Here is a 72089-nt window from a genome sequence, read left to right as displayed (position 1 = left end):
TTAATATTTCTTTTCTTATACTATTACACACCCTATCCATAATACCATATGTTGTAGCTGAAGTATTGGATATTGATTGGGCTTATTGGAGGAATGAATGAGCAATATATTTTAAAATGAATAGATCTATTATTTAGAGTGTGTCCACGAATTAATTTCTCATAGTGTGCATAGTGTTAGGGTCGGGCGCCACCTGTGGTTTCCCACATCTGCGCCATATGTACACTGTGAAGAAATACAGAACACTGTAAATGCCAGAAAAAGTGTAGTGTGTTGAATGTGTAGTTTTGTGTTGGGTTCTGTTGTGTGTCCTGGCATTTGGCCGCAGGACCCCAGATGGGACCCCACGCTGCCCGCACACACCACTAGGAGGTAGCCAGGCTGCCCATTATTCTCTGGCAGGTCTCCTGGGTCAGGCGTCAGGGTCGCCTGAGCTTCCTGAACGGAGACCAATTAAAAAAAAAAATAATAAATAAATAAAAAAATATATAAAAAAAATAAAATAAAAATTTAAATAAAATTTAAAAAAAAACGATAATAATAATAAAAAAATAATAAAAATAAAAAAAAAAATAATGAAAAAAAATAATAAATAAATAAAAAAAATAAAAAATAAAAAATAAATAAAAAATAAAATAACATAAGTAAATAAATAATAAAAATAAATAAAAAATAAGGTGGAGTGCGGTAGTACAGGGTGTACGGAAGAAGATGGGGGATGAAAATAAGAGTAAGGGGATGTAGGTAAGGGCATCCCCTAAATTGACAGTGGAGCATATGCCCCACCAGGAGAAAAGGGGGAGGGGATAACTCCAGAAGGGTAGAAAAACCACTCAGCGAGAGTGCTGAGTGTGACTTATATTTTTCGGTGGAGTGGTCAAGACCACTGGAGCCTACCAAACCATATGGAAAGTTAGCAGGTAATCCTACTTTGGATGTTCCAGGGTTAGCAAGTCGATGCTGGTAAAACAGTCAAGTACAGATTTTTTATTTCAAGTTTGAGTAAGTCCTTTACAGGTTTCTATCCCTGGCTTGAGTTGGTTGTAGAGTCCTGCGCCTAGAAAAGAGGTTCTGTGCGTACTCCGTTAATGATTTATAATATTGTTCTTCAGAAATTAGCAGGTGCTCCTGTCCGTGAGGTATGTGTTGTAGCCTGGTGTACAGTGTTCCTCGAAGATCGTTATAAATTGGGCAGTTATAAAGAAGATGGTCCCAATCTTCAATTTCTCCACATGTACAGTAGGGGTTATTGATGATTCCCAAGGTAGTCAACTTATGATTTATAGAGCCGTGTCCAGTTATAACATATTTACAGTAGAGGCCAGGAGAGAACCAAGGCGGCGACTTTGGATAAACTAGTTTCACATCCGGGATAAATTTCTTAGTTATCAGGCCCTTGTCCGTCTCCTCCCATCTTGTCTGCCAGATTTGTAGCAGCATGGAAGCTAGTTTCTTCTTTTCTTGCTTACAGTCAGTACGGGTGTCGATGGTAAGTCCAAAGATGGTAGCTGGGATTCCCCGCGACAGGCAGTAGTGCAATCCTCGACGGATAACCTCCAAGTCAAGGGGGAAGACACCTGCAAGAACCTGTAGGGCCGGAGAACTTACTGTGCAACAGGCCCTGGTAATGGCAAGCAGTATACTTCGCTGAATTGTTTCCAGTTTGAATTTATTGCGAACAATTATTGCTCTATGGTACCAAATCTGGACACGAGGCTGTCTGCAGGGGTGTGAGATAAGGGATGCACTCGAGAAGTGACACAGATGAATTCCAAAACGTTCTATGGTATGACATGGCTATAAAAAAAGAAAGGAGAGGCGCAAAAACCAAATATACACTCTGGATATTAATAGCAAAATTAAAATTGATAGCAAAAAATGGGAAAACAAGTTAATTTTTAGTTAGTAAAATTAATTTTCTGGGACATACGGAATCTTTAAATTCGGAGCGGAGGATATGCAATGATAGTGGTTCTAACACATTTGACTGCTAAATATGGTGCCGTTATTGTTTTCTCTCTGTGAATTCCTCTCACCTTATACGATCTCCCAGTGGTTAAAACACTGGACTACCAGGCTGATGTACTCGGGTTCGAATCCCGGCTTGGTGGAAGAGAACGCGGCTCAATTACGCTGGGAGACCGATATGATAATAATAAAATTAATAAAAAAACATTGGGAAAGTTATTCCATTGGACTTACCTTTCCCTAGGTCGGTGTGACGGCTGAGACAGATCGTGGCGTCATCTGGTGTCACTCGTGAGAACTAAAAATCACTGGATTTCCACCTCCATAGATGGATGATGTTGCAGAGAAATATTAATCATACTGCATCGAGTGTGGCATAGGATAAAGTCACTCGCGTTCAGGTCTTAGGAAGAGAGGTCGGTTCGAAAAGTTAGAGATGGTATCCCGAGAAAGACAGTGGAGCAAGTGTCCCATATGGCTACCACAAGAGAAGGGCAAGACAATCCAGCCCCGCCAACTGGAAGTGTTTCCTGCGGAACTGCGCTAGTGACCACCCAGGAAAGAAAAAGACGCCAACGCATGAAATGAAGCATCGAAATAAATACGTACATCATGCGAGCATACTATAAAATAACCAGGCTAGAGACCAATATGACAATGTACAGGTTGCGATTACATACCCATTATTTGGAATGATACTCGGATATTCAGGTCACCGAACAGAGATTACTGGACCAAAGAAGGACCATCGTCACGAAAAACCTAATAGCTCCAGCCATCTTGGAAAAAATCAAGCAGTATGTAAGTGATCAAGTACAAAAAACAAAGAATATGATCAATATGGAACCAGAGGAGGAACAGCATACTATGGAACCAAAAGAGGAAGGGCAAGAAGAAATACAACCTAGAGTAGCTGAAGTAGGAAACAGGAAACTGGGAGCAGATGAAAAAGAATGAAACGGACCACCCGAGAAGAAGACGATCGAGGAGTTCTGGGGAAATATCTGGAGCTGTGAAGTAAGATATAACAGCTGAGCCCCATGGACAAAAGCAGAACAGAAGAAAATCAAGGACGTACAAGAGAAGAGAGAGTGAGAGATTCAAGAAGAAGAAGTAAAACAGGCGATCAGGAACACCAATAACTGGCGAATCCAAGGAACCGATAACATCCGAAACTACTGGTACAAGAAGCTCACTTGCACGCGCAAGTATCTAGCACAGCAGTTCACTCCAATGATAAGGCACCCGGAGACAATCTCGACGTTTCTCACTGAAGTAAGCACATATCTGAAGCCTAAAGACGAAGATACAAGAAACCCGGCGAAATAGAGGCCAATCACTTGCCTCCCAACCATCTACAAGATCCTGACTAGTTGCATAACCAAGAAGATATCAGACCACTTAGAGAGTCAGAACATAATGGCCGAAGAGAAGAAAGGATGCAAACGGACGAGCAAAGGATGCAAGGAGCAATGAACCATAGACGCCGCAGTTATGGAGCAAGCCTACAAGAAGCACCACAACCTATACACGGCCTACATCGATTATCGCAATGCCTTCGACTCCGTACCTCATAGCTGGCTAATAGAGACCCTGAAGATCTGCAAAGTCAATCCGATAGTGACAAACTTCCTAGGAGCAACAATGGTGACATGGAGTACCACCACTAAGGTCGAGAACATCACAACCAGACCAATCCCCATCAGAAGAGGAATCTTTCAGGGAGATGCTGTGAGGCCACTGTGGTTCTGTCTAGCATTCAACTTGCTATCCACCATGCTTCACGGCAGCCAGTATAGATATAACCTCAAAGAAGGAAGGAAGAACCTGTACACCCTCACCCAACTGATGTGCATGGATGACATCAAGCTCTACATGGGAACCCAGAAGCAACTCCAGCAATTACTCCGAATCACCGAAGAATTCAGCAAGGACATCAGGATGGAATTTGGTCTAGACAAATGCAAGACACACAAACTGCACCAGGGAAAATTAGTCGGCTAAAACTACCAGCTGCCGACTGGTAAAGAGATCGACGCTATGACAGAAGGAGAGACCTACAAATACCTAGGGATGATGCAGGCTCAGCAGTTAGAGCACAAGGAAATCAAGAAGTACCTTACCGAAAAATAACATCAGGGACTCAGGAGCCTGTTGAAAGCAAAATTGAACGGAGGGAACACAATTAAAGCCATAAACACCTGTACAGCAGGAGTTCTAACATACTCCGTTTTGGTCATAGATTTGACGAACACCGAACTAGAGGATATCATATGAAAGACAAGGACAATGATGACTAAGAGCCGCGAACACCACCCGAAGTCAGCAGTGGAGCGACTAACAATTGCACGGAAAGAGGGAGGAAGGGGCCTGATAGACCTGACAGAGCAACAGAAAACAGCGATAGTTAGCCTGAAGGTAGGTAAGAAAGATAGATAAGTGGTGTACCCCACTCAAGCTAAGCGAGGAGCCCTTCACGCCCAGACGGCACAAGAAACGAAGCCAAAGAGATGGACAAAGAAGACACTCCACTCAAGACATTATAATGACCTCCATCTAGATCACATCGATAACATTGCTTGCAATGCATGGCTCACGAGCGAGCCCTCTTCCCCGAGACTGAAAGATTCATGCTCCCATCCAAGACCAGGAACTATAGAAAATACATCGGCACGGAACGATCCAACACAACACCGCGGGATGAAAAATGATCACCCAAACTGAGTACACTCATAGACACAACCAGATAGCCAGGATAATACATCAGAAGCTAGCAAGGATATACCAGTTCATTGTCTGCGCGGTAGCACAGTGGTATCGTCATCGTCCTCCCCACACCGGGTGGAAAAGGCCTGGGTTCGAATCCCGTCGATGACGCGAGGAGCTTTAATGGGCTTTTTTCACTGCGTGGCTGAGTTAGTTGGTCTCAGGCGTAGATAGCAAGGTTTTTCTCCCCAGTAACTGGGGTTTTTTCGTCCAGCAAAACAGGCCAATCAACCATAGAACATACGCAATTTACAGATATAAATACGGGTTAATGTATTTAATTACGGGCAACCTTAAAATAATAATAATAAATACCAGTTGATTGAAGAAAGTGTAGTATACTACAAGTACGAACTCCAGGCAGTACTAGAGACCCTGACCCACAAGCTGTACAGGGACCGCGCCATAATAACGGATAAGACCATCCCGCACAACAAACCGGTCATAACCCTTGGGACAAGAAGCAAAAGACTACCGACCTGATTGAAATTGCTGTGCCCAACACTAGACATGACTAGAAAACCCATGAGGAAAAAAATAGGAAGTACATGAACCTGAGACACGAGGTCAAGGATATGTGGCATTTGCAAGAAATAACGATCAACCCGATCATCGTGTGAACCACCGGTATGGTGCCAAAAATCCTACATAGCAGCCTAGTACCAATGGGTCTGCCAGAGGACACCTACAAGGAACTACAGAAAGTCGCAATCCTGAACACCTGTAGAGAGTCAGAAAGTTCCTCGACCAACAGTAACACCAGACATTACAACCACCCTGTGTACTTGGTATCAGTACCCGTCAAGGAGTGGAATCCCCCAATGAAGAAATTATAATTCATAGTGAACACGCAAGTGGGCGAATAAAACATGCTACATTATACTGTATATATTAAATATAGAGTATTATACAATTTTAGAAAAAAGTCTTCAGGAACCTTCTGTGAAGTTTATCAAAAAATTCAATTTTGGACACCAACTTCGACTTTATTCCGCTTGCTCTCTACAAATCAACAAACAGCCGCAGGAATCGAGGGAGATCGAAAATTAAATTCTGCGAGTACATTAACAAAATCCTTAATGTATCTGCACAATTATCTCCTACTGATGTTTTCCAATTAACACAAAACACAGAGACACTCGGCTGTCCCTCCTACTATTCACTTTTCTTTTACCCCAATTTTTTACGCAAGAACTCCTGGTTGGCTTGCAAAAAAATTTTCTGTTTCTGTGTATTCTGTTTCCGTATTTACATTGTATTTTGTAAATGATCTATGATGACGATACAAAAAAACAAAAAAACAAAAAAAAAGAAAGAAGCAATAAATTGCCATAACCGACCGACAGGGGCCACCACTTATTCTGAAGGTTGGATTCACTTTCTACATTGGATAAGTTGATTTCATTAGGAGACGGATTTCTTCTTTTTAGAAGAAATAAACCTATAAAGAGATACTGTTAATAAAAAGTTTATTTTCGGACAACTCTATTCCAAAATAAGAAATATATTTTTCTTTTTTTTGATGTAGTTGGTAAGTGGAACAGAAATAAGTATCATAATTTTTTTGGAGTTAAATCGGGGAACATGGTTGGAAAGGAGCCCTAAGCCCTGTCGGGTGTCACAGGGATGTTATGGAAGTCTCCATCCCTGGTTGTCATCATAAGGGAACGCATTAACTTCCACTTGAAAATGATTCAAGTGGACAAGAATTTACCGTTTGCACTGCCCTTGCCACCAGATACATGAATTTTGCTACAGATTGGTTGATGAAGCTGTGATTTCTGATTACGTACAAATTGAATTGGCATAAAAGGAGTGTTTCGGGAACCAAAACACCTTCGTTTTACTTTCATTCTTTACACTCATAAGTTGAAGTCCAAAAAAGTGAAAGAAAAAAAATTGAAAAGTAACACGCCAGGGGTGGGATTCGAACCCACGACCACAACAAGTGTGGACCAGAGCTCTGCCTATTTGTTTACTCTGTCAGTGTTTATTCTTTGGCAAGGTTAATTAATGAACTCTGTAGGGGCAGGTTCTGGCGCCTTAACCACTCGGCCACCCTGGCACTTGCTCGTTGTGTTTGTACTTCTTCTATTTATGTATTATTACTGAATTTAGACATTTCCTTTCGTATTCATGAATGTTTTGAATTCCATTTTTGGATATTGAACCATCAAGGGACAACAAAAATGTAAATACATAAAATAATAAACCGTCTATGAGTTTTTTTGTCCAGTGGAACCGTTGGCGTGCTTTCGCTTGGAATTAAGTCAGTCATTTAAAAGCACCACGTCGAAAATATGTAAAAAATCATGACTCAGTACCAAGTACTGTATATTTAGGGGATCAAGCACACAGTGTTTGTTTCTTCTCTGTATTTCTCCCTTTTTAGGTGAGTTTGCGTTATATGATAAGCGCCTACAGGTTTCACCATTGCCGCTTGTCTCTTTCGTTTGCTCTTGTGTAATAATTCGATCCCCAATGAATTGATTTCGATGAAATTTTATATTTAGGTCTTTCAGAAAACTTGTCGAATGATCCCAAATTTCTTTAAAATTGGAAAAACAGGAATCTGGCAATTAATATTTCTTTTCTTATAGTATTACACACCCAATCCATATACCATATGTTGACGTATTGGATATTGTTTGTTGCCATGGGCTGATTGGAGGAATAAATGGACAATACATTTTAAAATGAATAGATGTATTATTTAGAGTGTGTCCACGAATTAATTTCTCAGTAGGAGATGCTCCTATTTTTAATATGCAGTATTTATTTTGAGGTCAACATAATGACAACATTTGTACTGAATTACTTCATCCAGAACAGCGCCTGGGACTTCTCTCTCTTGTCCAATTATCCCATAATAGTATTTACCTATAGCTCGTGTTTCCCCAAATGTCCTGCATTTGGTACACAACTTCCTTTATTTCAGGACAAAATATTTAAGATGTGCGGTAATATGCACAAGGTAATCTGGACACAAGGCTGTCTGCAGGGGTGTGAAATAAAGGATGCACTCGAGACGTGACACAGATGAACTCCAAAACGTGCTATGGTATGACATGGCTATAACAAAAGAAAGGAGAGGCCCAAAAACCAAATATGCACTCTGGATATTAATAGCAAAATTAAAATTGATAGCAACAAATGGGAAAACAAGTTAATTTTTAGTTAGTAAAATTAATTTTCTGGGACATACGGAATCTTTAAATTCGGATCGGAGGGTATGCAAAGTTCTAAATCCCACGATCAGCCACTTTAAAAAAAAGTTAAGAACATTATTTTTAACTGCATGTGTATCTCTAGTTGACGTCCAGACGGATTTCGTAATGTCAGTTTTCTCTCTGTCTTAAAAACACTGGGCCCACTTGTAATCATCAATGTCACCATTTTTTTACATACAGTGATGGACAAAAAAACTGCATCACTTGTGAATTTTGCAAATAATGTGTTTTGCGCTGCATTGTGGGTTGCAGAAATGTTCGAAAGGCATTTGTTAGATGGGATATACACTGAGTGATCACTGAATTATGACCACTCCTATGAAAACTGAATGCGACACGTTGAGACCGTGAGGTACGAGAATGCGCAGTTAGTAGCATAGATAAGGTGTCAGTGGTTCAGTAGGTAGTAAAATTCCGAGCGTCGTAGGTAAAATGAAGGATTTATCGTACTTTAACAAAGAACAGATTGTTGGAGCTTGACGAGCTGGTGCCTCGAATTTCCAAATGGCTGAACTGGTGGAATGTTTCAGAGCCGCCGTTGTTAAAGTGTACCAGGACTGGTGTCAAAATGGTCAAACAACGACCCGACGGCAAAACTACAAAGGTCACCGAAAGGTTGATGTTAGAGGTGAGCGCCGCGTCCGACGACTCGTACAGGCGAACAGGCGCAGCACTGTTGAAGAGTTGACTACCGAAAACAACATGGGCCAACCCGGAACAATATCTGTCATGACCATGCGTCGCACGTATGGGCTATACCAGCAGACGACCCATACAGCATCCTCTCCTAATCAAGGTCATCGGCGTAAAAGAGTCGCTGGTGCAAAGAGCATGCAAGTTGGACGTTAGAAGACTGGAAGAAGGTGTTCTAGTCGGATGAGTCACGTTATTTACTCCACACCGTGGATGGCCGTGTACGGATTTGGCGTCAACATGAGGCTCTTGATCCATCATGCATGATATCAAAAGTGCAGGCCAGTGGAGGTGGTTGTATAGTGTGTGGCATATTTGACTGGCAGGAATGGATCCCTGGTGCAAGTGGCACAACGTACCACTGGTCTCCGCTATCGTCAACTGCTTGCTGACTGTGTACACCCCGCTATGTTACACTTTTTCCAGAATGGCGATGGTGTCTTCCAAGATGACAACGCGCCAAGCCATCGGGTACTTGATGTGCAGGAATGGTTTGATGAACACAGTTCTGACTTCCAGCATATCGATTGGCCTCCGAACTCTGCCGATGCCAATCCCATAGAGCACTTTTGGGACACTATGGAAAGGCATATCAGGCGTCTGTATACACTAATCACCTCCATACCTGCATTGCTGACCGCATTACACACAGCTTGGTTGGCCATACCTCCCGAACACTTCCGACACCTTGTTAAATCAATGCCACGTCGGATAGATGCTGCACTGAGGGCAAAAGGAGGATCTACAAAAATTAGGTAGGTGGTCATAATTCAGTGATCACTCAGTATATATCTCTGTGAATGAAATCGAATAAAAAGACTCCACACGATATATCTAATTGCCAACCAAAGGGTAAAATGCGTAATTAATGGAAATATGAGAAATCATGAAAATGGCAATTACGACAACCAAACTTACCTTTCATCGCATTTATGTGTACAAACTGAAATGAGAAGTTAATGTAATAGTATTATGTACTATAAACCAGCAAAATAAGTCCTCAATATTTTGTTGTTCCTCCTCGAGCAGCAATTACAGCCTTGCAACGATCTGGCATTGAGTTAATCAACTTTTGGATATACGGTTGCCCACGTGGTAAAATTCAACTCCTGAAGTTGAATTTTACTTGTTGGCTTCTTCTGAGCAATTTTAGACGATATTATGTACCAGCAGTTTTCAATAGGGTTCAAATCTGCACGGTTGCCGGGCCAGTTCAACACTGATGCTAGCATTTCTGAGGTATGACTGCTTCTTAAGGGAGAAAAACGAGGGAAAACATTGGTGTAACGTTGGTTTTAAGCCTTGTGAGACAAGAAGACAAACTCATCATTAAATCTAAATAGCATAAAACTTAACAATTTTTCTGTATGGTAAGGTGCTGAGCCCTATTGAAAAATGCAGTTTTGGACGTCTGTGTGGTGATCCCTAATAACGGGTTTCAGGCTTTCCTCCAAGAAAGCAGTGTACGTTTCTACATTCACCGTTCCGTTAATAAACTTAATTCGCCCACCCCTTTGCTTGTTATGCATCCTCAGACCATCTGACCAGCAGGGAACTTTACAGTTGGTGTTATGCAGTCAGGATGGTATGCCTCCGATTTTTGTCTTCTGACATATCGCTTCCCATCCGAGCCATGCAGGTTGAATTTCGATTCTTCAGAAAAAATGACGGTGTCCCATTGCTCTTTTGTCCATGAAACGTGCATTTTAGCCCAAGCAAGTTCCTCATTTGTTGGCTCAACAAAGGCTTCTTCTTGGGCCGATAGGTGTGCAAACCACATTTTGAAAGTCGTCTTTGGATAGTTAGTTCGTGCACTTGTTTCAACACCAGGGCCATCTCAAAGTCCAATTTTAGACCAAGAGTACTAGCATGGCAACTACGAAGGCATAGCCGTTTCAAATATCGATCTTGGGAAGGTGTAGCAACTCTTATGGCCTGATCCAGTTCTTCTCGTCACATCACCGGTTTCACGCTTTAATTTCAGCCCCTGGCTGAAATTAAAGGGTTAAAATTTTGATGACTGAATGCAGCCTATTTTATCAGCGATAGCACGTGTAGAAAGCCCTTCCTGGGGCAGAGCAACAGCTACACTTTTTTTTCTTGGTGTTAACTGAACATATGGAGCCATGCTTACACCTCTGCAAAACAGGATACTAATGAGGGTGTATACCGTTCCAACGCCGTATTTATAGAAATGGCTCATGCAGTACTTTGTAATTAGTGACTGATGCAATAGAAGCGTTATCTGACGCAATACATTTGCTTTGCGACAAACAAAATGACTGTAATCAAACAATATCTTATACGTTTCACTACAAATTTTACATTTTTTAAGACGATGCAGTTTTTTTGTCCACCACTGTAAATTGTGTAACCAGTCGAGAAAACGGTTGAATGCACGTCCACAGGTCCAAACGGGCCATGGCCGGATGTCTCATCTGAAGAGGGGCCTCATTTTCGGTGTAAATATTTTCTAAAGTGGTGACAAAAATTTCCCAATTATAATAATAATAGTTTTTGCTATTATTATTATTATTATTATTGGATGAAGTAAAAATATGTATCAACGTATGGATGAATAAAGCTCTATAAAAACAACAATAATAATATTATTGTATAAATATTATGTATTTATAATATATATATATATTATAAATACATAATATATATATATATATATTATGTATTTATAAGAGATAGTAGAAAACAACCTCCTATTAATTTTGGTATCCTAGTAAGTTGTTTTCTTTTCTTTCACTTCCTTCTCTCTCTTTCTGTCTCTCTTCTCTACCTCTGTCGGGTCAGACGTAAAATTACGCTAGCTCTACTCTTGTCTGCTGCTACTTTTTTGACTTTACTTCCCCTACTGCTTAATTCAAAATTCAACATGGCTTCACCGTTTCCACCACGTGTTACGTTTATTTCATGTCAGAAACAGAGGCCATACTTCTTGCTGTCTTACCTATGGTTTCGACTGTTGACCCTTGATGAAGACATTGAAATCATGCGATCTACAGCATTAAGTACTTCTTTTTATTATTTTTCATGTATCTGACTGGTTTTTCCGCTATCAATTTCCGGTTTTGTTAGCTCATTCCCATTCTTTTCTTCACTTTCTACCTATATAGGTATATATATTAAAGCGGCCTCAAATTAAAATATAGCTGGGGACCTATTTCATCCTTAGTCCGACCCTTGTTGAATGCATCTATTAAAACTCACTGTAAGTGGTTCCTGCTTATATATCTGCAATCCACTGTCATTCCTTCAGCAAAATACATCATTTTTCACGGTGAACACTCAAATGCGTGAAGAAAACATGCATAAAACATATTACATTATACAATAGAACCCGGATAAAAAATTCCCTCATAAGGAGTTTTCCCCTATACTAACTTTGGTTTCGTAAGTCCCAATTTCAACTCTATACTGTATATTTTAATGTATTATTTTCCAGGATAAAAGGTTTGCCCGCATAAAAAGTTCGTGATAGAGAATACACAGTGTATTATTATAATGGCTTTTTCCCACTTCATACGTTTTTTAAATATAAAAATTCTTTGTTCTTTGCCGTTTAGTTCTCATGGTTCTGAATTACTTAGTGCAGCGTTTCCAACACTGGGGTCCCCAGACCCCTAGGAGTTCGTATACCAGTTCCAGGGGCTCCGCGAAACTCTCTCAACTTGTCAAATTATTCGTTCTACGTATAGCAAATTGATGATAAATAGTTATTATTATATATTTATGTAAAAATAAGAATAGAGTTAAGTTGTTTTAAACATAAAACTTTGAATTTTCTTTTTAGAAACCCTCTGTTCACACAGAGAGAGAGAGAGAGAGAGAGAGAGAGAGAAAGAGAGAGAGAGAGAGAGAGAGAGAGAGAGAGAGAGAGAGAGAAGGGAATCACCAAGAAAGAGAAGAATGATGATATCCAGCTTAGGACCCTGGGTGTGCCAAGCCCATACTCACCAGACGTGAGCCCCCGTAGTGAGATTAGAGCGCGTGACACATTTTTCGTGAACGGTATGATATCTCGAGTCAGGGGCGGATTTAAGAGGGTGGTCAGATGTAGCTTATTACCCCCTTAACCATGCGTATAAGTGAACGTGTAAAACGTTCCTAGGTCTATCTAAAAAAAAAAAAAAAACTTAAAAACTTGGTCGTCATGCTTCGCCTTACGATGATAATTGGATACGACAGTGTCTGGAGTTCTAACTTTATAATTTTTGAATAGTATGACGTCACAATCATGCTTCCTGAAGTTACTACTGCAGTAAGTATGATTGCAACAATACAAATATTTGTCAACAATTTCTTTTTTCGTCTCTCATTTTCGTTACATTCCATTGTTAGGTGGAACAGCTGCGTATATCGCTTCAACTACAAGATTGGTACATCTATCGTTGCTATTTTACAGAGATATTTAGATTTAGATATTGCACTCTCAAGTATACATCTCTTACTTTAGTTATTATAAATCCACTGTATCTTGTCTTCCAGAAATTATGAAAATATGTGAATGATCAATAAAATATTTACAATAAAAAAGCTCTTTTATTTCGTAATCGATATATGCAAATCAAAATACCCAAAAGAAACTCGAAGGATGTTTTGCATAAACCATCTACCGCGCGTGCTCGGCACACGCTCAACTCTTTTATTCGTCTGTTTTTTTAACAACTAGGGAAATATAATGGATACATTTTTTTCCTGATAAAACTTTAATATTGCGAATAAAAAATAACATGAAATATTTCCCATATCACAAATAACATAAAAACTATCACAAAGCATTCCACGATATAAAAACAAATATTACATAAAAAACAAACTTTCTAGAAAAAGTACATGTACACAAAAAATCACAGATTGCATGAAAATAAATTATTTCACAAATATTCAAGACAAAAATGGTTTTCCATTTAGATGTATGGTCAACATAAGCTGCAATGTGTTTAATTGTCAACATTATTCATTCATTTATACAATATTATTCATTACGCTGAAAGCACTGCTAATCGCAATGGTTTCAAAGATATTTCTGACTTTCTTAACTGAAAAGGGAATTTCACTCGATTTTAAAGATCTCTAAAATCATTAAAACAAAATCTCTAAAATCATTAAAGTTTATACAGTATATATAAATGTACTAGTCGTTAAAGTTTAAATAAATAATTATGATTTGAATAATTTTTTCCTTTATTGTTAAATTTAATTTTTTATCATATTTTTATTTTTAAATTTTTTTGAATAAATATATATATATATACTGTATTTTGATTTTTAAAAATTTAATTTAAATAAAAATAAAATTAAATTTCCACACCACCCGACAGGGGCCGCCACATTGTTGTGAAAGTTACGTGTTGACTTCTTACATTGGATAAGCAAAACTTGAAATGTAAAAATTATTTAAATTTATACTGTATAAAATTTGAAATTATAAAAATTTAAATGTAAAAATTTCCAAATAAAAGCAATCAGTTTAAGCTTATGCTGTTTCTTCACAAATTGTGTTATATTTCCTAAAGCGAAATTTAATTAGGAGAGGGGTTTCTTTTACACCCAAGTACGAAAAATTACATAAAGTTCTTTTCGGAGAACTGTAGCTCCGAAATAAATAAAAAATTAAATTATTTTTTTATTTTGTGAAGTGTAAAAAAGTAATAAAATAAAAAAAATTGAACGCCATGGGTGGGATTCGAACCCACGCACACATTATTGTGGAACAGACCAACCTGCTGCCTTTTTTCCCCCCTCTACCAACTTGGGAAAACAGACATTCGTATTAACGTTCATCAATATAATCTCTGCCACTTGAAATAGCTTAATCTTCTTAACAATCCACGACAATGAGCAGTGGCATGTTATACCTTCATGAGGCCCAAGGCAAAACGTAATTTGGGGGCCCCAAGGCAAAATGGAATTTGAGGGCCCCATCTAGAGGAAAAATTAACAAAGAACATTTTCAATTTCATTTTATTGTGACAACAAAACAAACAAATTATGACATAAGACCAAAATATAAAATTTCACCAAAATTAGTAAAACCATTTTCAAGTTAACCTTCAAGTAAAGTTCATTGACCTTGACAGGTAGAAAGCTTAGTTTCCAATAAAAATCACTTAAAAAATTAGTAAAAAAACAGCAATGAGTTTTTGAAAAAGTGTTTTTGGGGGCCCCTCTGATCGAGGCCCTAAGCAGGTGTCGTTTTTGCCAATAGGATAAGGTGCCACTGACAAACAGGATATGGATTTTGGCAAAAAAAAAGGAAGAAATTTTTCAATAATAATTTTGTGTCAGTCATATAAACCTCAGGGGCTCACATCTGGTGAGTATGGGCTTGGCACACCCAGGGCCCTGAGCTGGATATCATCATTCTTCTCTTTCTTGGTGATTCCCTTCTACTCTCTCTCTCTCTCTCTCTCTCTCTCTGTCTAGGGTAATTCAGAAATTTTTTTTTGGCTGGTGCAGCATAGGCCTTAGGCTTCCTTGCACCGTATGACTAATAATAATAATAATAATAATAATATTCAGGCTTGGAGCATGATTTTTTAATTTAAGAATTTTTTTTATTGCACTTAGAGTGGGATTCATTTAAGGTACAGTGTATGGTACAAAGGATCTTTAAATGAAAAGCATTAAACCTCTCTTCGCTACCCCTCACTAGCAGTAGTGAAAATTCTGAGTAGGGTATAACGTCTGCAAAATCTGTCAATCCTAATGTGTACCATATCATAATGTTTTCTTTACTAAAAGTTAAAAGGGGGTGGGGGTGATAATGTCATGCAGGTGAGTTCCTAGGGAGTGTGGCGCCCAGGTGCCAATCACATTTTAGCGTCCACCACCTTTAACATTTTCTTCATATGTGTATGTTTCAGGTTTTCAGGCGCCCCTTTCACCCTCGGGACGGCTCGCCCCTGGTCATGCATGGTCTACTCTGGTCCATTTCGAAACCTGTTCAAATATATTATTTTTTAAAGTTTAAACTTAATATTTTGATTTTGAGATTTTTTTTTTGTTTCTCTTTCAGTTTCAGTTAGTCCTAAAAATTTAACTTTTATACACGACTAAAGAAAATCCTATCATTCTTCTCTTTCTTGGTTTTCTTACTTTTCTCTCTCTCTCTCTCTCAGGGTAACTCGGGAATTTTTTTTTTTTGGCTGGTGCAGCATAAGCCTCAGGCTTCCTTGCACCCTATAGCTAATAATAATAATAATTATTATTATTAGTTTGAAGTGTTTTATCAATAAGTGAATTTAATAACCTGTAGTGATTATTTTTTTCTCTCTCACTTTTTATTTAAAAATAAATAAAAAAAAAGCACAAAAAGAATTTGTCAGGAGTGGGATTCGAACCCACGCCCACATACGTGGACCAGAATACACAACCCGGTATAGACGGGTAAGATTTACTCTTGAGTCTGGCGCCTTAGACCGCTCGGCCATCCTGACAACGGGAATTTGTTCTTCTAAAATATTATTTATAATCAGTATAGATTATTATGGAATGTTTTGTTTTCTTGGCGTCATTTAAAATTTAAATATTGTCATAGGTATTTTTATTTAACGAATTAATTATAAATCAGTTTTAATCAAACGAATATACTTACTTGATTTATTATAAAAAATGTGAGGTTTAGTCAAGAAAGCAGTTAAGCCTAATTTCTTAGAGCGCTTTTTGGTGTTTGTTTTCTGTAAATAAATATCTTTCGTGTTGGTAGTGTAGTGCATTTTTATATTTATTGTTTTTATTTTTAAAGTGTATGATATATCCTTTCATGGGATTGAAAAGTATCAGTACAACTTATCTTTTGTGCCTTGTTTATAATGAGAAGAAAGTAATTGGAGAACATATGCAGAATATTGGTCTGGGAGCAAATTTTTCATCCTGGTAAGTGACGGATACTCTTTTTACTGTAATTTTTTTCAATTTTTTTACTCTAATTTTCTAGGTAAATTATATTATTTATATTGAATTAACCTATATCTTGCAATGAGAAACAGACACACCTTTTTTTGCTTGTTTATATATTTTTATATAGTTTGTCACTTGAATGAGTCACACGCCAAATGAGAACATATGTTTGTTAGTGTATGGATTAAATGGCCCAATGATCACTGCAATAACCGATTTTGAATGAATATATTTCAAATGGAGAACGTATGTTTGTTAGTATATGGATTTTAAACGACTTAATAATCATTTCACTTTCCCATTTGCATTGTACTCCGTAGAAAAAGAGAGAGAGAGAAGTTATAGGGCATAAAATGTTCACCAATAAAAATAATACTACCTTGATTGTTAAGTCGACGTAAAGATTGTAAAGGTGAGGCCGAAAATCTCAACATTACATTCAGCATTTCCAGTGTTTAGAACATGTCCACATTTTCAAATTCCAAAATAACTCAGTCAGGAAATTATAGGAATACAGGAAATCAGGAAAAAATTAAAATAATTATTGTTAGTTTTCAAGATATCAGTGATATAAGATTTTCTATGCACAATTGAATGCTTTACCATAAATGACTATCAGAAATATGGACCATCAGCTAATCTGTTAAATGCCATTTGGTAACTTGAACAGGTGGAAATGCCCCTGTAATCTTCATTTTATTTTGATATACCCAGTGGTGGGTTTCCAGTTTATAAACAAGAGGCTCACTTGAGAATAATTTCAACTAAGGGCCATTCCTAGTTAAAACATTCAAATTTTTATTAAACTAGTTTTTTAACAAGGGGTTTGTGTGAGCCTCTCCCAGGGCCATGCTGACCCATTTTAGTACCTGGGGCAAGGATGAAAAATTGCACCTCATTGTTAATGATGGCAAAATTGGAAATTATTTAATCTTTCTTTTGGTGCCCCTTTCAGCTTTTCACCTGAGGCAAGAGCCTTGTTTGCCTCACCATCACCGTCGGCACAGCTCTGGCTTCTCCAGCACAACCCTGAATATACCATTACCAATAATTAATAACAGTTTTGAAATATACAGTAGAACCTGGATAAGAAATTCCTGCATAAGTTTTCCTGTGTACTAGGTTTGGTTTCTTAATTCCTAATTTCAGCTCTATATATTGTATTATTTTCCTGCGTAAGAAGTTTCCCTGGAAAACGTTTTTCCGCATAAAACGTTTGTGATAAAGAATATACAGTGTATTATTATAATGATGCTTTCCCACTTAATACATTTTTTAAATATAGAAATTCTTTATTTTTATATTAAAAAATATAAAACAATATAAACATTTTGATAATCGAACAAGTTAGCGTCAAGCATCATTTTAGTTCGTAATAAATCACTGAAGTAGGTGAATTGGCATCGTTTTTGCTACATCTCATATTGTGAAGGAATGCCTTCACAACGAGTTGTCCTGATATTTCACTACCTCAAATAAGCAACACTTCGCCAGTGGAGAACACTAATGTTACTTATTCTTGGCGGATACCACCATCCCTGAGAGGTGGTATTTGCAGTGAATCCACTGCCAAAGTGTTGCCTATTCGAAAATCCACTGTCAAAGCGATATTGAACTAACTTATTCGAGGTAGTTCAATATCAGGGCAACTCATTGTGAAGGCATTCACAATATGAAATGTAACAGAAATGATGCCATTTCATCTACTTCGGTTGGTGATTTACTACTAACTAAAATGATGCTTGGCACTATCTTGTTTGATTAGTGAATTTTTCATAGTCTGAGGCTTTCAGCACTAAAACCTTTTTAGTATAAACATTTTAATATAATGGAGGTGATATATTGTGATTGTTGTCATCGATATCCATAATTGGTAGTGTCGACCACGTGAGGCACAGTGAAGCATTTGTTGCTAAGATCTGATAGTTGTGAACAGTTCTGAATTACCTGGTGGATTGTTGCTGTGTCTTATTGTAATTGTGACCTTTTAAAGTATGTTGGAACTCCAAAGGAGCTCATTCTTCCAACTTGGTAATGAGTTAAATGAACAGAATGTTAAGCAATTAGAAATCCTCAGTTTAAAAATGTTTCTCATAGGCAGAGTAAAATACTGTATTTATAAATTCTGAAATATTACTTAAAAATTATCTTTAACTTATGTATGTGTTTCTTTTCATTTTTATTTGTGTAGTTAATATTTCATACTCTCAGGTCATTTTCCCTTATAAGTAGTCCTAAACTTCCAGTCCCTTGGACAACTTCTTATCCTTGTTCTACTATATTTACTTGAGAACAGTGGTGAGCCACCTTCAAAGTTGCTAACTAAAAGTTTTAAGTATTAAATTCCAAAAAAAATAAAAATAAAAATTATAACTTTCTCTAAATAAATAACTTTATTTTTCTAAGTATTTCAGCGTGGGTTTCAAGAGCCAACGTGAGCCCTAGAGAAAATAGTCTCACTGGGACTGTCTTTCCTCACCAATTCCTTGAGCCCCACCACCCACTTGATGTTTAGGACAGTAGATTTGCCGCCGGCCGGGTTAGCCAGGTGGGTAAAGTGCCTGCCTGGCAACCCAAAGGTTGCAGGTTCGAATCCCGCCTCGGGCTTGGATCAAAGTACTGCAAAAACCTTGGGAGGTGCATTATGGCCACAGAAGCTGATGCGGCAACAACTACCAAAAAAAAAAAAAAAAAGGTAGATTTGCCTGCTCTCTCCCCCCCCCCACTTGTATTTCAGCACTTACAGTGCATTGATTTTGAAAAAAAATTATTATAGTATTAAAATACGCATGAATTTGTAAATTTGGCATTCATCATCCCTTTCTTCCATATTTTACATATTTAATAATTTTATTTAAAATAAGATGGTTAAAGGACATAGTTGTGTATGTAGGACTAACTAATTTGATTAAAATATGGAAGAAATTTATATACCATGCTGTATTGATTTTTCATAATTTAAATATTTAATTAATTAATCACTAGATGAACAAGTTATTTCAAATGTTTTGTTAATGTTTTGCATATTGCAAGTTATATGCAAAACATTATTTTAGTTTATAGTAAATCATCGAAGTAGGTGAAATGGCATTCTTTTTGTTACATCTCATTTTGCGAACACCGTAATACATATTAGCATTAGCATTAGCATTAGTATTAGTAGAGGCATTTGATGCAAGAAAGCAAGCTTATGCAGCATCAGCCAAAAAAAAAAAAAAACTAAAATAAATAAATAAAAAATAACCACTTCCACTTCACCCCTCTGTTCGTTCGAAATACCTGTCCAGCTGAGCCTTAAACTTATTTAGGCTATCAACTTCCAAGACAAGGGATGGAAGTCTGTTCCACCTACCAACCACCCGCTGGCTAAAGGCAAATTTCCGCACATCTATCCTACATCTGTCTTTCCTCAATTTGAACTTATGCCCTCTCAGGTGATTATTCTGAGCAAGAGGAAGAATCCCATCAGCATTGAGCATGCTCAAACCATTCAAGGCTTTGTACACCTCTATCAGATCACCTCGCTGGTGCCTAGTCTCCAGACACTGTAATTCGCAAAACTTAAGCCTTTCTTCGTAAGAGCACCCCTTTGTTCCATTCACTAATCTTGTTGCTCTTCTCTGTACTCGTTCCAGCAGCTCTACATCCTTCTTGAAATGAGGCCTCCAGGCCTGTATACAGTACTCTAGGTGTGGCCTGACCATTGCCTTATACAAGGGAATAATCACCTCCTTATCCCTGCTAGAAAAGTTCCTAAATATCATTGACAATACACCATGAGCTACTCTTGCAGCCCGTCTGCACTGCTCAGAGAACTTCATATCTGCCTGCACAACCACCCCCAGGTCCCTTTCATTCTCTACCACTGTCAGTGTAGTACCACAGAGTTGATACGTTGCTCTGGGGTTGCTGTTTCCCATATGTAGTACTTTACATTTGTCAATGTTAAACTTCATTTGCCACCTCTCAGCCCATCTGCTCAACCTTTCCAGATCCTGTTGCAGCAGCATAGTGTCAGTAGTGTCCTTGACAACCCTGCCAACTTTCGTATCGTCTGCAAACTTGGACATTAAGCTTGATATACCATCATCAATATCATTTATAAATACAGAGAACAATAAAGGACCCAATACTGAACCCTGAGGGACTCCACTAATAACATTAGTCCACGATGAGCAGTGTCCATTGATTACCACTCTCTGTCTTCTCCCCCTCAACCACCCCTTTATCCATAGCAGCAATTTGCCTCCAATGCCACACTGCTCCAATTTGTGCAGCAGTCTTCCATGTGCAACAGTATCAAAAGCCTTTCTAAGATCCAAGTATATAATATCAAAGTTATTCCCTGCATCCAGTTCTTTTGTGACTGCATCATAGTATCCAATCAAATTGGTCAGGCAAGACTTCCCCTTAACAAAACCATGCTGTGTCCGAGCTATAACTGAAGTCTTGTCTAGATGATCCTGCAGTGCTTCTTTAACCAGTGCCTCCATTAATTTTCTGGGAACAGAAGTTAAACTCACTGGTCTATAATTACTTGTGTCAGCCTTTGATCCTCCCTTGTGAATTGGGGTCACATTTGCACATCTCCAGTCCATGGGTACCTCCCCTGAGTCCAAGGAAGCTCTCATAATTATGGCTAAGGGTTTGCTTACTTTCTTTGCTGCCTCCTTTAATATAACTGGATAGATCCCATCCACCCCAGGTGCCTTTCTTGTGTTTATCTTCGACAATTTCTCCTCCACTTTACTCTCAGTTATTACAAGATTCTCTAGCTTACTGCTAGAGTTGAATACACCTCTGGCATTCCCCTCGGTGAATAACTCCTCATGTGTGAATGTCGATGCAAAATATTCATTTAGTTTGTTAGCTACCTGAGCAGGATCATCAACAGTTGACCCATCGATATCAAGTGGACCAATCTGATTCATCCCCTTCCTTCTAGAGTTTACATAAGTAAAGAACTCTTTGCTGTTTTTCTTCGCATCCCTTGCCAAGGATCTCTCGTAATCTGCCTTCACCTGCCTAACCTCCTTTGTAACTTGGTTACAGATCAACTTGTATCTATCATTGGCTTCTGTGTCACGTGTTAATTTGTATGTATCCCATGCATTTTTCTTCTCTGCCATATGCCTCATTAGTTCATCTGACATTCATTTAGGCCTAAACCTTGAACAATATTTCTTAGTTGGTATGTAAAGCCTAGTAGCTTGCAAGATAAGTTCTTTGAATGCTTCCCATTTTGAATTTGCTGTTGGTAACATCATCAGTTGATCCCACTATATAGAATTTAAATACTGTCTCAGTCCATCGTAGTCGCCTTTACGAAAGCAATACCCCTTCCCTTTACCCCTAATGGTAGTTACCTCTTTGAGTAACTCCCACTTCAGAACACTGTGATCACTGCCACCTAGTGGTTCATTTATCTGCAGATTCTTAATGCATGAAGAATCACTACTGATAATCAAATCAAGTGTATTACTCCCTCTAATTGCCTCCTGAACATGCTGATGTAGAAAACAATCATCCAATAAATCCACAAAAGCCTTGCTAGTGAGTGAGTGAGTGACCAGCCCCCAAATTCCAGTCAATATCTGGGAAATTAAAATCCCCCATTATAAGACTCTCTGATTTACTGGCCCACTCTATTTCTCTGTACAGTTTCTTATTATACTCATCAGAGTCATTAGGCCTATAGCACACTCCTACTCTCAATTTTGATCTCCCAATGCTTATGTCACACCAAACTGACTCGACACTGCACTGTCCAGTGATGTCGACTGGCTTCACTTCCTTGGATTTTATGTGTTTCTTAACTAATAGCATAACCTTCCTCCCTTCCTATCCTGTCTATCCTTTCTGTAGACATTGTACTCCCCAAATTCCAGTTCTGCATTCCTTATATCTGTGTGACACCACGTCTCTGAAATCCCAACAATATCTGCCTTTGATGTTTTGAGCAATAACTCAAATTCATCAAATTTATTTACTAAACTCCTAGCATTGGTGTATACGCAAGTATACATGCACCTGCTCTTCCTCTTAGCCATCCTAACACAACCCATGTGTTTACTTGTACCCCCATGATTCCCAGCAGTCTCTGTAATATCCTGCATCTTATTTTCCAGGCTGCTGCTCATTCCAATAGAAGCAGTGCAAGAATCACTTTCACCTCTGCCAGTGGCTACTGTTAATCTATTAGTCCTTGTATCCCCCCAATCTAGCAGTTTTCCGACCCACCTAACACTGCCTCGATAGCATCAGCAAACAATCTTGCACCCTTTCTATTTAAGTGTATCCCATCCCTGTAGAAGCAGTCTCTCCTGTTAACAAGTACAGACCAGGCTGAAAAAAATTCTACCACTTGAGCCCTGCACAATCTTTCAATATAACACCTTCACAATGTTATTGCGCTACCTCGAATATGCAATGCATCCCAAGTGGCGAAGACTAACGTTGCTTGTTCTTGGTGGATACCACCACCCAGATGGCACTATTTTGAAGCTTGTTGGCCTCTCATTGGTGGGCGGGTAGGTGCCCCCGGTGATACAATGAGTGACAACCCAGTTACAAAGTTTTTAGTCCTTAATTAATCAATATACATTACAAAATCTTTACTTCATAGTTCTGTAAATCCTTCCTAGTTCCTTCGTCTGTGAGGAATTAGTTAAGATAGAAAAATTATAAAATTTACATAATAAGATGACTAAATTCTGTTATTTCCACAGACACGTTGAAACCAAGAATAAATTATATCTCCTTATAGTCTTTTTATAGAAAGAAAGAGAGACAAAGAAAGGTCAAATGGTTAGTGCACACAGTCTTGATTGGACGTATGGCTTTTCTTTGCTACTAGTTGCACCAAATGCCATAAAGAGCAGGTAGGTTGATTGTGTGATATATGCTGCTGTATGCATTGCCACTGGCAGAAATGTTGACTTGGTTATCACTGGGGGGGGGGTCTGGAATCCTTATAGGGCCAGTTATTTAGGGGGTTGTGGTCATTCTGTAAGTTGTCCTCAGACTATGCACACGGAGGGGTAAAAATGGTATTCTTCCTCTGGGCAAGAGGAAGAATGCCATTAGCATTGAGCTTACTCAATCCATTCAAAGCCATAAACACCTCAATCAGATCACCTTGCAGGTGTCTAGTCTCCAGATGCTGCAATTTGCAGAACCGAAGCCTTTCTTGGTAAGAGCATCCATTTTTTCCCCCTCACCAATCTTATTGCTATTCTCTGCACCTATTCCAGCAGATCTATATCCGTCCTAAAATGAGGCTTCCAAACCTGTGTGGGGTACTCAAGATGTGGCCTAGCCATTGCACTACAAGTAAACAGCCCTTCTATATTGAAAAGCATTATTCCATTTATTTGTAATGAGATGATACTACTATTACTATGACAGCTCTTTCAGTGAAGTTGCCAGCCTATTGAAAGAACACGTGGACAACAATCATGATATAAAGCCACTATGAAGGGCTGTTTTTCTAGGGTGAAATTTCAATAAAATTAAAAGGAAGAGAAGAAAAATCTATTAAAAGTGCAAACTTTGTTTTCTTTTCAGATATTGCATGTTTTATTCATAAATAACAACATTTAAAAATTAAATTATTTTTATTAAAGAAAAAAAGTATGAAATTATAAGCATAAAGATGTACAACAAAATAATTGTACAGTAAAAAAAATAAAATATATATATATATATATTTTTTTTTTTAATTAGATGGTTAATATGCTCTAAGTGACTATGGTTGTGAGTGGAGCCATATGGGTTCATTACCTAGCCCCTTATTTCTAGTACTGGCCCAAAATTTTTCAGTGCACTAGGCAAAGTGCTGAGTAGAGTGGCCCCAGAATTGATTTTTGATTTTTTTTTAATTTGTGAAAACAAGATATATCTTTCAAAAAAGCTTTGATGACTTGTAACGAATTGTAGTACTTAAATGTTTAAGTACTTTACATTTTGACACTATAGACCTCATTAGGTATGTAATTTTACAAATAAAAAAAATTAACCTGGCTAATCTTGGACTCCGGGGAGGTCCCCACGGACTGGAGATGTGCAAATGTATCCACAATTCACAAAGGGGGGATCGAAAGGTGATATGAGTAATTACAGGCCTGTTAGTTTAACTTCTGTTCCTGGAAAATAATGGAGTCACTGGTTAAAGAAGCACTGCAGGATCATCTAAACAAGACTACAGTTATAGTTCAGACACAGCATGGGTTTGTTAAGGGGAAGTCTTGTCTGACCAATTTGATTGGATACTACCAAGTGGTCACAAAATAAACTGGTTGCAAAAAATTATTTTGATATCATGTACTTTGATTTTAGGAAAACTTTTGACACTGTTGCACATGGAAGACTACTGTACAAGTTGGAACAGTATGGCATTAAGGGCAAGTTGCTGCTATGGATAAAGGGATAGTTGAGTGGGAGAAGACAGAGTTGTAATCAATGAATACTGCTCTTCGTAGACTAATGTTATTAGTGGTGTCTCCCAGTGGTCCTTGTTTGGCCTATGCTATTTTCTATATTTATCAGTGATACTGATGAAGGTATATCAGGCTTAATGTCCAAGTTTGCAGATGATACAAAGGTTGGTAGGGTATGACAGTAAAGACAGTATGCCACTGCAACATGATCTGGAAAAGTTGAGATGGGCCGAGAGGTGGCAGCTGAAGTTTAACATTGACAAATGCAAAGTGCTGCATATGGATAGCAGTAACCCCAGAGTAATATACCAACTGTGTACTCAGGGTAATGGAGAATGAAAAAGACCTGGGGTAATCATGCAGTCAGATATGAAGTTTTCTGAGCAGTGCAAAAAGGCTGCAAGAGTAGCTCATGGGGTCATGTCAGTGATGTACAGGAATTTTGCTAGCAGTGGTAAGGAGGTAATGGACCCCTTGTATAAGGCAGTGGTCAGGCCACACCTTGTGTACTGCGTACAGGTCTGGACCTCATTTTAGGAAAGATGTAGAGCTGCTACAACAATTACAGAGAAGGGCAACAAGATTAGTGAGTGGAACAAAGGGTTGTTGTTACAAAGAAAGGCTTCAGTTCTGCAAATTGCAAATTCTGGAGATGAGGCACCTACAAGGCTTCAGATTGAGGTGTATAAAGCCTTGAATGGTTTGAGCAAGCTCAATGCTGAGGGATTCTTCCTCTTGCTGAGATTCCACACCTGAGCGGGCATAAATTCAAATTGAGGAAAGACAGTTGTAGAATAGATGTACAGAAATTTGCCTTTAGCCAGCAGGTGGTTGATTGCTGGAAGAAACTTCCATTTGTCGTTGTGAAAGTTGTCAGCTTAAATAAATTCAAGGTTGAACTAGACAAGCTTTTGGAGTGAATGGATGAGTGTAATGGGAAGGTCTTGTTTTTTTTTTTTTTTTTGCTGATGCTTTATAAGCTTGCTTTCTTGCATTATATGCTTCTACTAATGCTAAATGCTGAAATGAATAAAAATAATAAAAAAATCTATGGGAAATCTAAGAAATAAAACTGTCATTCATGTGAAATGCACCCTTCTGAGAGCAGCACCTCAGGCAATCACCTGTTGTGTCTGTCCTGCTTATTGTTTCTGATATATGTTAATGACATTGATGAAGGTATAGCCTTGATATCAAAGTTTGCTGATGGTACAAAGGTTGGGCTGGTTGATAATAACTGTAAATAAGAAATGCTAGATAAATTGGGGAGGCTACTTGATGACGTTTTTATGGGAGTCGCTAAGTGGAACTTTATTTATTGATTTAATTATTTTTTTTTTTACTTGATTTAAAATTAGTAGTGTAATGTTTATTTGTAATTCCCTGATTAATTTGGTGCATTTGTTGTTTACTTGGCTCTTGTAATTGCTTAAAAAATCACAATCGACTTCTGTTGTCACTGTTTTGTATCAACAAGATTGCTCGAATTTTGCTGCCATTGTTTAGTATTTATATAGGAGATACTTGGAGGTTTCTACCTAGCATTGAAATCAGTATTAGAAGAGGCTTGGAAACTATAATTCATAACAATATATACATCTTTTAATAACTTAACTTTATCACATAAAACATATGTACAACATTAATATTTGTAGAGCTTTTTGTATCAGTGATTTGGTGTAAATATAGTATTGCAAATAGGTTGCTCGAAAGTTCGAATCACATAAGTTTGCATTAGTTAGAAAAATTTATTATCTGTTATAACTACCGTATTTGTCGGCTTATAAGACGCACCTTAAATTTTCCGTTTTGGAATGGTAAATTTAAGAAAAAACTTTTGAAAAAAATTTATTGTTAATACAATGGAAATTTAAAATTCAATAAAAATAAAAGCCAATAAATAAAGGTATAGGATTATTATTTTAGTATTATTCAACTTCAGATTCATTACTGACTTGATCATCATTATCCTCAATGTAATCATTATCATCATCCTCTTCACTAGTATCATTGTCACTCTCATACAATAAATGATCTTCAGTGCCATTCATTGCATTACTTATACCACATTTTTTAAAGGACTTGACCACAATTTCAGTCTTAACATCATGCCATGACTTCAGCACCCATTCACACATTTATGCTATTGATGCACATTTCATCCTTCCCGTAGGCGTCATATCATGGTTCCCCTCTGTCATCTATTTATTCTTGAATGGCTTATCGATGCTGACATCTAACGGCTGTAACTGGGAAGTTAAGCCACACAGAATTATTACTGCCAATTCTGTGTTCAATATTTTGGCCAATTGTTTGATGTTTTCAGTCCTATGTGCTCTAAACTTGATCCCATACTAGTAGTGCATTTTTACGTAGTCCACCAGGATGCTAGGACCAAATTTTTACAAACCAATCCTCAATACATTCTTCATCCATCCATCCCTTCGGTTGTACAAGTACGTGAATTCCATTTGGCAGTTTTTCTTTCGGTAAAGTTTTTCTTTTAAAAATTAACATTGGTAGAAGTTTGGTCCCATCAGCACAACAAGTTAAAACTGCAGTGTAGTGTGTCTTTTCATGTCCAGTTTTCAGGTTTTAATAGTTATAGATTTTTGCCCTCTCAGATTTATGGTTTTATTAGATAGCACATCAAAAGTCAACGGAATTTCATCTATATTCCCAATTTGGCTAAGTTTGTAGTTGCTTCGTTTTCTAGCATTAAGGAAAAATTTATGGAAATCTAATATTTTCTGTTTGTACTCAGCAGGCATTCTCTGGGCTATTCTAGTTCTTGTGCATAAACTTAACCCATTTCTTATTGTGAAGCAATAACACCAAGATTCAGTTCTTTTAAAGTTGTGTATCCCAATATCAGCTGCTCCTTTCCGTGCTTCTATTATTATCATTTTAGTACTCACTGCAATACCCACATCTCTAAGTTCCATTATCCAACTACACAAGTTTTCTTTCAAATTTGGCCATTTAGGTGGAATTTTACGAAGGTTGTGTTTTATTTTATCAGCTTCTTTTAATAAAACTTCCTGCTTTCCTCCATTAACAAATCATCTTCTCAGTAGGCAGTGGTCCAAAATTTTGTTCTGTGCTCTGTTCCCATGTTATTTGGCATGTTTTACTGCTTTTAGCTTAAATCCAATAGTATAATTTTGCCTTCTTGATGTGCCTGCCATTGATTAGGGCTTAAATGTATAACTGCAATTCACTTGTTACTCCAAGCCTGGTAATTACTGAAAAGTGTACTAACATATAGTAGCTAACTATCCGTTAACTACTATATGTTAACTCTTGATTTTTCACATGCTGTATTGCCACTTTCGGTTTCTAAGACGCAGCATGATTTTTTAAGGTATTTATAAGGAAAAAAAGTGAGTCTTATAAGCCAACAAATACAGTACTTAGAACTTACAAACATAATGGTATAGTGTAATACATATAACATAAACATGATAGGAGATATGAAATACATATACCATTAGCTCTATATTGTAATATATATATATATATATATATATATCCAATAACGTAAACTTCATAGCATAACCGGTGCGTAGTGTTATTACTGAAATAATGCCTCAGAGCAGCAAAGCAAAATCTCAAGAGTGTTGGGAGAACTGAGGGAGATGGTTGTCCTCTGAATCATAACCTTATGAAGTGTATTGCTTATTTGATGTTTGCAGAGCTATCAGGAATGGAATATGATATTGCCAAGGGGGAATATCTTAGTGGTTGCTCGATGTGAAGATATTAGGTGCCAACTCAGCATTGTTATAAGCCTTTATGAGAACTTGAAGAATAGCATTAGTAGAGGCATATGATACAAGAAAGCAAGCTTATTCAGCATCAGCCAAAAAAAAAAAAAAAACACACCACTCCCAGTTCACCCCTCCGTTCGTTCGAAATACCTGTCCAGCTGAGCCTTAAATTTATTTAGGCTATCAACTTCAACAACAAGTGATGGAAATCAGTTCCACCAACCAACTACCCTCTGGCTAAAGGAAAATTTCCGCACATCTATCCTACATCTGTCTTTCCTCGATTTGAGTTTATGCCCTCTCTGGTGATCATTCTAAGCAAGAGGAAGAATTCCATCGGCATTGAGCATGCTCAAACCATTCAAGGCTTTATACACCTCTATCAGATCACCTCGCTGGTGCCTAGTCTCCAGACTCTGTAATTCGCAAAACTTAAGCCTTTCTTCGTAAGAGCAACCCTTTGTGCCATTCACTGATCTTGTTGCCCTTCTCTGTACTCATTCCAGCAGCTCTACATCCTTCTTGAAATGAGGCCGCCAGACCTGTATACAGTACTCAAGGTGTGGCCTGACCATTGCCTAATACAGGGGAAGAATCACCTCCTTATCCCTGCTAGAAAAATTCCTATATATCATTGACAATACGCCATGAGCTATTCTTGCAGCCCATCTGCACTGTCAGAGAACTTCATATCTGCCTGCACAACCACCCCCAGGTCCCTTTCATTCTCTACCACTGTCAGTGTAGTACCACAGGGTTGATACGTTGCTCTGGGGTTGCTGTTTCCCATATGTAGTACTTTACATTTGTCAATGTTAAACTTCATTTGCCACCTCTCAGCCCATCTGCTCAATCTTTCCAGATCCTGTTGCAGCAGCATAGTGTCAGTAGTGTCCTTGACAACCCTGCCAACCTTCGTATCTTCTGCAAACTTGGACATTAAGCTTGATATACCATCATCAATATCATTTATAAATACAGAAAACAATAATGGACCCAACACTGAACCCCGAGGGACTCCACTAATAACATTAGTCCACGATGAGCAGTATCCATTGATTACAACTCTCTGTCTTCTCCCCCTCAACCACCCTTTTATCCATAGCAGCAACTTGCCTCCAATGCCACACTGCTCCAATTTGTGCAGCAGTCTTCCATGTGCAACAGTATCAAAAGACTTTCTAAGATCCAAGTATATAATATCAAAATTATTCCCTGCATCCAGTTCTTTTGTGACTGCATCATAGTATCCAATCAAATTGATCAGGCAAGACTTCCCCTTAACAAAACCATGCTGTGTCCGAGCTATAACTGAAGTCTTGTCTAGATGATCCTGCAGTGCTTCTTTCACCAGTGCCTCCATTAATTTTCCTGGAACAGAAGTTAAACTCACAGGTCTATAATTACTTGTGTCAGCCTTTGATCCTCCTTTGTGAATTGGGGTCACATTTGCACATCTCCAGTCTGTGGGTACCTCCCCTGAGTCCAAGGAAGCTCTCATAATTATGGCTAAGGGTTTGCTTACTTCCTTTGCTGCCTCCTTTAATATAACTGGATAGATCCCATCCACCCCAGGTGCCTTTCTTGTGTTTATCTTCAACAATTTCTCCTCCACTTTACTCTCAGTTATTACAAGATTCTCTAGCTTACTGCCAGAGTTGAATACACCTCTGGCATTCCCCTCGCTGAATAACTCCTCATGTGTGAATGTCGATGCAAAATATTCATTTAGTTTGTTAGCTACCTGAGCAGGATCATCAACAGTTGACCCATCGATATCAAGTGGACCAATCTGATTCATCCCCTTCCTTCTAGAGTTTACATAAGTAAAGAACTCTTTGCTGTTTTTCTTTGCATCCCTTGCCAAAGATTTCTTGTAATCTGCCTTCGCCTGCCTAACCTCCTTTGTAACTTGGTTACAGATCAACTTGTATCTATCATAGGCTTTTGTGTCACGTTAATTTGTATGTATCCCATGCATTTTTCATCTCTGCCATATGTCTCATTAGTTCATCTGACATCCATTTAGGCCTAAACCTTGGACAATATTTTTTAGTTGGTATGTAAAGCCTAGTAGCTTCCAAGATAAGTTCTTTGAATGCTTCCCATTTTGAATTTGCTGTTGGTAACATCATCAGTTGGTCCCACTGTATAGAATTTAAATACTGTCTCAGTCCATCGTAATCGCCTTTACGAAAGCAATAACCCTTCCCTTTACTCCTGATGGTAGTTACCTCTTTGAGTAAATTCCACTTCAGCACACTGTGATCACTGCCACCTAGTGGTTCTTTTATCTGCAGATTCTTAATGCATGAAGAATCACTACTGATAATCAAATCAAGAGTATTACTCCCTCTAGTTGCCTCCCGAACATGCTGATGTAGAAAACAATCATCCACAAAAGCCTTGCTAGTGTGTGAGTGACCAGCCCCCAAATTCCAGTCAATATCTGGGAAATTAAAATCCTCCATTATAAGACTCTCTGATTTACTGGCCCACTCTATTTCCCTGTACAGTTTCTTATTATACTCATCACAGTCTTTAGGCCTATAGCACACTCCTACTCTCAATTTTGATCTGCCAATGCTTAAGTCACACGAAACTGACTCGACACTGCACTGTCCAGCGATGTCGACTGGCTTCACTTCCTTGGATTTTATGTGTTTCTTAACTAATAGCATAACCCCTCCTCCCTTCCTATCCTGTCTATCTTTTCTGTAGACGTTGTACTCCCCAAATTCCAGTTCTGTATTCCTTATATCTTTGTGACACCACGTCTCTGAAATCCCAACAATATCTGCCTTTGATGTTTTGAGCAATACCTCAAATTCATTAAATTTATATACTAAACTCCTAGCATTGGTGTACACGCAAGTATACATGCACCTGTTTCTATTCTTAACTACCCTAACACAACGCAATGACTCCCAGCAGTCTCTGAAATATCCTGCATCTTGTTTTTCAGGCTTCTGCTCATTCCAATAGCAGCAGTGCAAGAATCTCTTTCACCTCTGCCAGTGGCTACTGTTAATCTATTAGTCTTTGTCTCCCCCCAAGCTAGCAGTTTTCCGACCCACCTAACACTGCCTCGATAGCATCAGCAAATATTCTTGCACCCTTTCTATTTAAGTGTATCCCATCCCTGTAGAAGCAGTCTCTCCTGTTAACAAGTGCAGTCCAGGCTTAAAAAAATTCTACCCCCTGAGCCTTGCCCAATCTTTCCAGGGCCGAATTGATCGACAAGGCTTTCATCATATACTCCCTCCTATTGTGTCTGGGCAGAATTGCAGACACTTTCAAATTCAACCCTAATTCACGGCTTTTTTTCATTGTTCAACTCAATTTACTGAACCAACTTTTTCCTTGTCCTCATTTATTCCCTCTAGTTCTGGGACAACCTTCACATGTATTTTCCAAAATTTACAATCTACAGAAATTCAAATCTAATGTCAAAAAGTATCTTCTGTCTTCTCATCCTACACTTGGGGAACAGCAACCCACAAATCCATACATGGTAATAGCTATATATTAGTACCACAATTAGTATTACCATGTATTTACCACAAATCCATACATGGTAATAGCAATTCATACTTGATACTATACATGGTAATAGCAATCCATACATGGTACTAAGTACTAAGTGTTACATATAGTAACAACCCTCCACACACACACACATATAGTAACACACATATAGGAGGGTTGTTACATATAGTAACAACCCTCCACACACACAGAGAGAGAGAGAGAGAGAGAGAGAGAGAGAGAGAGAGAGAGAGAGAGACATGTGGGGCCTTTACTATGCCACCGGCCTAGAACTGTTAATGTAAACTAATAGCAGGATTACTGTGCATTCAAATCTGGAGGATATTTATTTGAAAATTCATATGGATAAAGTCAGATATCCCAAAGCATTAACAAATTGGAAAAAAGGATATATATACATGTGAACTGCTCTAAATATCATTACCTATGGAATACTATTGATAGAATTACCATATTTATAGAGAAAGAAGATTTATTCTAAAGTGTACTGGGAAATTGCCTGAAAGATAGAGAAATCTGCAAGCAGATATTAAAAGTAAGGACATTTAATTACCAGTATTTTCTCAGCTTAAATTCAGCAGAAGTTTGGTTGAAATCATCAGTAAAAGCTTATTATTTGTTTGTGATAAGTATATTATCATTTTTATAATTTACATACATTAGTCTGTATTTGAACTAATAACCTTATTTCATTTTAAGGAGTTATTGTCTGCAATAGTTTTAAAATTATCATTAGTGATATGGATTATTAGCAGATAATCATCCACATACACAATTAGATGATCAAGTGTAAATTGTGTGGATGATGCAAATTTGTCTTTGAATATATATTTGCATAGATATAATACATTGTAAATCATATGAAATAGCACACTAGTCTTTGCCAGAAATTTGCAAATAGCAACAATATGCTATTTGCAAATTTCTTAAGTTGATAATAACGTTATTTCACTTAATTTACTTTTTTCTTGTCTTCTAATATGATGGTAATATTTCTGAAAATGTACATGTAATTTGTTCACAGATATTTGTGTTTCCTTGTACATATTCTGTATAATGTATAATTTTAAGTGATAAACAGGAGATCTAAGAAAATGACATAATATTCATAATAACTTTATTTGATTTCAGGGAAAAATATGTGTATAACCAGAGCTACCTTATCAGATCCTCATGTGTGTTAAATTTCCAATATATGGTGCTAAAATATGAGTTTCATAAAAACTCTGTTTGTTAAAATTGGCCGTCTCTTGCTTACTGTTATGGGTGCATTAAGAAGAGCACTATGTTGTAGAAGGAAACATCATGGAAATGATATGTTGTTACCCTTAACAGCAGATATACCCAATCATAATTCCATCCAGGAATTTCATTATGGCAGTAGGGTAAGACTATCAGCTTATTTATTTACAACAAAAATAGTGATTTATTATACACTCATGAGCCAAAACATTATGACGGCCTACCTAATAGCATGTTGGACCGCCTTTCACCATGATAACTGCTTGCACCCAGTGTGTCTTCAACTTCACAAGCCACGGAAGGTGCCCACAGGACCAGTTGGGCAGAAGGATGTCCCTGACTTTGGCAATAGAGTAAGGCACTTGTATGGACCTGTGAATGCTGAATCCCACAAATTTTTGATGGAATTGATATCAGTGGAACTTGGTGGCCAAGGGAGCTTGGACATGATCCTCAAACCATTCCTGCATGATGCGGACATGTGACATGGGGCATTTGACTTGTTGAAAGAGTTGATTGCCATCTGGATACATGGCCACCATGTGGTGCAAAACTTGTTCAGAAACAATGCCAAGGTAGAATCTAGCAGTGAGGGTGTGTTTAATGGGGGATCCAGTGATGTCCACAAAAATGTCTCCCAAACTATGAAACCATCATTGCTAGCCTGTTTTCGTCCAACCGTGTAGTCTGATTGCAGCTGTTCACTTGCTTGCTGTCGAATACACAGTCATCCGTTGGCATAATGGAGTTGGAGCCTTGATTCATCAGACCAGACAACTCTTTTCCAGGAGTGATGCTCCCATGCAGGCATATGTGTCCATGATGGTTGGTCAGCATGGGCACATGAACAGGTTGCCTACTCTGTGGGTATATTCACAAGAGCATCTGCTGGATGGTGAGCTCGGAAATGTTTTTCTTTGTGCCATGGTTGCAGTTTGTTGTTAATTGAGGGATTGTGAGCCATCTGTTGTGCTGGACAATGTATGCCAACTACCGTTCACCCAGTGATGATCTCCCATTCTGGGACATTTGGTAGGTGTCTCTTTTCAGACCATTCCTGCCACACCTTCACTATGGCAGCCCTTGAACAGCCAACGATGCTTGCAATTGCTGAGATGTTGGCACCACAAATCATTTCCCATTCAAACTTCATAAGATCCATTCCTTTCTCCATTGCATAGGCTTCTTACTGACAAACTTACAAGCAATACCCATGCCATCACTATATATGTTGTGTCAGTCAGTGATGTCACTAGTAGGTGCTGGGGCGCCTCCGTAGCCAGGTGGGAAGGAGCATCAGTGCATTGCACACGCTTCTTGATTAGACCGGGGTTCGAGCCCATCACCACCAAATACGGAGGATGCGGAAAGGTCAAGGGAATGACCACCGCATATCCCGGAGCAATATGGCCTTAGTTGCTAATGCTCCTAAAAACCAAATAACAAACAAACTAGTAGGTGCTGTATGATCTGTCCACTCACAGGGAGAGGTAGTCATAATATATTGGCCCATGAGTGTGTTTCATCTGCTAGCCATGATTTATCATTTCATTAAAATATGATTTTCGGACACAGTAATTTTTTTGTGTTTAGATCTTTCAACATTTATTTATTATAGTGACAATTATGAAAAAAACTCGTAGGTACATGGGGATCATTTTAACTATATTCAGTAAAGATTTTCCAAATTTTTAATAGTGTAACCAGTGAGGGGGGGGACAAACTTTTTGAAAGGTATTTAGAGTTACGGCTGGGTGAACAGAGTGCTTTAGAATGAAAAAAAAAGAGTTTTTTTAAAAAAAAACTGGGTGTCAAAGTGATATGCTGAATATCGATGGGTTGTGAAAGGTAAATAATCATTTAGAACTGCATTTACAGCATACCACTGTGTGCAGTATGCTACAGAATTAGTACTGTTCATTATAAAAGTTCAGATCTGGTTTGATTGATTTAATTTTTGATACTACTTTAACAGCCAAGGCTGTGAGGTGCCAAGTTGAAGAATAAAGAGAATCAAAGGTTATCAGAATTGAAAGAAAAAGCATGGAAACTTGAGGTATATACATTTGCATGTAATGACAGCACAGTAAAGTTGTATTAACTGACATCCATCCTAATATTAGTTGTGGACATCCATACGTTCTCTGAATGCAGTAGGCGATGGATGCGCAACTATCTAAATATTGGTATATGATAAATAGCAACTAGTAGATGCTACTAGTTGAAAGTCCTGTAGTACAAGTCTCATCTCTGCCAGCGACTGTTTTTGTGACTATACTGCAAGTTTCTTATTAGAACTTGGAACAGGGAACATTTACATATGATATATGCTCCAAGTCACTACAGCAATTTTCTGTTAGTGTGTGTTAACTGGTCTCGGTGTTGCTGTGTAACTGTTTTGATTATGTCTACATGCTTCCCCTGGACAGCATTAGCATTATGCTAATGCTAATGTAATAACATTATCATAACTGTTGGAGAGTGCTCCACTGCCCATGTACCTCCACACGGTTCGTGCATGATGGCACATCATTAACTGATAGCTGAAGTGGCATTCTGTTACTTGCATACTGATTACTTGGCTGCAGCCACATGTAAGAAGTTCTTCTAGGGTGTCAGGATATATTCTGTTCTGTAAATCAGTGCAAGTCATTTGGATAAATCATAATGAAATTATTGTTCTAGTTTCAGATTTATTAGTGTTTCAGCTTCCACTATGAAAGAATGAATGTTGAAATTTAAAGCAAAAGGGGTATCATATTCAACATCTGAGAAAGTGTGGAATTACCTGTTGTTTATTTTCTATATAGCTCTGATAACCTGCCCTGAAAGCAATAGTATGAATGAGTGCCTTAGACTTTTCAGGTTCAAGCAAAATTATTAGTGTTATTTCTGTAATTTGGAAGTAGGGGCCAACAAATTTGTTACAGATGTAGGTTTAAAGCAAAGAAATTTTGTTTCATTTTTAATATTCAGAAATGTTTTAGTTTCATTTGGTGCTTTGCACTTTTGAACAGTGACTTTCACTACAGATTAGCATTAGCATTAGCATTAGTAGAGGCATATGATGCAAGAAAGCAAGCTTATTCAGCATCAGCCAAAAAAAAAAAAAAAAAAACAACCACTACTCCCATTTCACCCCTCAATTCATTCGAAATACCTGTCCAGCTGAGCCTTAAATTTGTTTAGGCTATCAACTTCAACAACAAGCGATGGAAGTCTATTCCACAAACCAACTGCCCGCTGGCTAAAGGCAAATTTCCGCACATCTATCCGACATCCGTCCTTCCTCAATTTGAATTTATGCCCTCTCAGGTGATTATTCTGAGCAAGAGGAAGAATCCCATCGGCATTGAGCATGCTCAAGCCATTCAAAGCCTTGTACACCTCTATCAGATCACCTCGGCGATGCCTAGTCTCCAGGCTCTGTAATTTGCAAAACTTAAGCCTTTCTTCGTAAGAGCAACCCTTTGTTCCATTCACTAATCTTGTTGCCCTTCTCTGTACTCGTTCCAGCAGCTCTACATCCTTCTTGAAATGAGGCCTCCAGACCTGTATACAGTACTCAAGGTGTGGCCTGACCAATGCCTTATACAAGGGAATAATCACATCTCTGTCCCTGCTAGAAAAATTCCTGTATATCATTGACAAGACACCATGAGCTACTCTTGCAGCTCGTCTGCACTGCTCAGAGAACTTCATATCTGCCTGCACAATTACCCCCAGGTCCTTTTCATTCTCTACCACTGTCAGCGTAGTACCACAGAGTTGATACGTTGATCTGGGGTTACTGTTTCCCATATGTAGTACTTTACATTTGTCAATGTTAAACTTCATTTGCCACCTCTCAGCCCATCTGCTCAACCTTTCCAGATCCTGTTGCAGCAGCATAGTATCAGTAGTGTCCTTAACAACCCTGCCAACCTTTGTATCGTCTGCAAACTTGGACATTAAGCCTGATACACCATCATCAATATCATTTATAAATACAGAAAACAACAATGGACCCAACACTGAACCCTGAGGAACTCCACTAATAACATTAGTCCACGTTGAGCAGTGTCCATTGATTACCACTCTCTGTCTTCTGCCACTCAACCATCCCTTTATCCATAGCAGCAATTTGCCTCGAATGCCACACTTCTCCAATTTGTGCAGCAGTCTTCCATGTGCAACAGTATCAAAAGCCTTTCTAAGATCCAAATATATAATATCAAAGTTATTCCCTGCATCCAGTTCTCTTGTGACTGCATCATAGTATCCAATCAAATTGGTCAGACAAGACCTGCCCTTAACAAACCCATGCTGTGACTGAGCTATAATTGAATTCTTGTCCAGATGATCCTGCAGTGCTTCTTTAACCAGTGCCTCCATTAATTTTCCTGGAACCGAAGTTAAACTAACAGGTCTATAATTACTTGTGTCAGCCTTTGATCCTCCTTTGTGAATTGGGGTTACATTTGCACATCTCCAGTCCATGGGCACCTCCCCTGAGTCCAAAGAAGCTCTCATAATTATGGCTAGGGGTTTGCTTACTTCCTTTGCTGCCTCCTTTAATATAACTGGATAGATCCCATCCACCCCGGGTGCCTTTTTTATGTTTATCCTCAACAATTTCTCCTCCACTTTCCTCTCAGTTATTAGAAAATCATCTAGCTCACTGCCAATGTTTACTTCACCTACGACATTCCCCTTCCTGAATAACTCCTCATGTGTGAATGTAGATGCAAAATACTCGTTTAGATTGTTAGCCACCTGAGTTGGATCCTCAACTGTTGAACCATCAACATCCAGTGGACCAATCTGATTCATCCCTTTCCTTCTTGTGTTTAAATAGGTAAAGAACTCTTTTCTGTTTTTCTTTGCATCCTTTGCCAAGGATTTCTCATAATCTGCTTTTGCCTGCCTAATCTCCTTTGTGACTTGGTTACAGACCAACTTATATCTATCATAGGCTTCCACGTCACCCATTAATTTGTATGTATCCCATGCATTTTTCTTCTCTGCCATATGTCTCATTAGTTCATCTGACAACCATTTAGGCCTGAACCTTGAACAATATTTCTTGGTTGGTATGTAAAGCCTGGTAGCTTCCAAGATTAGTTCCTTGAATGCTTCCCATTTTGAATTTGCTGTTGGTAACATCATCAGTTGGTCCCACTGTATAGAATTTAAATACTGTCTCAGACCATCATAGTCGCCTTTACGAAAGCAAAAACCCTTCCCTTTACCTCTGATGGTAGTTACCTCCTTGAGTAAATCCCACTTCAGCACACTGTGATCACTGCCACCCAGTGGTTCATTTATCTGCAGATTCCTAATGCATGAAGAATCACTACTGATAATCAGATCAAGAGTATTACTCCCTCTAGTTGCCTCCCGAACATGCTGGTGTAGAAAACAATCATCCAATAAATCCACAAAAGCCTTGCTAGTGTGTGAGTGACCAACCCACAAATTCCAGTCAATATCTGGGAAATTAAAATCCCCCATTATAAGACTCTCTGATTTACTGGCCCATTCTATTTCCCTGTACAGTATCTTATTATACTCATCAGAGTCATTAGGCCTATAGCACACTCCTACTCTCAATTTTGATTTACCTATGCTTATGTCACACCAAACTGACTCAACACTGCACTGTCCAGCGATGTCAACTGGCTTCACTTCCTTGGATTTTATGTGTTTTTTAACTAATAGCATAACCCCTCCTCCCTTCCTATCCTGTCTATCCTTTCTGTAGACGTTGTACTCCCGAAATTCCAGTTCTGCATTCCTTATATCTGTGTGACACCACGTCTCTGATATCCCAACAATATCTGCCTTTGATGTTTTGAGTAATACCTCAAATTCATCAAATTTATTTACTAAACTCCTAGCATTAGTGTACACGCAAGTATACATGCACCTGTTTCTATTCTTAGCTACCCTAACACAACCCATGTGTTTACTTGTACCGCAATGACTTCCAGCAGTCTCTGAAATATGCTGCATCTTGTTTTTCAGGCTTCTGCTCATTCCAATAGAAGCAGTGCAAGAATCTCTTTCACCTCTGCCAGTGGCTACTGTTAATCCATTAGTCTTTGTGTCCCCCCAAGCTAGCAGTTTTCCGACCCACCTAACACTGCCTCGATAGCATCAGCAAATATTCTTGCACCCTTTCTATTTAAGTGTATCCCATCCCTGTAGAAGCAATCTCTCCTGTTAACAAGTACAGTCCAGGCTGAAAAAAATTCTACCCCTTCAGCCTTGCACAATCTTTCCAGGGCCGAATTGATCGACAAGGCTCTCGACAAGGATTTAATACATCTTCAAAGAATGTGCATACCTGAAGACAAGGTATTGAGTTATTTTTGTACTCTAACCTTAATTCAGCTTATGCTGCATATACTTTAAAAAACTCACTGCTTGGTTTAGCTGTGGTCATTATGAGGATGGGATGTGTGTGTCTGCAATTCTGCCCAGACATAATAAGTGGAATTATGTGCTGAAAGCCGTGTGGATTAACTTTAGACTTAAGAGAATCTGCAGGCCTCTAGGGATAAAATTGTTATCAGCATGGCCAGCACTTGTAGATAGAAGGAATCTGTTTTTCAGAGATACTATTCATTTGAACAAAGGTGGTGCAAGGATTTTTTCCAGTATCATTGAGGATACCTTAAAGGTTTAAGGAAACTGCAAGTTAGAGGGTAGAAGAGTAATATAGATCTGTTTATCTGATGATATGGGTCAAAATAATGCTTGCACTCACCTCAAAAATTCTTGTTTGTTGCTACAACAGCCATTGTTGGCAAGGCGTTCCCGAGAGGGTAGTAACATTTCAAATGGGTGAGATGAAAAAAAAGATGGGGAAACAAGCCTAAATAACTTCAAGGAGTGTGTCAGGGTAGTATAGAATAGAAGAGCATAGAATGTGTGTGGTGCGAGTTAGTTGAAAGCAATGGTATAAGTAGAGTGGGAGTAATCTGCAGAATGAAAAACTGTGAAGAGTATGACGACAGTCTTTACATGCAGATGGAATGGGCAAGTAAGTGTGAATGTCTTATCGTGGGTGACTTCAGTCTGCTCCAGATTGATTGGAACGGTGTAAAGATTGGTAGAGTAGTTAATGATCATTACCAAACAGTGCTTCTTCGGGATGACCTGAACAGGCTGCAAGAATAGTCAGAAAAGTGGCAGCTATGTTTTAATGCAACAAAATGCAAGGTCTTACACTTGGGGAATGGCAACCCCAAAATAAATTATACTTGGTGGGGTTGAATTAAAAACAGAGGAAGAAGAAAGGGATCTGGGAGTTATAATATGGGCAGATAAGAAGTTTTTTGAGCAGTGTAAACAGGCAGCCAGGAAAGCCCATGGTGTCCTATTGATGAATTATCAAACATTATCCTGTAGAGATACAGAGGTCATAATCTCACTGTATAAGGCAATTGTAAGACCATATTTGGAATACTATGTTCAGGTATGGAGACCTCATTTAAAAAATGACATTGAACTTCTTCAAAGGGTCCAAAGATGGACAACTGGAATGCAGAGATCAGTAAAAGGATGACCAGGCTCCCATTATGTAGGCTACAGAGCTCGGTAGCCAGGCACCTCAGAAGTGACCTGATTAGTGCTTTTAAAGCTTTGAGAGGGGTTAGTAAAATGAATGAAGGCAAAATTTTGAATTTTCACTGTTATAGAGAATTCCAGAACCAAAACCAAAAGCCTGGGCATAAATTCAAATTACAGGGGAAGAGGCTTCCTTGCACTACATGGCTATTGCTATTATCATACATATCCTTTCATGGCAACAGTGTATCCATCTACAATTGGGTTCTTCTAACAAGATAATGTGCCATGTTACAAGGCCAGAATTTTACAGAACTGTTTCCAGGAACATGTGAGCAAATTCAGAGTACTGCTCCCCCAGTCGCCACATCTCAATCCAACAGAATACCTTTGGGATGAGGTGACAAGGCTTTTTGGAGTAGAGATCTGCAACCATCCATTTGCAGCAACTGTGGTAAGCAATTGAGGAAATGTGGACTAGAATTCCTGGTGCACACTTTCAGTACCTCATTGAGTCTATTCCACAATGCATACCAGCTGTTCCGAGGACCAAAAGGGGAAACTGCTCACTATTAGGCAGGTGTACCTAATAAAGTGGACACTTGGTGTATAGGACTGAAGCAAGTAAAATATAACATCGTTGGTAGAACCAAATTTTTCAGTGCATATGAAGCCTATCTTGGAATGCCTATGAGTGATCAGGACAAGCTGTGATGGTTACAGGTTGGTATTAGAAGGATTGTTTACTGGTAGTCATAAATGTATGCATTTTGCTGTACCCAAATATGGAGAAAGCCCACAAATCATAATGGTAACTATTACTTTGAAATAGTTTCCTAAAACAATGTTTGTCTTCATTAGGTTTTTCAGTCAGTGGTCTGGAAATAATTTGAAATGCTGTTGTCCCTCCAGTTGTGGTTAGGTCATTCAGGCTTAGACTTCTTAGAAATGGTTACATTTGTCCATGTAGTCAATCTAAAGTAACTAATATTGTTTTTAATCAGATAACATTACCCATTAGATGAATCCATTATCCATTAAAAAACCTCAAGGCACTGCTGTGACTGGCAACTATTTGGCTCCATCAAACAACACGTACCCCTATTCACAGCCTTGTGTTGAGCAGTGAACATCAAATCAGGCACAGCAGATTTTTTGAGACCAAATTTGGGCATTGTTAGTGAAGAGCATGGGGTGAGATTCCACTGGGACACAATCAATGGAGATGAGGTACCAAGCAAGGTGGGATGAAGCTATGATGTGTGACTGTTTCTAGTTCTTAGTTCAGGTTGACTCGGGCTGACCACAAAAGACAAAGACGATAAAATGTATATTTTTAAGAAAATTTGTTTTGATTGTTCTGAGGAGGGGGGGATTCTACATTTTAATTTAATTTTCTTATCTTGTTGTTTACTTTTAGCAAAGATTAATACCTTATTAATCTTTGCTACTAAATCCGATGTACATGGTTATATTGCATATTTATTTTTCTTTCATTTCTTTTGTTTGTGGATGACACAAATAGGAAAACCATTTGTGCTACCCACAAACTAAGGTTATATTCAGAATCGGCATGCTCAAATTTATAAAGAAATACCAAGAGATGCAGATAAACAGATCTTTTTGAAAAATTGTTACATAACATAATATTAAAATTTAAAAAAAAATAGAAAAAGTCTTATATCAAAACAAACTGGGCAATCACATGACCTCTATATTTCTACACAACATACAGTTATATAGGAGTCTCAAATGTTGGGGCTGAGTATAAGGTTCATATGCGTGAATTGGATGGAGTGTATCCCATCATGTTCTTCACTTTTGATTCAGAGATTCAGAATGAAATGTACCAGTATATGCTATTGTATTTGTGTCTATAAAATATATATTATTTAAAATGGCTGCTTTAAATTACTATTAATATAAAATATATTAATAGTAACATATTTTATATATAAATGTCTTGTGAGGTAGTACCTTAATCGTCTCCTTTTTCCAAAGAAAAGGACATAAAATACTTACTTTTACAGGTATCAAATCATACTGATTTACAGAGTTGGGAAGTTTGGAATGAAGATGATCACCCTACCTCTATATCTGTTGAGACAAGTCATAGGAAATTTAGCAATGGTTCAATGCGAACATTGGATCAACATGAAGAGGATGAGGAGGAAAATGATTATTTTAAGGATATGGTTCCAGAATTTAAGAGGCCAAAGAAGGTCAGTTAATATGATTTGTAAACTAATGTTAATTTATGTGGTTTCTTTTATGTTTCTAGAGACTTGGTTCTCTTTTCAGTGAAATTTGAAAGTATCTGATATCCTTAAACAAGTTAATTAATGTACACAGTGTGTTGCATTTTAGGTGCATTTGATTTTTTTTTATTAAATTAATTGATTTTTTATTTTTATTTTTCTGTGATTAATCATCATCATTCTACTCTTCCATTTGGCACGGGTTGAGTCCCTATTTAGATATCATCCTCCATTGTTGTCGATCTCTTGAACTTGCATCATTTGTTGATAACTCTGAAAGCCTGTGTTTTCCTTTAGGCATTGGAGCCATTTTCTTTTGGGTCTTCCTGGTGGTCTCTTATCTCCAATTCTTCCTGTCAGTACTACATTAGGCAGCCTGTGTTGTTTCATCTGGTTCACATGTCCAAACCACTGAAGTTGTTTTTCTTTTGTAGATCTGCTCTATTATTCTGTGTTCAAAATTTAGATCTCTCCTGACTTGTTCATTAGTTTTATGTTCTCTCCAATTTGTTTTATTGATTTTCCTTAGACATCTCATTTCAAATGACATTATTTTTTGCCTTTCTTATTTATTCTCCAATTCTTTGATCCATAAGTTGCTGTGGGTATGATGACAGTTTCATATACAGGCAGTTCTCGCTTTACGAGTTCCTGGGTTTACAAGTTTTTTTTTCACGTATCAACAAAATCAAAAATATGAGCATTAATTGCAAAAAATGAATGTTAAACATTCATAAATACCGCATTCCAAACCACGTGCATAGCTTTACAGTACAGTGTACCCCGTTTTACGATATTAATCCGTTACCATCGTATCGCGAAAATATCGTAATGTGAACCCAATAACACATTGTTTTTTGGTAATTGGTTCCAAACCTCGGAAGTTGAAATTTTCGCTATATGACTCTCTAAAAGGTCGTTTTTATAGTCCAGATCGTATTAGTTACCAATTCAAATCACTAAAATGCACTACATTTTCATCGTTATAATATGTTTTGTTATAAGAATCAATTTTGAACGCTTTGTGACATTTTTCTAAAGCACATTTCTGGAGGTCACGACCATAAAACAATTTGCACTTTCTGGTTTATTGGGCTTGTCTGTTACTGCAAGCAGTTATTAATGGGTAGTAAACTCGATGTTATTGCATTTGCGAAAATACCGATAGCTGGAATTGTGTGGTTTTTGCATTATTATGGTGAAATGTGTTTCCCCTTTACTGAAATCTTCAATTGTATAAAAAACATAAATAAATTTTCAGAATCTTCACTTCATTCCTTTTTTTTTTTTTTTAAGCTTTGTAAACGTGTTACTCTGCGCAAATCGTGTTAGTTGCAATTTGTGTGTTCCGTTAAAAAAATGCTTATGCATGCTATTGAAATTTATAAAGAAAAGAGAAGATTATCTTGGAAACAAACACCACTTGAAGCATTTCTGAAGAAGACGACTCCTTCTGCAACAAACTAACGAGTGCCGAGCCAATAATAAGTGATCAACGAGCGTGCATTTAGTCAATGATGAAGAATAAACATTCTTTAAAATTTGTAAGTCATAAATAATTTCTTTATTATTATAATTTGCTTGATTTTACAGGCTGCGTTTTAATTTCTTTGGATAAATCAATCATTGTTTAAACAAACTAATTAGCTAACTAATTTCATTGTTGAGAACGTAACCTCTATTTTTAATATTCTATGGGATTTAATTAATTAAATTAATTAAAATTAATTAATTAAATTAAATCTAATCTAATTTAATTAAATCCCAGTCTATGGGATTTAATTCCTACTTTACGAGATTTTGCTTTACGAGCGTGCATTAGGAACGGATTAACTCGTAAAGTCGAGAACTACCTGTATAGTTTAATTTTTAGACTATTTGAGATTTTATTGCTCTTCCATATGTTATTGAGTTTGTTCATGTTTGTCCATCCGATGTTCAGTCTGTGATTAATTTGGTCAATATTACTTAGGTTTCCAGTTATTAGAGAGCCCAGGTATACAAATTTTTGTACTTGTTCTATTTGTTGATTTTGGATGTTTATGTCTTCTATGTTTTTTCCGATTTGCATTACTTTGGTTTTATTTATATTAATATTAATTCCATAATTGTTGCTTGCTTTATCGATGTTTGTTAATATTTCTTTTAGTTGTTCTTTGGTTTCTGTTAAAATCACAATATCATCTACATATTTTATGTGGTTTATGTTTTTTTTTAATTTTATTATTGTGCCTCTTTTTTCTTCAATTGATTTCATTAGTTCTTCTAGGTAGATATTAAATAGATATGGAGATAAAGGGCATCCCTGCATCACTCCTTTCTCTATTTCAAATTTCTCTGTTTTAAGGTTGTTAAATTTTACTATTGCTCTTGTATTTTTGTAGAAATTGTTTACAAACATGATTATTTCATGATCAAGTGGGATTTTTTGTAGTTGCTTCATTAAATTTTCTCTGTTTACAGAGTCAAATGCCTGCTTGAAATCAATGAAGCACAGATAAAAGAGGTTTCTTCTTATTCCAATATTTTTCTGCACTGATGTTTAAGTGTGAATATTTGGTCTATTGTTGATCTGTCTTTTCTAAATCCTGCTTGTTCTTCCCGTATTGTTTCTTCATATGTTTTAAGTATCCTATTTTGTAAGATCCTTATAAATATTTTATATATATAGTTTAAAAGGGTAATGGGTCTATAATTCTGACAATTTTCTTTATCTCCTTTTTTTGTGTATAGGTACTATTATTCCACTTTTCCAGTCTTCTAGTATATCATCTGTAAATAAAATTAGATTAAACAATTGTGCGAGGTGTTTTAACATTGCATCGCCTCCAAATTTCCATAGTTCTGCTTGGATACCATCATTTCTGGGTGCCTTGTCATTCTTCATTTGGCTAATTGCTTTCTGAACTTTTGTTATCGAGGGTGCTTTATCTCTTCTATTATCTAAGGCAAGAACGTTTTTTTCTTTCCCCTTTGAACAGAGTTTGGTAATATTCTTTCCATATTTTTTAAATTTCTTATGTGTTTCCTGTTTTTATATTGTTTTTATTTTACATCGTCAGTATTTTCTGGATGTATGTTTTAGAGAGTTATTTTATAACCCGGTAAGTTGTTTTAGAGTCGTGACATTTATTTGCCTCTTCACAGTGCTTTGCTTTGTTTTCCAACCATTTCCTTTTAGCAGCTTTACATAGACAACCTTTATAGGTTGTCTATTTTGTTTTTTAGGGCTTTATATTTTTCCCTTTTGTCTTGACTATTTTCTTTGTTTAGGAGGTTTTTCATTTGTCTTTTTTCCGTCCATACATCTAAAATTTCTGCTGTAATCCAAGGATTATTTGGTTTTGTTCCCAAGGTTTCTAAGGCTGCATCTTTAGTCATTTGTTTAGTTTTCTCCCATATATTTCTGCAGATAATGAATAGTTTATATCTTTTAATTTTTCATGTAGTGTTTTCCCATAAATTTCCTTTATTTTGTCTTCTTCAAATCGTGATATATTTAATGTTGCTCTATTGTTCTTTAGCTTCGTATTTTTAAATTTCCATTTAATTGTTGCTGCTAGCAGTTCATGGTCGGTGTCAAAATCTGTACTTATAAGGGTTTTAACATTTTGAATGAATGATTTCCAGTCGTTATTTATTAAAATGTAGTCGATACAGTTTATTATTATCACAGTATAGTCAATACTATGATTAATAGAAGTGAAAAACAAATATAATTATCTCCTTATCAGTTAATTACTAAGATTATAACTTGTATAATAACTTATAGAACACCTGATAAAACTCTATAGTTTTAAGTTCTCTAAGCAGCTGTTCAGTTTAATTTCAGCTTATCATATTTATTAGTCTCTATCATATAATTTTAAGTCTCTTTTCTCTCTGTATATATGTATCTCTTCACAAGAAACTTCATAAGCCTTACAATACAGACAAAGTGTGCACAGACTGTCTAAAGCTAACAATACATTAAAGCTACATTTAATCTGTGAATTTCTTTTTTCCATAATAGTTTCCAAATTTTATGGAAAAAAGAAATGTTGCCGGATTTCTATTTGTCCGATTTTAATGAAATTTGAGATGGTGTGCCAAATCTTTCTATATGAACCAAATATAAAATTTTATGAAAATTCATCCACTGGGAGTCCCTATGTTATGTGCGGATGACAGACAGACAGACAGACAGATAGATGGACATGGTAAAGACAATAGGTGCATATATATATATAAATATATGCGAATGCACCTATAAAGGCTTTTAGCTTCATGCTAATCCCTTTACACTTAACCTGTATAGGAATTCTTTTACCTTTTTTTTTATTATTATTATTATTATTAAAGGCACACAAAAGCATCACTCCTTGGTTGACTTACACATCAGCTGACCTTGTTCCTTATCATAAAGTTGCTTTGGTATTGCACTGGGAAAGCTAGCTAAACTCTCGAAAAATAATTTTTGGCAACAATAACAAACAGAAAGCTCCAAGGGTTCACCACCCTTGGAGCTTTCTGTTTGTTATTGTTGTTAATATGTCAACCCAGGGTCAGATGGTGAAAGGAGATATGATTTTTCAGGATGAGAATTCTTGCCCTTTTCCTAGAGGCAAAAGATTCGTGTTAAGTATTTAAAGTTAATAAAAGTTAGTACTTCTGAAAGTTTCAGTTCATCCATACTCATAGTGCATCATCAGATAATTTGTGGAGATCAAACCCTAGCCAGTGTTGTATGGCCTGGGTACAAGAAAGTCAACCAAATAGCACAGTTTTTTGTTCACTCGTGACTGTTAACTCTTTTGCACGAGCATACGCACGCGCATACTTTTTTTCATGTGAGGGACCAAAGAAATATGAGCATGTATATGCATTCTGAAGTTTCTTTCAATGCAGTATCAACAAGTTACATTTGTATAGATTAGATTCTCTTGAAACTGTACAGAGCTGGCTGCTATTTACAACTGTGTTTTCGAATAATTGGTGTCATTATTATATTTACAATAGTTTCAAAAATGAGCATGGGAGGACATCCCCTTTCAACAAGATTCAAGGCTATGTTGTTACATAAGCCAAAATAGAAGAAATTCTTTGGAATTCACATCCAGAAGTTTGTGAAACTGAATCAAATAAATACTTATATAAATGTAGTGGATATTACTGCCAAAATAAAGTAACAACGAGTTTTTTTGTATGATTTTTTTCCCTTTATTTTTTCAATTTTTTAAAAATAAAATTTTGATTTTGATTTGATTTTTTACATAATCGAATAATTTGATTTTATTTTTGACATCCAATAATCCAACTCTGATGTTTGGCTATAAAGTCAGAATTGGAAAAAAATTAATGTTTAGTAGCATTTTATACACACAGTCTTTAATTTTTTACAAACTTCTAAATTCTTTGGGAAAAAACTCACTCCAGTAGTGTCAAGAAACCTACACCCAAAAGGTTTGGTTCTACTATATATCCAATAAAAAAATTTTGAATAATATATATACCAAAATTATCTAGATGTTGAATAACCTCTTATCAAATTTTTTAATTTATGTTTACAGTAATTTTTTTTTAAATATATGGTTTTCTGTAGATATAGATGGGATGGGCAGTTTAGATTAGATGGATTAGTAGTAAGGTGATTTTGGCCATTTAGATTTGCAAATTGTGTATATTTTAATGCCGTGTCTGAATGCAGGATAGAAAAAAAAAAATTCAGGAAAATTCCTATATATGCTTGAAACTGGCTGACCCAGTTTGCTTATAAGGATTATGATAACAATTTTAAGACACTTATTCCCCCCCCCCCCCACACACACAACTTTTTAAGCTGGAGACCCAACACATTCAGTGATTGGCTAGTAGAACATGATCACAAAATAGCTTCAAAATGAAGAAATATTTTGTTGATTAGCATTAGCATTAGCATTAGTAGAGGCATTTGATGCAAGAAAGCAAGCTTATTCAGCATCAGCCAAAAAAAAAAAAAAAAAAAACCCACTTCCACTTCACCCCTCTGTTCGTTCAAAATACCTGTCCAGCTGAGCCTTAAACTTATTTAGGCTATCAACCTCCACCACAAGGGATGGAAGTCTGTTCCACCAACCAACCACCCGCTGGCTAAAGGCAAATTTCCACACGTCTATCCTACATCTGTCTTTCCTCAATTTGAATTTATGCCCTCTCAGGTGATTTCTCTGAGCTAGAGGAAGAATCCCATCAGCATTGAGCATGCTTAAACCATTCAAGGCTTTATACACCTCTATCAGATCACCTCGCTGGTGCCTAGTCTCCAGACACTGTAATTTGCAAAACTTAAGCCTTTCTTCGTAAGAGCACCCCTTTGTTCCATTCACTAATCTTGTTGCCCTTCTCTGTACTCGTTCCAGCAGCTCTACATCCTTCTTGAAATGAGGTCTCCAGACCTGTATACAGTACTCTAGGTGTGGCCTGACCATCGCCTTATACAATGGAATAATCACCTCCTTATCCCTGCTGGAAAAATTCCTGTATATCATTGACAATACTCCATGAGCTACTCTTGCAGCCCATCTGCACTGCTCAGAGAACTTCATATCTGCCTGCACAACCACCCCCAAGTCCCTTTCATTCTCTACCACTGTCAGTGTAGTACCACAGAGTTGATACGTTGCTCTGGGGTTGCTGTTTCCCATGTGTAGTACTTTACATTTATCAATGTTAAACTTCATTTGCCACCTCTCAGCCCATCTGCTCAACCTTTCCAGATCCTGTTGCAGCAGCATAGTGTCAGTAGTGTCCTTGACATGCATGATGCTTGATAACTGTACAACACCCTGTGATCTCTCTACATTGTCTGTGTATGGGCTCAATCACAGGACATTTGTAATAGTGACTATTGTATATTATCCCAGAACCATAACAAGACATAACTCTAATGTATCATTGAAAAAGTTTTATTTATTTGCATTATATAGCTAATTGCCAACATTTCCTTTTAGATATTGTTTAATTAATTCATTAGCCTGAACAGAATTATTTCTTTTATTTCAGTACAAGATTCAGCATTCAGAAGAAACAAGATATAATGCTCAAGGCCATTCTAGTCGTCTAACCCTTGACCTACATACGCCTATTATACAGGTGACTTTTTAATACAAGTTGAACTATCAGTTTTTATTATGAATCAGTATCTTCCAGGTGTGTGTGTGTGTGTGTGTGTGTGTGTGTGTGTGTGTGTGTGTGTGTGTGTGTGTGTGTGTGTGTGTGTGTGTGTGTGTGTGTGTGTGTGTGTGTGTGTGTGTGTGTGTGTGTACTCCCTTGAAAACCTGTTCTATTTAGTTTAAATTATCACAGTATTAAGTGCAGTTTGAAATTTCTAATATGCTGGCTGAATAGTATTCCTAGCAACAAAAAATTAAAAGGAAACTTAAAATTTAAATGAGTGTGAATTGCATTGCTGAATATTTTTAATTGGAGAAGCATATCCATAAGAAATTCTTTATTGTTCAGTGTTTATGATAACACTATTGTTGCTAATGTTTGATATTTTTGTTCTTATTATTCAACATATTGTTAGAATTGAGAATAAAATTTTAAACTGTTTTTTTCCTCAACACGCAGGCATAGCCTTAATTGCTTTGGCTTAACAACAAACAAACAAGAAACAAACACAGATGTACAAGGCATTTGATAAGGTGCCTCATGATCATTTAATTGAAAAATTAAAAGTTACATGGTATCTGTGACTCATTGCTCTCATGGCTACAGAGCTATATAATGAAGTGTTACCACGATGTTATCATCAGTCAAGTGAACTTTGACCCTTTTATCCCACTAAGTGGAATGCCTCAGAGTTCTCTCCTTAGTCTTCTGCTTTTCATAGCTTTTATTAATGACCTTTCTTTCATCACCACCTCCAGATTTTTGAATTGCTCTTTATGCAGACAACCTTAAAATCTATTCAAGGATGTAACAGGCTCCAAAGGTATAACACATTCTACTGATTGGCCTCTCAATTAACTCCTTTAAGTGTCAAGTAATTTCTTTCTCATCCTGCAGATCCTCACAACTAATGAATCAGGAATACATAATTCAGTGGTTGTAGACAGGTGTATCCAAGTCATCGACCTTGTGGTGTTCTTTTCTGCCAATGTGAAATTTGATGCCCATATTCTAAAAATTACTAGTAAAGCTTCCAAAACACTTTAATTCATCAAAAGGAACACTTATAAGTTTAAAGACTATAAATGTGCTGTTATTTTATATAAAGCCACACTACTGCTGATTCTTGAAGTCAGCTCACTCATCTGGAATCCTCATACCAAGAGTTAATTAACAAAACAAAAGCAGTTCAAAAAAATTTAGTGTGTTATCTGACATTCTGCAACCTCTTATTTTATCACTCAGTACATTATGAATTTCTGTGTAATTACTTTCATATAACACCTCCAAGCACCACCAGAAGAATTATTGCTGACATCATCTTCCTTGCCAAATTATTCACTAGAACCTATGAAGCAATTGACACTGTAAGCAAAATCAACTTCCATGCTCCTCCTAGACAAATCAGAAATCTCATGTTTGTTTCATCTTGGCTCTGCCAACACAGGTATTATGAAGGACTTGCCACATTATAGCCTTAGCTGTTTGTGCACCAGAAAAACAGAAACCAAACCAAACAGGTATTATGAATTTTAGGCAGCTAAACAATTACCAAGCAAATGATTCTCTCATTGATTTTTGACAACTCTCGTTCTCAACAAATTCCATCAGCGAGTACACCACCTTTTTCAGACTATGAAGTTAATAGATCTTAATAAACTTATGTGATATATATATATTTATTAAAAAATTTTTTCACTCTTTAATGCTTTATCTTTTATTATTATTATTATTAACTATATGGTACAAGAAAGCCTGAGGGTTTTGCTGCACCAGCCAAAAATAAGTTTCTGAATTACCCTGAGAGAGAGAGAGAGAGAGAGAGAGAGAGAGCAAGAATCAGAAGTAGAAGGGAATCACCAAGAAAGAGAAGAATGATGATATCCAGCTTGGGACCCTGGATGTGCCAAGCCCATACTCACCAGATGTGAGCCCCTGGGGTTGTTGAATTTAGTTGTTAAACTAATTTATTGGCTCTTAGATACACCATTTGTTATTGGTTTCCTATAATGTACCTTGTTTTTAAAAAAAAAAAGGTTTTTTTTAGGTAACTGCCAAAAGAGATGAAGTATCTCTCAGCAGATTCATTAAATGTTCTGTTATTATTCTTTCAATTTAATTTACCAATTTTTTGTATTGGTTTGAATTGGCTTAACAGGTAAAAGAGATTGGTTAGTCTCAGCAAGCATATAATGTCTTTTTTCATCCAAAATCCTTGTTTTCTCTTTTTGCCCTCTATGCTAGATGGCACTGGATTAGTATGATCAGTTTGTCAAAAATTCTTTATAGTCATATATGGGCATTCTGGATTTTTTACATGGTAAGATGCTGCCTCTCTTTTTTTAAATAGTTGATGGGAGGATCCTGTGAGTGTTTTTGGGGGGGGGGGAGGATGTGAACAATGGATATTGAGGCATTCCTACAGGAAACGTTTCCACAGTTGGTCACAGTATTATAGACTTAAGAAAACATTTATTGCTAACAAATTTATTTTTAATAGAGAAACTTAGAATTCAAAATAGTATAAGCTGGTATGAGGATCAGCTGGGTGTGATCCACTGGATTGCTACACAGCATATGCGCAGCTGTGGAAGAAAGAGTGGAACTACTTTTGGTTGTAAACCTTGCTGATGTTCTGAGGGGTATGGGTCAGATGGGGCTGTGCTGAAACTGAAAAAATCATATTAAAGAACACATTTCAGCCAGAAGAAAATGGAATATGGTGAGCAGTGACATTGTGTCTCACTACATCTCACTTGACTCACCTCAGTACCTAACATCTTATCTGTGGTGCACATGCACATACACACGCACACACACACACACACACACACACACACACACACACACACACACACACACACACACACACACAGATTTTCTAGAAACATTGTTTATCCCTCCATTTCCATCAACTATTTAAAAAAGAGTGGTGGCATCTTTACCATGTTAAAGGTGAACATATCTAGTGTATAGATAAAAGGGCCTATGTTCATGATATTGATGCTTCTGTTGTTGAGCTCTAAGTAAGTGACAGAAATAATTTTTTTTGAATAACAGGACAACTGTTGCTAAAGATATTGTTTGTTCTTATTATCCAGTAGTCAGAATAAAGAAATTGTGCAAAACTTGTGCATTTCTAATTATTTCTTGCTTTTTGTCCCAAAAAACTAAATGGTGTATAAAATCAACTAAGTACCTTGATTGATTTTATACAGCAATTTTTTTTATGTGCTCACTAGAAGGCTAAGTTGATTTTGAAGTGAGCACACAATTTGAATTTCTTAGTTAAGAAAATTTATTTTCCTGATTAAAGATTTTTTACAGGTGAAACTAGTTTTGCATTTCTCAGGAATAAATGTGGCATAATTGGGATAACATATTAAATTGGATACTCTTAAACAGGTTTTGGTGCACTGCTGTCATTCTTATAACAGAATTCTGCTCTGTCTCATAGAATGTGTTATGGATTTTTTTTTTATAGGATTTAACCTGCCAGAGGACACACATTTTTTGAAGTGGCATCACATATGTAGAGATTGAGCCAATCTCCAACTTTAAACTCTTATATTGCAGCCATTTTTGAGTAGTTTGTATTCATTTTTTTTCCCACCCATTATCATAGCTGTGTGGACTAGAGTCCATACAACTTTGATAATCTAAATACAAAATATCGTTTCCATATTACCAGCAGTTATTTAAAAAAAAAAAAATACAATTCCTAAGGAAGATGGATTTTTCGGTCAATTTTTTAAATCCTCAATTTTAAATAGTGTGAAAATAAACATTTCTTGTTGAATTTTTCCCTATTAATAAAGAATATCTTTATTTCTTTCAGAATATTTAATATCACATTCATATCTACAAGTAATTATTTTTAATAAAATATTTAAATGTACAACTCACAAAATAATTATGATGCTGCATCATATTAGGATTCATCAGTCATTTTAAACAAAAAATGAAAAGGATACTGTTCTCACTGAAAACTAAAATTTCAAGCTTATAGCTGCAATAGTTATTTTTTAATAAAATTAATCTGGCACTCTTTCAGTGGAATTGTGATGGACGAGTTGTTACATAAACAAATGAATAAAAACAGTTTTTCTAAATTATTTACATAAGTTCCCTTACTCACCATGAAATCATCAAAGGAGTTACTTCAACTTGTAAACAAATCGTCAGATGTCATCATGTAAAGTGGTAAACCATGCAGATGGCTGCCTCCACCAAAAGACAGTAGCCAAATAGCCAGGTGGTGTTTCACACATGGCTTGTCACAGATGTGTTATCAGCTCCTGAAAAATTGCAGAAGAAAAAAAAAGGGGGCTTCTTTCAAAGCTAGTAGGACTGACCAAGACACTGTTTTGGTTAGTCCTAAACAAACAAAAAAAAATAGTTTTTTGTTGTATAGTAACATTTCATAAAAAGATAGAATTAGTTCTTGTCGGGCTAGGACTATTCTTCCTTTGTTTTCAAAAGCTCTGAAAATCATGGACTTGGCTCAATCCCCACTATGCCTTTCTGGGGAGTTGGAGGGGTTTAAGAGTATTTGTTTTCAATAACTGAAGTTGTTTGTTTCTTTTCTCAGCATATTTTAGAAAGGCAGTGTTTAAATAGTAATTAAAATGCCATTTTTTTATATCTTTTTTATTATTATTCTAGAATGAATTAGGAATTTTTGATGAAACTGTTCCAAGTTGGGAGGATGCAGCTGCTTTAGATGATGTGTGGGACACAGAAAGTGCTATTAAAGAGAAAAGGCATGCTGAAAGAGAAAAAAGACTGGCAGAGCATCAGCGTAGGAAACATGACAGAGAAACCAAACGAACGGGGAAACAAGACCAAATAATTGCCTCTAAATTTAGCTGACAAAATAAGTGATGTGCTACAAATAAATGATTGTGGGACATTTTTGAATTTAAACTGCAGTGTGGGAGGCTGATAACAAAAAAGAGCAGGTGTGATTCTTACTGTAAATTCAAAATTAATACCATATTTTGAATAACATTGAAACAGCCAGGATGGATGGAAGGAAATACCAACTTAAAAATTGTTATTCGGGTCATGTGGTATGATTCTATTAATAGAATCAGGTTAAAGTTACTCTTTGATTAATGTAGAGACTGTACAAAAAAATTCAGTGTGTAGGACTTACAAGCTGTGGTTAAAACTCATTGTAAAGAGACATACCTTTTAAAACACTTATATTTAGAGATTATACAAATATTATATATAACGAGAAGGAACCATGATGCTTCCAACTGATTTGTGAATACTTTAGGACATTTGATCTTAACCTTTAAAGCAGACAACACCCTTTTTGTTCTCAAAATATGTTCTTGCATCCCTTACCAAAAATCGTTCAATTAGGTAAGTTCTTTAAACTTATGATATAAACATAAGCATTATAGATAGATTGGGGAGATACAAACCAAGTTAGTTCTTTTTAAAGTTTAGGTAAAAAAAACTGAAATGACAGAGGAATTATATATTTATTTTAATTTATTGTTAAAATTAATTTACAAGCTCAATGACTCTTCTGCTTTGTTTCTATTCAATAATATTCATGAAATAAGGCACTTTTTTGGAAATGGTCACATGAATGTTATCACTCATGTTTCAGCGATTTCTGGCCTTTGTTTTGATATGTATGAGTGGAAAAAATCCCACATAAGTGAGTTGTTGCAAATGGGACAAGAATCTTCAGTGCTGTCTTGGCCAGTAATTCAGTTAATGATTTTTTCAGCTTCACTGTTTCAAATTCCATTTGAATTTGTCCATCGGCTCCTAATTCACTGAAATCATCTTTCATTAAATCACTATCATTGATGGAATCAAGGTTAAAAAGAAATGGATCTGGCATCCATTTCTGTGCTACATGAATATCTCCCATGGAAAAATATCCTTGGAAGGAGTTACTTAACTGTTGCACATGCCCTGTAACTTTGAGTGCAATGGTGATTCCCTCATTTTCCAACACAAAAGTTTCTTTGAGCAAAGAAAAATTTTCAAAATTTCTCTTCTCAACACACTTTATCCAGATTGAAAGTTTTTTTTTTTTTTTTTTTTTTAGGAGCATTAGCAACTAAGGCCATATTGCTCCGGGGATATGCGGTGGCCATTTCCTAACCTTTCCACATCCTCCATATTTGGTGGTCACGGGCTTGAACCCCGGTCTAATCAAGAAGCGTGTGCTACGCACTGCTGCTTCTGCCCACCTGGCTACAGAGGTGCCAAGTTTTTGAATAAAAGCACATAACTTCTTTCTGGCCCTCACCATGTTCATCGCAAATCCTTGCATTGGTGTGCTTAATTCATTAAGGTTCATTGATTATTGACTATATATGCCATGTACACAAGGTGAAGGATAGACTATTTTTTAAGTCATTAACTAGCCCGTGCCCACCAAATACGAAGGATGTGGAAAGGTCAGGGGATGACCACTGCATATCCCCGGAGCAATATGGCCTTAGTTGCTAATGCTCCTAAAAAAAAAAAAAAAAATACCAAAACCAAGTCATTAACTAAATTACTGCTTTTGTTAGAAAGAAGCTGAATTATTTCTTCACACATTTTATAAACACACTTTTTAGTATTTTTCCTCAGGAAAGCCATCTCACTTCTGTGTGGAAAAGAAGTATAGCATGCTCAGCATGAATTTATTAGCAAAAAGCATAGAAGAGGCGATGATTTGGTGAATGCCCTCTGATAAAGTTTGCTACAATCACCACAGGAGACAAAGTCATCTTTAATTTTACTGGCAATGTTAACGTTAGACAGATGGGCGCTTAATAGAGAGTGTTCACAAGAGGGATTTAGCAAGGGACTGACAAAAATATATTGCTTAACAAAAGATGATGGAGCTTTCACAGAGGAGCACAATGCAAATTTCATCACGTATATTTTTTTGTTTGAAGAAAAAGTATTTGTACGTGTCTCTGTATTTGATTATTGACCTTAAATAAATCTGACAGTTTATTGCATCACCAGAAAGGCTAACTTGCACCCCAGCTTAAGAACCATGACTTTAGGAGATCACAAAAAAATTAAATAAAATGTTTTCCAAATATCTTTTAAAACTTAAAGTTGTCACAAAATGCTGTTAAGTTAGTGTTTTATATTATTAACTAATATTTTTATGGAAAGAAAATTAATGATATTAATTTCAGACAAATTTATGTTATGTGTGATTAAACAGTTCATTGATACTCAAACTTTGTATCATGTTTCACATTTTATTTTAATCACAGATGACAACTGCTGCTATATAAGCTGCATATCGTATCTGATATGTTATAAAAAATATTTTTAAAGGTAGCAGGGTGTGTTTTTTTTTTTTTTTTTTCATGCATAATGAAGTTGAAATGATTTCTAGCATCATATTCTGTGCCTTAAAAAAAACAAACGATTTTTTTTAAAAAAGTTTTGGTGACATACCTACTGTTTAAATAACAGCAGCTGTAAATTGCTGTTTTGAAATTAACTACAAAGTTGTCTGTAGTTGTATATACAGCTCACCCTGCTATAACATGCAATCATAAAACACATTTCAAGTTATATGTATAGATTTATTTGATACTTCTTGAGTATTTGAAATAATAATTTTATTTTTACATGGTGCAAATAAATAGCATAAATACAACATTTTACTTTAATTTATTTCTGTAAAAATGTTTTATAAAACTGAACAGTAATTTCTGAAATTAGACAGTAGGCTTTTTAATGATGCTTGATGACTTTAGATGGAGGGTAGTTGCATAAAGACAGGTATAACGACCCATATAACGTTCCTGCTTTACGAGTTTTCACTTTGAGTTCTCAGGTTTACGAGGTTTTTTTTTTTTTTCAAGTATCAACGAAATCGAAAATATGAAGATTAATTGCAAAAAAATGAATATTAAACATTCATAAATCCCACATTTCAAACCACGCGTGTAGCTATACAATATAGTGCAGCCCTCTTTACGATATTAATCAGTTCTAGACCGACCATCGTATCGTGAAAATATCGTAATGTGAACCCAATAACACATTTTTTTAGTTATTCGTTCCAAGAACTTGGAAGTTGAAGCTTTTGCTCTATAATTAAGCTATTTATCTCTCTAAAAGGTCATTTTATAATGTATATATTAGTTACCAATTCAAATCATTAGTGGATTGGTGGAACAGACTTCCATCTTTTGTTGTGGAAGTTGATAGCCTAAATAAATTTAAGGCTGAGCTGGACAGGTATTTGGAATGAACGGAGGGGTGAAATGGGAGTGGGGTTTTTTTTTTTTTTTTTTGGCTGATGCTGCATAAGCTTGCTTTCTTGCATCATATGCCTCTACTAATGCTAAACGCACTACACTTTCATTGTTATCATATGTTCTGTTATAAGAACCAATTTTGAACAGCTTTGTGGTATTTTTCTAAAGCACATTTCTGGAAGTCACGACCATAAAACAATAAAAACAATTTGCACTTTCTGGTTTATTGGGCTTTTTTGTTAGTGTAATCAATTATAAATGGGTAGTAAACTCGATCTTCTTGCATTTGCTATAGTACCAATAGCTGGAATTGTATGGGTTTTTACGTTATTAGGGCGAAATGTGTTTCCCCTTCACTGAAATCTTCAATTGCTGAGCCAACGATGAGCGATCTATGAGTGTGCATTTAGTCGATGATGAAGAATAAACATTCTTTAACATTTGTTAAGTCATAAATAATTTCTTTAAATTATAATTTACTTGATTTTACAGGCTATGTTTTCATTTCTTTGGATAAATCAATCATTATTTAAACAAACTAATTTCATTGTTGAGAACATAACCCGTTTTTAACATTATGTCTACGGGAACAAATTTCCACTTTACGAGCGCGCGTTAGGAACGAATTAACTTGTAAAGTCGGGAACTACCTGTACTCCTTAATATAGAAGAATTTCATATGATCTAATTTTGAAAATGTATGCCTTTCTGCATTTATTTTCTGTCTTCAGGACACTGATATTTCCGGTTGAAAGAGGTTGAGTTTTGGCCTTCAAGGCTTAAGTTCACATTAGAGATGATACGAACTGCTAAGTAATAGTAATAGTAATAGAGGCATGTGATGCAAGAAAGCAAGCGTATGAGCTTATGTAGCATCAGCCAAAAAAATAAAATAAAATAAATAAATAAAAAAAATTCACACAACCATTCCTTCTAAATGTTTGTCCAGTTCCTCCTTGAATTTATTTAAGCTATCAACTTCCATGACATGGAAGTTTGTTCCAGCAATTAACCACCCACTGGCTAAAGTCAAATTTCCGCACATCTATTCTACAACTGTCTTTTCTCAATTTGAATTTATGCCCCCTTAGATTCATAATCTAAACAAGAGGAAGAATCCCATCAGAATTCAGCGTGCTCAACCCATTCAAGGCCTTATACACCTCAGTCAGATCACCTTGCAGGTGCCTAGTCTCCAGCCGCTGCAATTTGCAGACTTAAGCCTCTCTTGGTAAGAGGATCCCTTCACCAATCTTGTTGCCCTTCTCTGTACACACTCAAGCAAATCTACATCCTTCCTAAAATGAGGTTTCCAGGCCTGTACGCAGTACTCAAGGCATGGCCTGACCATTGCTTTATACAAAGGGATAATCACCTCCTTTTTCCCTGCTAGCAAAATTCCTGTATATCATTGACAAAACCCCATGACCTGCTCTTGCAAGCTGTCTGCATTGCTCAGAAAATTTCATATCTGACTGCACAATTACTCCCAGGTCTTTTTCGTTTTATACCACCCTAAGTGTATTACCACGCAGTTGGTACATTCCTCTGGGATTACTTCTACCCATATGCAGTACTTTGAATTTGTCAATGTTAAACTTCAGTTGCCCATCTGCCCAAAATTTCTAGATCCTGTTGTAATAGCACACTGCCATTACCGTCATTAACAACCCTGCCAACCTTTGTATCATCTGCAAACTTCAACACTAAGCCTGATATACCTTCATCAATATCATTGATAAATATACAAAACAACAGTGGGCCCAACACCGAACCCTGTGAGACTCCGCTAATAACATTAATCCATGAAGAGCAGTGTCCATTGATTACCACCCTCTGCCTTCTCCATTCAAACATTTTAGGAAGGATGTAGAGCTGCTTGAACAAGTACAGAGAAGGGCAACAAGATTGGTGAATGGGACAAAGGATTGCTCTTACTGAACAAAGGAAGAATCCCATCAGCATTGAGTTTGCTTAAACCATTTAAGGCTTTATATGCCTCAATCAGATCACCATGCATATGTCTAGTCTCCAGAAGCTGAAATTTGCCGTTCTTGGTAAGAACGGCAAAAAAAAAAAAAAACTTAAGCTGTCCTTGGTAAGAGCAACTCTTTATTCCCCTCACCAATCTCATCCACATGTATTACAGGTTCACAATCCCTTATTTGAAACCACTGGGGCCAGATGTACTTAGGAATTTGTAACTTTTTGGATTTCAGAACAGTAGTATGGTACTTATACAATATATAATCATAACACCCTAACAGGATATGTGGCAGCATCCCATAATTAAGCATTAATATTTCTTTATCAAATCTTGTGGATATTCACACTGAGTGGGATAAATAATGACTATAAATAGTATTACAGTGTATTTGTAAGGAAAACATTCAATAAAACTTCAAACATATATAAACTAAGCTAAACTATGTATAAACTATGTCTATATGTATGCATGCAGTAAATGTGCATTACACCTGGCTTGAGGAACTTGGAGAAGAGGGTGCATCAGTGTTGTCATCAGCTTGGAGTCTGACATCTGAAGATGGCCCGGGAACACGGCTCATAACTGATGAAGCAGTGCTATGACAGACAGCCTTTTTAGACTTCTTCCGGTGTCATCTGTCTCACTAACATTGGTTTCCATCTAAACAGTCTCCCTTTAATTGAGTAAACTACCATAATCTCTTGCTCACTGATAAATGCACATTCAGTGCCATCAATTTACTGATCACACATTTTCACCATATCATCTGTTTGAATTTTTTCACTTGTGTTCACAATGTCATCATCATCATCATTGCTATCCTCGTGCTTATCTTGATTTAACACCATTTTAACAGTTTCTCCATCGTTCAACAAATGCACAAAAGTCGCATCATTGTCAATGTTCACCAATTCTTCGATGTCAACTTCTTTTAACTTATTTACACTTTTGGATGATAAAACTTTTGTGTAAGTAAGGAGGTTTGATATAATCTTCTTTTCCTTATTGACAATCCTTCAAAGTCTTCATCTGCAGGTTCAGCTTCATCAAACATTGTTTGTACGCCAAAGTCTGTGCCAAGTATTTGTTAATGTTTAGTTTATCAACATTGTTCCAAGCATTAGCAACTATGTAAATGGTGTCCTTAACATTGAGCTCTTTCGAGAAGCCTTGGATTTATACGCCTCTGTTGACTGCATTAAGCATACAATTTGAAAAAATGTCTTTATACTGCTATTCATGGAGCATAAAATTCCTTGATCACAAGGCTGTATTAAAGATGTCACATTGGTGGGAAAGTAAATGCCGAAAACATTACTTTTCACAAGAAGTTCAGCGGGAGGATGTGCAGAGTAGTTATTCAGGAACAATATAATTTTACAGTTTTCTTCCAGTCCAGCTTGTCTGCAATGAACTCGTACCAGTAGTACGAAATGGTTATTGAACCAGTCTGAAAATATTATTCTGGTAACCCATGCTTTCTTGTTGGCATAATACTGCACAGGTAAATTGTGTACATCTTTCAAAAAACTCAGACGTTGGCTTTTTCTGATCACTGCCAACTTTAACGCACAAGAACGATCTGTTGTTAGTGTCCTTAACACTTGTTGGTGCCCTCTTATGAGCCATTGTTAATGTTTTTCTAGTAATATAGTGCCAGTTCAGAGATGTTTCATCAGCATTGTAAATTTGTTCAGTATCAAGGTTTCCATCAGGTATTATTTTGGCAAATTCATGAATGTAATTTTTAGCTGCTTCGTGACAAGAACCTTTTTCTCCACAGATTTTCAGATATTTTATACCATGATGTTTCTTAAATTTCTGCAGCCAACCTTCTGAATATTCACACTCACCTTCAATGTTTAGTTCTTCGTGGTATATTCTAACTTGTTTCATGACAGACAAACCAGTTGGAATACATTCACTTCTTCCTTGTCAAATCCATTCTTTGAGCACACAGTCACAATCTTCATTTTTGCACATGAGTGACATTCCACGAAAAAACTTTTGGTTTTCAGAGCTTTTCAATTTTGGATATTGGATTATGGACCTGTATTTGCATTACCTTTTAAATATATATTCTAGCAGAATCAGGGTCTGCACCTTGGTGTATACATCATCATCATCAGCCATTTTCAATCCACTGCAGGATGAAGGCCTCTCCAGCAACTTTCCAGTTCCTTCTGTTTTGAGCACTGGCCATCATTGGTGTATACACTCAGTTTCATTGTGTTCTCCACATAAATTTTTTCACTTAGTTTTTGTACATCTTGTATGCTACTCTTTTATTAATATATATATATATATATATATATATATATATATATATATATATATATATATATATATATATATACAGTCCATTCCGGTTATTTGGGACACATTGGGACTAGTGCATTTTTGCCTGATTAAGCGGCTGCCCCAACTATCCGAAGTTTCACGTAAATAGTTAAAAATACACTGTACCCCCCTTTTTTTACAATTGGTTCACTGTACAATCAAATCACGTTACGACGAACTCAACATAGTAAAGTACCGTTCACTATACGATGTGCAGTAAGCGCCAGTCGTGATCACGTTTGTGAATTGAATTTTAATTCTATTAAACGGCGATTCTAATTAGCAAAAATAGGAGGAATATTATCCACAGGCTATAAAAGCAAAGATATATTAAGCAGAAATTTACCCTTTATTACCTTACCAATTAAAAAATACATGATAATCGGAATAATTAATACGTACTGTAATATGTACATACGAACTAGTTGACATTTCTGTTCACTGACATTTGTGGGTGGGGGTTAAAATTTAAAACAGTAAAAAGATAAGCAATCAATAACAAAGAACACGGCACACATAAATTGCAAGTAACACAATACGCGCAAGTGAGAACCGTGTAACGAGTTACAAAGCTCCTGAAAGAGGCCTCTGAGGTCGGGAAAACTCATATCTAGGAAATAAACTCGACCATGAATAAAATTTTACTGTAACTAAAATTTTACAAATAATATAAAAATAATAATATAAAATCAAAAACAAATTATTTACAATGATTGTATATTGTGGAATACTAAAAACTGTAATAAAAGATCATTTACAATAAAATAAGCTAAAATATAAAATTAAAAGCGCTAAAAACCTGGAGCTTTCGAGAGCGTCAGCTCTCTTCTTCAACAGTAATATGACTTCCTGCAACATCTCCTTAAATAGCAGGTTCACGGTACCTCCACACGTGGTATTTCTCCACGTGGTTCAATCGGCACATGGTCAGAACCGGAAGCGGAAATGTCTCGGGTGCGTGGCAAAGAAAATCGTTCATCCGAACTTAATACAATTGCTTCAAAAATGGGATGAATACGCATGCCTCTATCTCTGTTCATGGTATTCTTATTGGATTGAGCCAATCCGTAAACCCTCGAGCCATTTACGCTCCCAGTATCCGTGTGCACGATCCAAAATGATTATGTGGGGGAAACAAAACGACGGCTTAGGAATCGTCTGGGGGAACATTTAAATGCTATAAGAACCGCTGATTACAATAAGTCTACCGTGGCCGAACATTTTTGGGAGAAGCAGCATCAAATCTCCCCTTAGGACGCTATCATTTTGGATCGTGCACACGGATACTGGGAGCGTAAATGGCTCGAGGGTTTATGGACTGGCTCATCCAATAAGAATACCATCAACAGAGATAGAGGCATGCGTATTCATCCCATTTTTGAAGCAATTGTATTAAGTTCGGATGAACGATTTTCTTTGCCACGCACCCGAGACATTTCCGCTTCCGGTTCTGACCATGTGCCGATTGAACCAGGTGGAGAAATACCACGTGTGGAGGTACCGTGAACCTGCTATTTAAGGAGATGTTTCGGGAAGTCATATTACTGTTGAAGAAGAGAGCTGACGCTCTCGAAAGCTCCAGGTTTTTAGCGCTTTTAATTTTATATTTTAGCTTATTTTATTGTAAATGATCTTTTATTACAGTTTTTAGTATTCCGCAATATACAATCATTGTAAATAATTTGTTTTTGATTTTATATTATTATATTATTTGTGAAATTTTAGTTACAGTAAAATTTTATTCATGGTCGGTGTATGAGTTTATTTCCTAGATATGAGTTACAAAGCTTTAAAAATACGAATGAAGAGAAGTTCTGAAAATTAATTTTTTTATAGGATTGAAGATTTTGTGGAAGTGTAAATACTTTTCCCCATAATAACCCACAGAATTCCAGCTGTCGGTATTATCGCAAATTCAGTAATATCGAGTTTACTGTCTGTTTATGATAGATTTCACTAACAGAAAAGCCCGATAAGCAGGTGGAGTGCTAATTGTTTTTATTGTTTTATGGTTGTGACCTCCAGAGTTTCGACCGAACCACGTGGTACCGTCAGAGACAATCGTAGGGTAATCTCCAGTGCTGCGGTCTCCTGCCCCGATTAAACGGCATGCTGTCCCAATTAAGCGAAGTAAACCCTGGCTATTTTCTCAATTGGTTTCTGTTTTTTAAGATTTGCCCCAAATAAACGGCTTCCCCGATTAACCGGTGGCCCAAATAACCGGAATCCACTGTAATACATATTTTTTTTTTTTAGCTGATGCAGGAAAAGTCCACTTCTTTGTATCATTTGGTCTTACTAATACTACTGGCATATATTTTCTGAAATACATGACACATTGTATGTGTCTGGTGCCTCTGATTTGGCAGAATCTTATTGACAACCTTGGTAGAATGTTCTATCCTTGGCAACAATTTCATGAAAGTGGAACTACTGAGCAAAATGCATACATAGCAGAACATGTGCATTCTTTGCAAAGCAGTTTTACCAAACTGCTGTTGTTATTCAGGTTCATTTTGAATTTTGAGTAAAATTCAAATGCACAGGCAGAACCATGTAATGGTATCCTGGAACCCTAATGCAGCATTTCCCAAACTTTTTTAGTCATGTAACACTTTTCATCTCAAAACATATTCGTGGAACACTTGCGAAACACAAGTTTAGCAGGAGCCAAAGAACTATTTGCTAATATTTTATTACATATGACGCACTGTGCATCAGGAGCATCTTTATTTTCAACACATGTAAAGCCAAAATTCAAATAACTGTCATTATACTTCCTTTTACGTCCTGCATTAGTTGGTTCCTGTTTTTTCACTTCGGATTTTTGGGAAACAAAAGGCTATGATTGTTCATCACTTTGAAGTGTGATGATATTGTGTTCATTTTCATTGATCACAGTTGCACTACTGGAAGTACTTTGCTTCTCGTTTTAAAGTTCCTTTTTTCAGCTACAAATCCATGGTCACATATTTTAATAATAATACAGTATTTCGAAATACTGATAATTATGAAATAAAATATTTACAGGGAAGTGAGTTTAATTATGATATTGGTTTGCTTCCCCCTCTCCCTCAACCCCTGTACTCCAGTCTAAATCACATAGGAATGGCAAATTAGATCACTGCATTGCTACTTTTTCTTAGATGTCATTACCTCTACTCATACTTCTGTATGCAAAGCCCGCCAAAATAAAGTGTTCTGTGGCTTATTTGATCAATTAGTCTATACCAGTATATTAATAACTAAAAAAAGAAAAATTTTAAATGTTAAAAATTATAATGATACAAAAGTAGTGTATGCTACAGATTTGCAAAATTTATTTATTTTATTTTATTTTTTTAATTATTAATTACAATTTTTCATGGAACACAGTTTGGGAAATGCTGCCCTAGTGCATGATTGGCTTTTGGAGGAGGGGCTTCTGTCTCAGAATAAGCCTGGTATTATCTAAATTAAAAGTTTTTTTTTTGGAATTTTCAAAACATCAGCTATGGCCATAGTGCACAAGTTTTTGAATGATAATAGTTCATATGGTTTGTTGTGCGTTTGTACAAGTGTGTGTTTGTGGAGTTATTTGCATATTGTAGTGCAGGCTAAAAGAATCCAAACTTCTACTCCCACTGCTACAATAAGAATTCCTGCAGTTCCAATGAGAATGGAGCCTAGACCTCTTCAAACAAGTAACAAGCAGCAAAATCACTGTACTATCACAGAGGAAAAAAATTTAAGTTCTAATATAGTTTTTAAATAGCATCACTGGTCAAAAATCTTAGCTACATTTAAGTTACAGAACAGGGGTTGAAAAGATTGTTTTCCCTAACGTAGATGTCCATTGCAATTATAACCTACTGAGATAACTCTGTAAAAAAGTCAGGGGATGACGTTGGGACAGCCACTAAACTACAAATTTATAGTTACCATTACAGTATGCCTCTACAAAGAACCTCTTCCAGGTGTATGCTGAAGAGAAGAGTATCCTTGTAGAGGTGGGTATCCTTATTTTGTTTTGCCTAAATTAAAATTGTTTATAAAGATTCATTTTTTTATCCTTGTTTAAAGTAGCTTATTAGTTTACAGTGTGTGTTTTGATGTTTAATGAGAGTTCCTTTTACAAATTCATTTAATTTATTTATTTACTATATTATATGAAATTAAGTAATGAACGTAGGTTATAATTATACTGCAATTTAATTTAGTGACTTTGATTTTGTACTTAGAAGCATGTGCAGGTAGTCACATTACCCTATAAAGTTTTGCACAAATTTCTATTGTAGATAGAGCTGATAATATCTTGTATTTTTGCTTAAGCTGGGGGGGGGGATCAAGACTGTTGTTAAAAACATTATGGGGGATATGAAAAGCCAAAAATTATGTTGCATAATTTTTGAATGGCACTGTACCTTTAGACGTCTCATTTTGTGAGCTTTTAATCATCAGTTGTCTGGTACGGCACAGATGGAGTGCTCAGCCTCCCATAAATGAAATGGAAGTAAACCAGCAGTTCCCAAAGTAGGCGATACCACACCCTGGAGGAAGGATGCCAAGAAGCGAGAGAGCAGCAGGGGTGTGCTGGGCCCTCTGAGCACATTGATCACCTATTTATGATTAATCAGGCTAGAACTTAGGGCAAAACACGTTCCTCACTTCGTACTTAATATTTTTCTGCTCTTATTACTTTCAAAGCTATTTTCTTTGGTCACTTTTGTACACACTGAATTATGACCACCTGTTTGTCATGTTTGTTATTTGGTTTTTAGGAGCATTAGCAACTAAGGCCATATTGCTCCAGGGATATGTGGTGGTCATTCCCTGACCTTTCCGCATCCTCCGAATTTGGTGGTCACGGGCTCGAACCCCGGTCTAATCAAGAAGCGTGTGCTACGCACTGCCACTCCTGCCCACCTGGCTACGGAGGCGCCTTATGACCACCTACCTAATACTTCGTAGGTCCTCCTTTTGTCCTCAGTACAGCAGCTATCCGACATGGCACTGATTCAACAAGATGTCGGAAGCGTTCGGGCATTACACACAGCTTGGTATGGCCAACCAAACTGTGTGTAATGCGGCTAGCAATGCAGGTATGGAGGTGATTGGTGCATCCAGACGCCTGATATGCCTTTCCATAGTGTCCCACAAGTGCTCTATGGGATTCATATCGATGGAACTTCGGAGGCCAATCGATATGCTGGAAGTCATAACTGTGTTCCTCAAACCATTCTTGCTCAACAAATGCCCGATGGCTTGCCGCATTGTCATCTTGGAAGACACCATCACCATCAGGAAAAAGTGTAACATAGCAGGGTGTGCACAGTCAGCAAGCAGTTGACGATAGGGGAGACCTCTGATACGTAGTTTCACATGCAGCAGGGGTCCAAGTTCCTGCCGGTGAAACATGTCCCACACCATACAACCGCATCCACTGGCTTGCATGCACTTTTGATACCATGCATGATTTGATCAAGAGTCTCATGTTGCTGATGCCAAATCTGTACACGACCATCCACGGTGTGGTGTAAATTACGTGACTCACCTGACCAGCACACCTTATTCCAATCTTCTGATGTCCTACTTGAATGCTCTTTGAATCAGACGATCTTTTGAATCTTTTATGCTGATGAACCTTGGTTAGGACAGGATGCCGTGGGGGTCATCTGCTGGTATAGCCCATACGTGCGATGCATGGTCATGCCAGATATTATTCTGGGTTGGCCCATGTTGTATTGGGTAGTCAACTCTTCAACAGTGCTGCGCCTGTTTGCTTGTATGAGTCGTCGGATCCGGCACTCACCTCTAATATCAACCTTTCATTGACCTTTGCAGTTTTGCTGTTGGGTCGTTGTTTGACCATCAACCATTTTGATGTCCTGGTACACTAACAATGGCAGCTCTCGAACACCCCGCCAGTTCAGCCGTTTGGGAAATCGAGGCACCAGTTCGTCGAGCACCCACAATCTGTCCTTTATCAAAATCCGATAAATCCTTCCTTTTACCCATCACTCTCGGAATTTTACTACCTACTGAACCACTGACACCTTATCTATGCTATATAGGTCGACTGACTCCGCACTCTGATATCTCACGTAGTCAAAGGGTCGCATTCAGTTTTCATGGGGGTGGTCATAATTCAGTGATCACTCAGTGTATTATACGATTCAGAGTTGTCATGACATAGCCAATTATTGGTAATAGCTATTATTGATTTTGTTATAAATTAGTTACTATACATCTGTGATAGGTGAAGGTTTGTGCATGTTTGGTAGTAGTTATATATAAATGTTTTATGCTGGTTTTAGTGTGGTCGTCCTACTTCTCTCCAAGCAAAGAAATAGACATGGTGATTTAAGATTCCTGCTAAGTAACTTTAAACCTGATATTGGAAAACTGGTATCAATTCATCAAGACCATCCATCACATTAAGAATTTATTGAACCCTGAAGTAGTTATTAAATGTAGTCTAAGACTCTTGCTGAATGATATCAGACTTTGAAAAGCTGATATCACTGGATCAAGTTAATCAATTTTTTTGAATTAAACTAAAAAGTTCTAATTTGATTTTGAATGAATGTTCAATTAATTGTTACCGTTTTGAATTTTATGGTGTTATCTTCCTTAGTGGGTTGTGCAAACTGCTAGTCTGAATAATGCTTTTTGTAGGGTAAGGTAGGGGACACTGGGGATGAGTTTATGGAACAAAGGGGCAGTGGTCTAAAAGGTTTGGGAACCACTGGAGTAAACCATCAAGATGATCATCTGGGAGGCAAAAATGCATTACAAATAAATAGTATTATCCTTCTCTTAGAGAGAAGTGCCATTTATTAAACCACAGTGATTAGCCATTTGAAATGGCTATGATATATTTTTTTTGCCAACTTTAGTAACCTTATGCTCTGTTCTATAAAAAATAGATGCCGATCTCCCATTGTGGATTTCACAACAATGGGCAAAAGGCTAATTTTTTTTAAAAAGAAAAAGCTTTATTATTATTATTATTATAAATGAAATTAAAATTTGGCTCAAGATAATTTCAAGAACAGAATCTTTAGAACAAAAGAATGCATCCTTAGAACAAAACCTGTCTCTAGATGCTATAAGAAAAAAAAGTACTTTATTAAATGTATGAATTTAAAATCCTTTAAAATCCTGTCCTTTGTGTCTGCATATTCCACTGGGAATCATGGATATCTCTTCATGATATAATTTCATTCAGTACATTTCTGCAGCCATGTATAAGTTTGTATAATCTCTAAATTTCTAAAAGAATTAGCTTAATTTTGTATTACTTTTAGATTGATTAGGATTTCAGATGAATACAAATAACTTTCTTCTTTTAAAATTTCAAGCAAGGTATTAAACATGAACACATTTTTAGTCATTTTTAATTCATATTATGAATATACATTTCTTGTACTAAAGATGTATTCACTCTCTCTTAATGAGATATGTCACTACTTCCGAATCTTGATAATATTGCCATTATAAATGTTTTTGGAATAGTTTACAGTGTGATTTTTACCCACTTTATGACAAGTGGGGTAATGTCGAGCTGGATTTTTAAGTGACTTCCATTTAGTAACCTTATTTAATGGTTAAAGAAAAGGGTATATTATCCAAGATGCATTTATATTGTGGTTATTATGAAATGAGTATAATTAATGTTTTGTTAAGATTTCAATTATTTTAAATTGATTATTAGGTTTTCTTTGCCCAGGTTAGAGCCACTGAAAACAAATGAAACTTGATTTGGAAATAAAGAATTATCGATTTCATTCAAAATACATAGTATGCCTTTTTTGTTTTCTGGAGGAACACTACATTTTTTAGAAATTAATGTAAGTACAATTTGTAAATGTAAATAACAAGTTAGTCATTCATTTCACTGATGATATATAATGGTGTAATCTTAGATATAACTATGGGAATTGTATACAAGAGTAAACCACTTATTTCACATTTTCCTGTGTTGGTTACCCTCACAGCAAGTACAGTGGCTGCAGTCGCTACTCTTTTACACAATGTGGAATTGATCAAAATCCTGTGTATTCAGTGGATGGAACTTTTATCGGCATTTTTTCATACTGTGGTTATTTGTCTATCTCAGGCAATGGTTGGATGCTGTTTTTCTAACAAAACTGGTTTTTCATCCTGCAAACAACACAAAATTGATAGACAATATACTGACATGGCCTCAGCATTTATTCTAAACAGTCTGCTCTAATGATATTGTTTTTTTTTTAGTGAATTAGAATATAAATGCATTTTATATCTTAAAAGGAGCATTCATCACATTGTCAGTCTTAACCTTTTTGCAGTTTTCCAACTTTAGATCAAATTTCCCACCTCATTCTGGTACACACCTCACCTTATTTTCTGCCATTCTTTTTTCATTACAGCATTAGGTATTTTTCTGAATACAGCATAAGGTTACTTATTTTTAATTATTTGATTCCTTCACTATTGCATATTCCTCAGGGTTCAGGTTTTGTGGGGCCTCCAGTTTATACAATTTTTGGTGCCCTCTTTAAGAAAAATACAAAGTTATGTACGAAAGTGAATGAGAAAAGAAATCACAAGTTACAAATTTAAAAAAGCTGATAAATACCACAAAATCCAGAAAACTAACAATATTTTTATTAATTAACTGCCTGACACACCTCTATAATACTTCTTTTCCTATTTTATTGGCTGCATACTCTTTGATCATCCTCTTCATATGAACGATTTTGTAATATCGTTTTTGTAATATAGAGAGAATAAAAAGAAAATTCAGTCTTTCCTCTAGCATTTTTGATTATCCGCTCTCCGATTTTCTGGATGTCTTTTATTGCCTGCTCGCTGATTTGCTTGGAATTCTTTCTGCTTTTCTGAACTTTTTCAATTATCTGCTCGCCGATTTGCTCGGGATTCTTTTCTGGACACCTTCAATCACCTGCTTGCCGATTTGCTCGGGATTCTGATGCTGCTTGTTGACTGAATATCTGGTTGTTTATCTTT

The 72089-nt window shown here is 36.7% G+C and overlaps 1 protein-coding gene and 1 non-coding gene across 3 annotated transcripts; one reads left to right on the top strand and one right to left on the bottom strand.

Annotated features, from left to right (window-relative positions):
• Window positions 1-15994: 15994 nt before the first annotated feature.
• On the bottom strand, window positions 15995-16111 carry TRNAL-CAA (transfer RNA leucine (anticodon CAA)). Its single transcript has 2 exons — window positions 16074-16111; window positions 15995-16040 (listed from the first exon to the last, which is right to left on the bottom strand). It is a non-coding gene; the product is annotated as a tRNA-Leu (tRNA).
• Window positions 16112-16445: 334 nt separating this feature from the next.
• On the top strand, window positions 16446-55935 carry LOC150077783 (uncharacterized). 2 transcript variants are annotated; one of them, XM_090384930.1, is made up of 5 exons: window positions 16446-16550; window positions 33463-33716; window positions 43158-43349; window positions 50406-50495; window positions 55182-55935. In XM_090384930.1, the coding sequence occupies exons 2-5, from the start codon at window positions 33540-33542 to the stop codon at window positions 55386-55388; spliced, it is 666 nt and encodes a 221-aa protein (XP_090241056.1). In that variant the 5' UTR covers window positions 16446-16550; window positions 33463-33539; the 3' UTR covers window positions 55389-55935. The 2 variants fall into 2 exon arrangements, with proteins under 2 accessions (XP_090241056.1, XP_090241057.1); XM_090384931.1 differs by lacking the exon at window positions 16446-16550 and adding an exon at window positions 23379-23455.
• Window positions 55936-72089: the final 16154 nt, after the last annotated feature.

Source organism: Mastigoproctus giganteus, chromosome 11 (genome assembly GCF_048544385.1).
Source record: "Mastigoproctus giganteus isolate SK-2022 chromosome 11, ASM4854438v1, whole genome shotgun sequence".
Classification (NCBI taxonomy): Eukaryota; Metazoa; Arthropoda; class Arachnida; order Uropygi; family Thelyphonidae; genus Mastigoproctus; species Mastigoproctus giganteus.
Note: the sequence above shows the minus strand (reverse complement) of the source record. Positions and strands in the feature narration are given on the sequence as shown.

Excerpts from the sequence above, each read along its gene's own strand:
- LOC150077783 (XM_090384930.1), top strand. The coding sequence starts at position 33,540 with ATGAGTTTCATAAAAACTCTGTTTGTTAAAATTGGCCGTCTCTTGCTT. Across the intron at positions 43,350-50,405 it reads AATTTAAGAGGCCAAAGAAG|TACAAGATTCAGCATTCAGA; the intron begins GTCAGTTAATAT and ends CTTTTATTTCAG. Across the intron at positions 50,496-55,181 it reads TACATACGCCTATTATACAG|AATGAATTAGGAATTTTTGA; the intron begins GTGACTTTTTAA and ends TTATTATTCTAG.